The 55,951-nt window shown below is 44.6% G+C and overlaps 4 protein-coding genes across 11 annotated transcripts; 1 reads left to right on the top strand and 3 right to left on the bottom strand.

Moving 5' to 3' along the window:
• Positions 1-25,016: 25,016 nt before the first annotated feature.
• Positions 25,017-28,563, top strand: LOC103640789 (zinc finger MYM-type protein 1-like). Of its 3 annotated transcripts, XM_020546048.2 has the most exons (5): positions 25,017-25,430; positions 25,570-26,432; positions 26,515-26,791; positions 26,891-28,077; positions 28,166-28,563. In XM_020546048.2, the coding sequence occupies exons 2-4, from the start codon at positions 25,578-25,580 to the stop codon at positions 28,072-28,074; spliced, it is 2,316 nt and encodes a 771-aa protein (XP_020401637.1). In that variant the 5' UTR covers positions 25,017-25,430; positions 25,570-25,577; the 3' UTR covers positions 28,075-28,077; positions 28,166-28,563. The 3 variants fall into 3 exon arrangements, with proteins under 3 accessions (XP_020401637.1, XP_008662489.1, XP_020401636.1); XM_008664267.3 differs by having other exon boundaries at positions 26,515-28,077; XM_020546047.2 differs by having other exon boundaries at positions 25,017-26,432; positions 26,515-28,077.
• A 1,826-nt stretch (positions 28,564-30,389) lies between these two features.
• LOC109943158 (zinc finger MYM-type protein 1) lies at positions 30,390-34,321 on the bottom strand. Of its 3 annotated transcripts, XM_023301236.2 has the most exons (6): positions 33,943-34,321; positions 32,941-33,803; positions 32,582-32,858; positions 31,296-32,482; positions 31,121-31,207; positions 30,390-31,014 (listed from the first exon to the last, which is right to left on the bottom strand). In XM_023301236.2, the coding sequence occupies exons 2-4, from the start codon at positions 33,793-33,795 to the stop codon at positions 31,299-31,301; spliced, it is 2,316 nt and encodes a 771-aa protein (XP_023157004.1). In that variant the 5' UTR covers positions 33,796-33,803; positions 33,943-34,321; the 3' UTR covers positions 30,390-31,014; positions 31,121-31,207; positions 31,296-31,298. The 3 variants fall into 3 exon arrangements, with proteins under 3 accessions (XP_023157004.1, XP_020401634.1, XP_023157003.1); XM_020546045.3 differs by having other exon boundaries at positions 31,296-32,858; XM_023301235.2 differs by having other exon boundaries at positions 31,296-32,858; positions 32,941-34,321.
• On the bottom strand, positions 30,390-35,642 carry LOC103642284 (E3 ubiquitin-protein ligase PUB23). Its single transcript, XM_023301220.1, has 2 exons — positions 34,325-35,642; positions 30,390-31,014 (listed from the first exon to the last, which is right to left on the bottom strand). Exons 1-2 carry the CDS (start codon positions 35,353-35,355, stop codon positions 30,645-30,647), a joined length of 1,401 nt encoding a protein of 466 aa, XP_023156988.1. The 5' UTR covers positions 35,356-35,642; the 3' UTR covers positions 30,390-30,644.
• Positions 35,643-40,996: 5,354 nt separating this feature from the next.
• On the bottom strand, positions 40,997-46,725 carry LOC103640790 (transcription factor LHW). 4 transcript variants are annotated; one of them, XM_008664271.3, is made up of 10 exons: positions 46,086-46,725; positions 45,413-45,559; positions 45,218-45,299; positions 44,674-44,715; positions 44,529-44,588; positions 42,439-44,157; positions 42,202-42,303; positions 41,968-42,105; positions 41,762-41,887; positions 40,997-41,600 (listed from the first exon to the last, which is right to left on the bottom strand). In XM_008664271.3, exons 1-10 carry the CDS (start codon positions 46,175-46,177, stop codon positions 41,436-41,438), a joined length of 2,673 nt encoding a protein of 890 aa, XP_008662493.1. In that variant the 5' UTR covers positions 46,178-46,725; the 3' UTR covers positions 40,997-41,435. The 4 variants fall into 4 exon arrangements, 1 of the variants encoding a protein (XP_008662493.1); XR_004853099.1 differs by having other exon boundaries at positions 41,041-41,600; positions 41,968-42,125; positions 46,086-46,718; XR_559857.4 differs by having other exon boundaries at positions 41,085-41,600; positions 42,202-42,298; positions 46,086-46,718.
• Positions 46,726-55,951: the final 9,226 nt, after the last annotated feature.

Below are 55,951 nucleotides of genomic sequence, written 5' to 3'. Positions count from 1 at the left end.
GATCTTGCTCCTTTTGTTCCATTGGCCTCACATCTCCAATCGCCATGGTGCGCATTGCGGTCGTTGGAACGTCTTCTTCATCTACATCATCAAGATCAACAACTTGCTTTCTTGGAGAGCCATTAGTCTCATCAAATACAACGTCGCTAGAGACTTCAACCAAACCCGATGATTTGTTGAAGACCCTATACGCTTTTGTATTTGAGTCATAACCTAACAAAAACCCTTCTACGGCTTTGGGAGCAAATTTGGAATTCCTACCCTTCTTCACTAGAATGTAGCATTTACTCCCAAAAACTCGAAAATACGAAACATTGGGTTTGTTACCGGTTAGTAGCTCATATGAAGTCTTCTTGAGAAGGCGATGAAGATAGACCCGGTTGATGGCGTGGCGAGCCGTGTTCACGGCTTCCGACCAAAAACGCTCGGGGGTCTTGAACTCTCCAAGCATCGTCCTCGCCATGTCTATAAGCGTCCTGTTCTTCCTCTCTACCACACCATTTTGTTGTGGTGTGTAGGGAGCGGAGAACTCATGCTTGATTCCTTCCTCCTCAAGATACTTCTCCACTTGAAGGTTCTTGAACTCGGACCCATTGTCGCTTCTTATCTTCTTCACCTTGAGCTCAAACTCGTTTTGAGCTCTCCTTAGGAAGCGCTTGAGGGTCCCTTGGGTTTCAGATTTATCCTGCAAAAAGAATACCCAAGTGAAGCGGGAAAAATCATCAACTATAACAAGACCATACTTACTTCCTCCTATGCTTAGATAGGCAACAGGTCCGAAGAGGTCCATATGAAGTAACTCCAGGGGTCTTGATGTTGTCATCACATTTTTGGCATGATGAGAGCTTCCCACCTGTTTCCCTGCTTGACAAGCTGCACAAGGTCTATCTTTTTCGAAAGTAACATTAGTTAGACCTATCACGTGTTCTCCCTTTAGAAGCTTGTGAAGGTTCTTCATCCCTACATGTGCTAAGCGACGATGCCACAGCCTGCCCATGCTAGTCTTAGCAATTAAGCATGCATCTAGACCAGCCTCCTCTTTTGCAAAATAAACTAAATAGAGTTTACCGTCTAATACACCCTTAAAAGCTAATGAACCATCACTTCTTCTAAAGACAGACACATCTACATTTGTGAATAGACAATTATATCCCATATTGCATAATTGACTTACGGATAGCAAATTATATCCAAGCAACTCAACTAAGAATACATTAGAAATAGAGTGCTCATTTGAGATTGCAATCTTGCCTAAGCCTTTAATCTTGCCTTGGTTCCCATCACCGAATATGATTGAATCTTGGGGATCCTTGTTCTTGACGTAGGAAGAGAACATCCTCTTTTTCCCCGTCATGTGGTTTGTGCATCCGCTGTCGATAATCCAGCTTGATCCCTCGGATGCATAAACCTGCAAGGCAAATTTAGGCTTGGGTCTTAGGTACCCAACTCATGTTGGGTCCTACAAGGTTAGTACAATAAGCCTTAGGGACCCAAATGCAAGTTTTATCTCCCTTGCATTTTGCCCCTAATTTTCTAGCAATTATCTTCCTATCCTTTCTACAAATAGCAAAGGAAGCATTTAAAGCATGATAAATTGTAGAAGGTTCACTATTTGTTTTCCTAGGCACATGAACAACATTTCTTCTAGGCATGTGATTAATAGCATTTCTCCTAGCTAAATTTCTATCATGCACAATAGAAGAACTAGAAGCAACCATAGCATAAGAATCAAAAGCATCATAACTTCTATAAACATTTCTAGAATGTCTCCTATCATGATACATGAAGGCATGGTTCTTTTGAGCACTACTAGCCATAGGGGCCTTCCCTTTCTCCTTGGTGGAGATGGGAGCCTTATGGCTTGTTAAGTTCTTGACTTCCCTCTTGAAGCCAAGACCATCCTTAATTGAGGGGTGTCTACCAATCGTGTAGGTATCCCTTGCAAATTTTAGCTTGTCAAATTCACTCTTGCTAGTCTTAAGTTGGGCATTAAGACTAGCCACTTCATCATTTAATTTAGAGATGCAAACTAGGTGTTCACTACAAGCATCAACATTAAAATCTTTGCACCTATTGCAAATTATAACATGTTCTACACAAGAGTTAGATTTATTTGCTACTTCTAGTTTAGCATTTAAATCATCATTAACACCTTTTAAAGTAGAAATGGTTTCATGACAAGTAGATAGTTCATAAGAAAGCATTTCATTCCTTTTAACTTCTAGAGCAAGAGAATTTTGTGCACTAACAAATTTATCATGCTCTTCATACAAAAGATCCTCTTGCTTTTCTAATAACCTATTCTTATCATTCAAGGCATCAATTAATTCATTAATTTTATCAACCTTGGTTCTATCTAGGCCCTTGAATAAACATGAATAATCTATTTCATCATCATCACTAGACTCATCCTCACTTGAAGAAGCATAAGTACTAGTATTACGAATGCTTACCTTCTTTTCCCTTGCCATGAGGCAAGTGTGATGCTCGTTGGGGAAGAGGGATGACTTGTTGAAGGCGGTGGCGGCGAGTCCTTCGTTGTCGGAGTCTGACGAGGAGCAATCCGAATCCCACTCCTTTCCAAGATGTGCCTCGCCCTTTGCCTTCTTGTAATTCTTCTTCTTTTCCCACTTTCCACTCTTCTTTTCCTGGTCACTATCATTATCGGGACAGTTAGCGATAAAATGACCAATCTTACCACATTTGAAGCAGGAGTGCTTCCCCTTGGTCTTGTTCTTGTTGGGGTGCTCCTTGCGACCCTTTAGCGCCGTCTTGAATCGCTTGATGATGATGGCCATCTCTTCATCATTAAGCCCGACCACCTCAACTTGTGCCACCTTGCTAGGTAGCACCTCCTTGCTCCTTGTTGCCTTGAGAGCAATAGTTTGAGGCTCTTGGATTGGGCCATTTAATGCATCGTCGACGTATCTAGCCTCCTTGATCATCATCCGCCCGCTTACGAACTTTCCAAGGATCTCCTCGGGCGTCATCTTCGTGTACCAAGGATTCTCACGAATGTTGTTCACAAGATGTGGATCAAGGACGGTAAAGGACCTTAGCATTAGGCGGACAACGTCGTGGTCCGTCCATCGCGTGCTTCCGTAGCTCCTTATCTTGTTGACGAGGGTCTTGAGCCTGTTGTACGTCTGTGTTGGCTCCTCCCCTCTAATCATCGCGAATCTCCCGAGTTCGCCTTCCACCAACTCCATTTTGGTGAGCATGGTGACGTCGTTCCCCTCATGTGAGATCTTGAGGGTGTCCCAGATCTGCTTGGCATTGTCCAAGCCGCTCACCTTATGGTACTCGTCCCTGCACAATGAGGCTAACAACACAGTAGTAGCTTGTGCATTTTTATGAATCTGTTCATTTATAAATAAAGGACTATCCGAGCTATCAAATTTCATTCCACTCTCTACTATCTCCCATATACTAGGATGGAGAGAGAACAAGTGACTACGCATTTTGTGACTCCAAAATCCGTAGTCCTCTCCATCAAAATGAGGAGGTTTACCAAGTGGAATGGAGAGTAAATGAGCATTGGTACTTTGAGGAATACGAGAATAATCGAAAGAGAAGTTTGAGTTAACCGTCTTCTTTTTCTCGTAGTCGTTGTCGTCGTCCTTTTGGGAAGAAGATGACTCATCGCTGTCATCGTAGTAGACGATCTCCTTTGATGCGCCTCGTCTTCTTCTTCTTCCCATCTTTTCGTTTGTGGTCCGAGCCCGAGTCGGTAGGCTTGTCATCTTTAGGCTCGTTGACGAAGGACTCCTTCTCCTTATCATTGATCACAATCCCCTTGCCCCTAGGATCCATCTCTTCGGGCGGTTAGTCCCTTTCTTGAAGAGAACGGCTCTGATACCAGTTGAGAGCACCTAGAGGGGGGTGAATAGGTGATCCTGTAAAAACTTGAAACTTAATCCGCAAAACTTGATTAGGAGTTAGCACGAATAAGCCAAGTGGCTAGAGAGGAGAACTTGCACAACACGATAACCACAAAGATATCAACACAGAGATGGCACGGTGGTTTATCCCGTGGTTCGGCCAAGTCCAACACTTGCCTACTCCACGTTGTGGCGTCCCAATGGACGAGGGTTGCAATCAACCCCTTTCAAGCGGTCCAAAGACCCACTTGAATACCACGATGTTTTGCTTTCACTTTACTATATCTCGCTTGCGAGGAATCTCCACAACTTGGAGTCTCTCGCCCTTACACTTTGAAGTTCACAGAGAAGCACGGAGTAAGGGAGGGATGAGCAACACACACAAGACACAAAATCAGAGTATCAACACGCACACAAGTCGCAACAAGAGCTCACAACACAACTTAGCGAGTTCACAACTCAAATGGAGCTCTAATTGCTATCGCAAAGAATCAAATGTGCGGAATCGAAGTCTTGATGCTTAGGAATGCTTAGAGAATGCTTAGAGAATGCTTGGTGTGCTCCTCCATGCGCCTAGGGGTCCCTTTTATAGCCCCAAGGCAGCTAGGAGCCATTGAGTGCATTCCAGGAAGGCAATTCTTGCCTTCTGTCGCCTGGCGCACCGGACAGTCCGGTGCACCATCGGACACTGTCCGGTGCGGATCTCCTTCCTTATTTGGCGAAGCCGACCGTTGGCGCTTTGGGGCCGTTGGCGCACCGGACACTGTCCGGTGCCCCCCTTCCGACCGTTGGCTCAGCCACGTGTCTCGTGCGGATCGCGCGGCCGACCGTTGGCCCGGCCGACCGTTGGCTCACCGGACAGTCCGGTGAATTATAGTCGTACGCCGTTAATCACTTCCCGAGAGCAGCAAGTTCGCCTGACCCAGCCTGGCGCACCGGACACTGTCCGGTGCACCCAGACAGAGCTGACTTTGGCTGAACAAAGCCATCTTTAATTTCAACTTGATTTTTCCTGTTTCCAGCACTTAGACACAATACATTAGTCTCTAAAACAATGTACTAAGTCTGAGAAACATACCTTTATACTTGATTTGTACTTTGTCCACCATTTAACACTTAGGCACTTGTGTTGGACACTAAATCACCAAAATACTTAGAAATGGCCCAAGGGCACATTTCCCTTTCACAAACATGTTAAAATGTTAACCGAACATTAATAGTTCCAAAATAAAAACGTTACACAAGACATTCACGATGTTGCCATGTAATACCCAAAAGTTTGGAAGGAATAAAGGAGTGTTTTAACTATGTGATGAGGACAAATTCTTGTTTGTTTAATTCCATGTGTATGAGTTATTTGTTTAAACAAATTAATAAATTAAAAATAAGACTTTCATCATGCTGGATTCATTGTCTGCTGCATTTATATTTGAATTCAAGAATCATAACCAGATTTGATATTAGAAATTCAAAATAAGAATTTAAAAAGGAATTAGAAACGAAAAACATAAAAGAAAACGGAAAAAAAGAGAAACAGATTGACCGTTGCTGGGCCAAAACCCTCAGCCGAACCCAGTCGTGGGCTCGTGTGCCGACAAGTGGGCCTCGCTGGGCAAACGTCGATTCGCTGAAGCCGTCCACGCCCTCGAGACCAGTCACCGACACCACATGCCCACTCATCACTCTCCCATTTCACCAGACGTCATCTTCACGCGCGCACACCGCTACTGATGGGCCGCGATGTTAGTCGCACCACAAGATTTCACATGCGCACACCAGAATCACTGGCATGTGGGGCCATGGTGCCAGAACCGTCTTCCACCTAGGGTTGTTACGGTTTGCAACTGTCGCCATAACCGCTAGAGTTGCTGCCAGCCATGAGCCGAGGAACTCAACCCAGTGGCGAACATAGAGAGAGAGAGAGAGGAAGGGAGAGAGAAGTCGCCAAACCAAAATCGCCTTGTCGCAGCGATATTGGAGGGAGCCCGAGTGGTTGTTGGAGCACCTCAAACGTGTTCCCAACACATTGGAGCATGGGGAGGGACCGGAGCGATCGAAATTACCACGCCGCCATCGATCCGGGTAAGGAGTGCATCAGATAGTTCACGGTTGTCTTGGCTACATTCGTTACCGAACGTTGTGTGTGGAGGTGCTCGGATGGCTAGATCGGGGTTACGCCTGCGAGCATCCACAGTGGCGAGGAGGCGTCGTCCCGTTTTGTTGGTGAAAGGAGAAGAACGACCGTGCGTAGTTAGATTAGACACAAGTGGTTTAGATTTGAGGAACTTTGCGACCGTCAATTTTCTCGCACGCGATCCCCGCGCCCTCGCGAACTCCTTCGATTGCCTTGTAGCCTCCGAACGATGACGTACATAGGGTGATGCCGACGGCTCTCTCTACCTCTCTGTTCTCTCGTCGCTCGCTTCAATGGGCTCGTGGCTCATCTACTACGATGCTTATGGGTCAAGGGGGTGCAGTGCAGTGCGTATATATAGTCTCCCTAGGTCCTAACTGAAGAAAGAACGAACGGCATGAGAATCCCGGTGTTCGGTTTGCTGCTGGCCCATCTCTGACAAGGGGTCCCTATTGTCAGCGACATTCAAGTGCGGTGTGGATGCGAGGAAATGTGCGGGTGGGGGACTGAAAGGGAAATGTGCCCTTGGGCCATTTCTAAGTATTTTGGTGATTGAGTGCAAACACAAGGGCCTAAATGTGAAAATATGCTCATGGATGAACAAAGTGTAAATCACAAGTAAAGGTATGTTTCTAAGCCTTAGTACATTAGTTTTGTGTACTAACATCTTGTCTAAGTGTTAGAAACAGGAGAAAGAAGAAAAGAAAAGAAGTGGAGAGTGGCTGTGTACAGCCAAAGGCTGCTTCGGGCTGGGGCACCGGACTGTCCGGTGTGCACCGGACAGTGTCCGGTGCGCCAGATCAGCGCAGCGCAAACCAGCCGCTCTCGGGTTTTTCTCCGGCGACTTCGGCTAAAATTCACCGGACTGTCCGGTGTGCACCGGACTGTCCGGTGAGCCAACGGTCGGCCAGGGCCAACGGTCGGCCGCGCAATCCGCGCGGGACACGTGGCCGAGCCAACGGTCGGAAGACGGCACCGGACTGTCCGGTGTGCACCGGACATGTCCGGTGCGCCAACAGCGCCAGATCTGCCAACGGTCTGCAACGGTCGTCTTCGCCGTTTAAGGAAACAAATCGGGCACTGGACAGTGTCCGGTGTGCACCGGACTGTCCGGTGCCCCCGACGACAGAAGGCAAGGATGGCCTTCCGGATTTGCTATCAACGGCTCCTAGCTGCCTTGGGGCTATAAAAGGAGCCCCTAGGCGCATGGAGGAGATGGACAAGCAACCTTTGAGCATTCTTGATCATCCACACTAAGTCTCTGCGCATTCGTTTGTGTTTCTAAGTGATTCGAGCTCTGTTCTAAGTGAGAACTCTGAGATAGTCTTGTGAGCTCGATTCTTGGCCGTGTGTGTGCGCTTTTGCTGTGGATTTGTGTGTGTTGCTTCCCTCCCTTACTCTGTGTTTCATTTGTGATCATATACTTGTAAGGGCAAGAGACTCCAATTTGTGGAGATTCCTTGCAAACGGGATAGTGAAAGGAAAACAAAACACCGTGGTATTCAAGTGGGTCTTTGGACCGCTTGAGAGGGGTTGATTGCAACCCTCGTCCGTTGGGACGCCACAACGTGGAGTAGGCAAGCGTTGGTCTTGGCCGAACCACGGGATAAAACCACTGTGTCACTCTGTGCTTGATTCTCTTGTGGTACTGTGTTTTGTTGAGACTGTTGAGACTTCACCTTAGCCACTTGGCAATAATCGTGCTAACACTTAACAAGTTTTTGTGGCTTAAGTTTGAAGTTTTTACAGGATCACCTATTCACCCCCCCCCTCTAGGTGCTCTCAATTGGTATCGGAGCCGTTCTCTTCAAGAAAGGGACTAACCGCCCGAAGAGATGGATCCTAAGGGGAAGGGAATTGTGATCAACGACAAGGAGAAGGAGTCCTTCGTCAACGAGCCAAGGGATGACAAGTCCAATGACTCGGGCTCGGGCCACAAGCGAAGAGATGGGAAGAAGAAGAAGACAAGACGCATCAAGGAGATCGTCTACTACGACAGCGATGAGTCCTCTTCTTCCCAAAAGGACGACGACTACGACAAACAAAGAAAACCGGTTAATTCGAACTTTTCTTTTGATTACTCTCGTATTCCGCAAAGTTCACATTCTCATTTGCTCTCCATTCCACTCGGCAAGCCCCCACACTTTGATGGAGAGGACTACGGATTTTGGAGCCACAAAATGCGTAGTCACCTATTCTCTCTCCATCCTAGTATATGGGAGATTGTAGAGAGTGGAATGCATTTTGATAGTTCGGATAGTCCCATGTTCATTAATGAACAAATTCATAAGAATGCACAAGCTACTACTGTTCTTCTAGCTTCCTTGTGCAGGAATGAATACCATAAGGTGAGCGGCTTGGATAACGCCAAGCAAATCTGGGACACCCTCAAGATTTCTCATGAGGGGAACGACGTCACCTTACTCACCAAGATGGAGTTGGTGGAGGGCGAGCTTGGACGGTTCGCAATGATAAGGGGCGAGGAGCCAACGCAAACATACAATCGGCTCAAGACCCTTATCAACAAGATAAGAAGCTACGGGAGCACGCGATGGACGGACCACGACGTCGTCCGCCTAATGCTAAGGTCATTTACCGTTCTTGATCCTCACTTGGTGAACAATATACGTGAAAATCCCAGGTACACCAAGATGTCGCCCGAAGAAGTTCTTGGGAAATTTGTTAGCGGGCGAATGATGATCAAGGAGGCGAGATATGTGGACGACGCCTTGAATGGTCCGATCAACGAGCCGCAACCTCTCGCTCTCAAGGCAACACGAAGCAAGGAGGCGCTACCTAGCAAGGTGGCACAAATTGAGGCGGCCGGACTCAACGATGAAGAGATGGCTCTCATCATCAAGAGATTCAAGACGGCGCTAAATGGTCGCAAGGGGCAGCCAAGCAAGACCAAGACCAAGGGGAAGCGCTCATGCTTCAAATGCGGTAAGCTTGGTCATTTTATCGCTAACTGTCCCGATAATGAAAGTGACCAGGAAAAGGGGAACAAAAGAGAAAAGAAGAAGCAATACAAGAAGGCAAAGGGCGAGGCGCATCTAGGAAAGGAGTGGGACTCGGATTGCTCCTCCTCCGACTCCGACAACGAAGGACTCGCCGCCACTGCCTTCAACAAATCGGCTCTCTTCCCCAACGAGCGTCTCACATGTCTTATGGCAAGGGAGAAGAAGGTGAGTACTCAAGACTCCACTTATGCTTCTTCTAGTGATAGTGAGTCTAGTGATGATGACATAGATTATTCATGCTTGTTCAAGGGCTTAGATAGATCTAAGATAGATAAAATCAATGAATTGATTGATGCATTGAATGAAAAGGATAGGCTTTTAGAAAAGCAGGAGGATTTATTGTATGATGAACATGATAAATTTGTAGAGGCACAAAAATCATATGCTTTAGAAGTAAAAAGAAATGAAATGCTTTCTTATGAACTATCTACTTGTCATGAAACCATTTCTACTTTACAAGGTGTTAACAATGATTTAAATGCTAAGTTAGAAGTAGCAAATAAATCTAATTCTTGTGTAGAACATGTTAAGATTTGCACTAGGTGTAAGGATTTCGATGTTGATGCCTGTAGTGAACATCTAATTTTAATTTCCAAATTAAATAAGGAAGTGGCTAGTCTTAATGCCCAACTTAAGACTAGCAAGAATGAAGTTGATAAAATAAAATTTGCAAGGGATGCCTATACGGTTGGTAGACACCCCTCAATTAAGGATGGTCTTGGCTTCAAGAGAGAGGCCAAGAACTTAACAAGCCATAAGGCTCCCATCTTCGTCAAGGAGAAAGGGAAGGCCCCTATGGCTAGTAATGCTAAAAAGAACCATGCTTTTATGTATTATGATAGGAGAAATGCTAGAAATGCTTATAATGATTTTGATTCACATGTTTATGATTCTCATACCATGTTTGCCTCTAGTTCTTCTTATAAGCATGATAGGGATATGCCTAGGAGAAATATTGCTCATGTGCCTAGAAAGAATGTTATTCATGCTCCTAGGAAAGTAGTGAATGAACCTTCTATAATTTATTGTGCTTTAAACACTTCCTTTGCTATTTGTAGAAAGGATAGGAAAATAGTTGCTAGGAAGTTAGGGGCAAAATGCAAGGGAGACAGGACTTGCATTTGGGTCCCTAAGGACATTTGTGCTAACCTTGTAGGACCCAACAAGAGTTGGGTACCTAAGTCCCAAGCCTAAATTTGCCTTGCAGGTTTATGCATCCGGGGGTTCAAGCTGGATTATCGACAGCGGATGCACAAACCATATGACGGGGGAGAAGAAGATGTTCACCTCCTACGTCAAGAATAAAGATTCCCAAGATTCAATTGTATTCGGTGATGGGAATCAAGGCAAGGTAAAAGGGTTAGGTAAAATTGCGATTTCTAATGAGCATTCTATCTCTAATGTATTTTTAGTAGAGAGTCTTGGATATAATTTGCTATCCGTTAGTCAATTATGTCATATGGGGTATAACTGTCTATTTACAAACGTAGATGTGTCTGTCTTTAGAAGGAGTGATGGTTCACTAGCTTTTAAGGGTGTATTAGACGGCAAACTTTATCTAGTTGATTTTGCAAAAGAAGAGGCCGGTCTAGATGCATGCTTAATGGCTAAGACTAGCATGGGCTGGCTGTGGCATCGCCGCTTAGCACATGTGGGGATGAAGAACCTTCACAAGCTTCTAAAGGGAGAACACGTGATAGGTTTGACTAACGTTCAATTCGAAAAAGATAGACCTTGTGCAGCTTGTCAAGCAGGGAAACAGGTGGGAGGAGCACATCACAGCAAGAATGTGATGACCACTTCAAGACCCCTGGAGCTGCTGCATATGGACCTCTTCGGACCCGTCGCCTATCTAAGCATAGGGGGAAGTAAGTATGGTTTAGTTATTGTTGATGATTTTTCCCGCTTCACTTGGGTGTTCTTTTTGCAGGATAAGTCTGAAACCCAAGGGACCCTCAAGCGCTTCCTCAGGAGGGCTCAAAATGAGTTTGAGCTCAAAGTGAAAAAGATAAGGAGCGACAACGGGTCCGAGTTCAAGAACTCTCAAGTGGAGGAGTTCCTTGAAGAGGAAGGGATCAAGCACGAGTTCTCCGCTCCCTACACACCACAGCAAAATGGTGTGGTAGAGAGGAAGAACAGGACGCTCATTGACATGGCGAGGACGATGCTAGGAGAGTTCAAGACCCCCGAGTGCTTTTGGACGGAAGCCGTGAACACTGCTTGCCACGCCATCAACAGGGTCTACCTTCATCGCCTCCTCAAGAAGACGTCGTATGTGCTTCTAACCGGTAACAAACCCAATGTATCTTACTTTCGTGTATTTGGGAGCAAGTGCTACATTCTAGTGAAGAAAGGTAGAAATTCTAAGTTTGCTCCCAAAGCTGTAGAAGGGTTTTTGTTAGGTTATGACTCAAATACAAAGGCGTATAGAGTCTTCAACAAATCATCGGGTTTGGTTGAAGTCTCTAGCGACGTTGTATTTGATGAGACTAATGGCTCTCCAAGAGAGCAAGTTGTTGATTGTGATGATGTAGATGAAGAAGATGTTCCGACGGCCGCTATACGGACCATGGCGATTGGAGAAGTACGGCCACAGGAACAAGATGAACGAGATCAACCTTCTTCCTCAACTATGGTGCAACCCCCAACCAAAGATGACGAACAGGTACCTCAAATGGAGGCGCTTGATCAAGGGGGAGCACAAGATGATCAAGTGATAGAGGAAGAAGCGCAACCGGCACCTCCAACTCAAGTTCGAGCGATGATTCAAAGGGATCATCCCGTCGACCAAATTCTAGGTGACATTAGCAAGGGAGTAACTACTCGATCTCGATTAGTTAATTTTTGTGAGCATTACTCCTTTGTCTCTTCTATTGAGCCTTTCAGGGTAGAAGAGGCCTTGCTAGATCCGGACTGGGTGTTGGCCATGCAAGAGGAGTTAAACAACTTCAAGCGCAATGAAGTTTGGACACTGGTGCCTCGTCCGAAGCAAAATGTTGTGGGAACCAAGTGGGTGTTCCGCAACAAACAGGACGAGCACGGGGTGGTGACGAGGAACAAGGCTCGACTTGTGGCAAAAGGTTATGCCCAAGTCGCAGGTTTGGATTTCGAGGAGACTTTCGCTCCTGTGGCTAGGCTAGAATCAATTCGTATCTTGCTAGCATATGCCGCTCACCATTCTTTCAGGTTGTTTCAAATGGATGTGAAGAGCGCCTTCCTCAACGGGCCAATCAAGGAGGAGGTGTACGTGGAGCAACCCCCTGGCTTCGAGGATGAACGGTACCCCGACCATGTGTGTAAGCTCTCTAAGGCGCTCTATGGACTTAAGCAAGCCCCAAGAGCATGGTATGAATGCCTTAGAGATTTCTTAATTGCTAATGCTTTCAAGGTTGGGAAAGCCGATCCAACTCTTTTTACTAAGACTTGTAATGGTGATTTGTTTGTGTGCCAAATTTATGTCGATGACATAATATTTGGTTCTACTAACCAAAAGTCTTGTGAAGAGTTTAGCAGGGTGATGACGCAGAAATTCGAGATGTCGATGATGGGCGAGTTGAACTACTTCCTTGGGTTCCAAGTGAAGCAACTCAAGGACGGCACCTTCATCTCCCAAACGAAGTACACGCAAGATCTGCTAAAGCGGTTTGGGATGAAGGACGCCAAGCCCGCAAAGACTCCGATGGGGACCGACGGACACACCGACCTCAACAAAGGAGGTAAGTCCGTTGATCAAAAAGCATACCGGTCAATGATAGGTTCTTTGCTTTACTTATGTGCTAGTAGACCGGATATTATGCTTAGCGTATGCATGTGTGCTAGATTTCAATCCGATCCTAAGGAGTGTCACTTAGTGGCGGTAAAGCGAATTCTTAGATATTTGGTTGCTACGCCTTGCTTCGGGCTCTGGTATCCAAAAGGGTCTACCTTTGACTTAGTTGGATACTCAGACTCCGACTATGCTGGATGTAAGGTCGATAGGAAGAGTACATCGGGGACGTGCCAATTCTTAGGAAGGTCCCTGGTGTCATGGAATTCTAAGAAACAAACATCCGTTGCCCTATCCACCGCTGAGGCCGAGTACGTTGCCGCAGGTCAGTGTTGCGCACAACTACTTTGGATGAGGCAAACCCTCCGGGACTTTGGCTACAATCTGAGCAAAGTCCCACTCCTATGTGACAATGAGAGTGCTATCCGCATGGCGGAGAATCCTGTTGAACACAGCCGCACAAAGCACATAGACATCCGGCATCACTTTTTGAGAGACCACCAGCAAAAGGGAGATATCGAAGTGTTTCATGTTAGCACCGAGAACCAGCTAGCCGATATCTTTACCAAGCCTCTAGATGAGAAGACCTTTTGCAGGCTGCGTAGTGAGCTAAATGTCTTAGATTCGCGGAACTTGGATTGAATTGTAGCATACATGTGTTTATGCATTTGATCAGGTTCATTCTGCATTTTGTTGCTTATTGTGGTGCTCAAGTTGTACCAACACTCCCTGGACCTCACAAGTCCGTTGCAAAGTGATGCACATGTTTAGGGGGAGATGTGTTACAACTTGACCCTTTGAGACTAACCATTTGCTTGAGATTGCTTGATTAAGTCTCGAAGGAGGATTGAAAGGGAAAAGGTGGACTTGGACCATGAAAGACTTCCACTGCACTCCGATGAGAGGGTAACTAATTCCAAGTTCATCTCATGAAATCTTATTGCCATTTGCTCTTAATTGAAGACTTTGGTGAGGCAATGGGGTTAAAAGGCCAAGATTGATCCCGTTTTGGTGCTTGATGCCAAAGGGGGAGAAAATAAAGGCCAAAGCGATAAATGGATCAGCTACCACTTGACAGATTTTGAAAAGAGTAGGATAGAATTTTTGTTTTGTCAAAAGCTTTTATTGTCTCTTATTGTCTCTATTGTCAAAAGTTGGCTTCTTGTGGGGAGAAGTATTGAGTATGGGAAATAGGGGGAGTTTTTGAAATCTTTGATCAATCTCTTTTGGAATGACTCTCTTTAAACTTCAACATGTGTGTTTGACTTAGAGATAGAGATTTGAGTTTGATTTGCAAAAACAAACCAAGTGGTGGCAAAGGATGATCCATATATGCCAAAATTGAATCAAAACCAATTTGAGTTTTTATTTGAAGTGATTTTGCACTTGTTCCACTTGCTTTATGTTGTGTTGGCATAAATCACCAAAAAGGGGGAGATTGAAAGGGAAATGTGCCCTTGGGCCATTTCTAAGTATTTTGGTGATTGAGTGCAAACACAAGGGCCTAAATGTGAAAATATGCTCATGGATGAACAAAGTGTAAATCACAAGTAAAGGTATGTTTCTAAGCCTTAGTACATTAGTTTTGTGTACTAACATCTTGTCTAAGTGTTAGAAACAGGAGAAAGAAGAAAAGAAAAGAAGTGGAGAGTGGCTGTGTACAGCCAAAGGCTGCTTCGGGCTGGGGCACCGGACTGTCCGGTGTGCACCGGACAGTGTCCGGTGCGCCAGATCAGCGCAGCGCAAACCAGCCGCTCTCGGGTTTTTCTCCGGCGACTTCGGCTAAAATTCACCGGACTGTCCGGTGTGCACCGGACTGTCCGGTGAGCCAACGGTCGGCCAGGGCCAACGGTCGGCCGCGCAATCCGTGCGGGACACGTGGCCGAGCCAACGGTCGGAAGACGGCACCGGACTGTCCGGTGTGCACCGGACATGTCCGGTGCGCCAACAGCGCCAGATCTGCCAACGGTCTGCAACGGTCGTCTTCGCCGTTTAAGGAAACAAATCGGGCACCGGACAGTGTCCGGTGTGCACCGGACTGTCCGGTGCCCCCGACGACAGAAGGCAAGGATGGCCTTCCGGATTTGCTATCAACGGCTCCTAGCTGCCTTGGGGCTATAAAAGGAGCCCCTAGGCGCATGGAGGAGATGGACAAGCAACCTTTGAGCATTCTTGATCATCCACACTAAGTCTCTGCGCATTCGTTTGTGTTTCTAAGTGATTCGAGCTCTGTTCTAAGTGAGAACTCTGAGATAGTCTTGTGAGCTCGATTCTTGGCCGTGTGTGTGCGCTTTTGCTGTGGATTTGTGTGTGTTGCTTCCCTCCCTTACTCTGTGTTTCATTTGTGATCATATACTTGTAAGGGCAAGAGACTCCAATTTGTGGAGATTCCTTGCAAACGGGATAGTGAAAGGAAAACAAAACACCGTGGTATTCAAGTGGGTCTTTGGACCGCTTGAGAGGGGTTGATTGCAACCCTCGTCCGTTGGGACGCCACAACGTGGAGTAGGCAAGCGTTGGTCTTGGCCGAACCACGGGATAAAACCACTGTGTCACTCTGTGCTTGATTCTCTTGTGGTACTGTGTTTTGTTGAGACTGTTGAGACTTCACCTTAGCCACTTGGCAATAATCGTGCTAACACTTAACAAGTTTTTGTGGCTTAAGTTTGAAGTTTTTACAGGATCACCTATTCACCCCCCCCCCCTCTAGGTGCTCTCAGGGACTAGGTCGGCCGAGTGTAAGAAGTGGGACACGCCTTAGGATGAGTTGTGGGAAGGGAATGTGCTTTTCTCTTTGCTTTTTTTGTTTCTTTTCAATCTTCTTTTCTGTATTATTTTCATTACTATTTTCTGTTTTGCCCATTCAAAATTGAATTTGTTCTAAAACTAAATCACAAGTTAAATGCATAAAACAAAGAACCTCACATGATGCAAAGCAAAATTTTATATTAATTATTTTATTCATTTATTTTGCGCTAATGTGTTAAATATGCAATACACATATTATTCATTTAAGAAACTATTTTTTGAATGTATAGACAAATTAAAAAGTTCATTTACAAATTAATATTCATTACTTATTTACTTTACGATAAGGCAATGTATAATCTTTATCAAAAGTTACTTTAACTCAAATATTTTTAAAGAGTGTCTCTAATTATATAGTTTATGAAGGGAATAATCCAGTCTAATAAATAAATTGGAAATTTTTCTATTATTTCTTTTCCTGTGTTTAAAATTGGATTCTAGTTTCAAAGGTTTAAACCTAAATTTTGAATCTACCATAATTTTAATATTATTTTATTATTTATTTTAGGAAGGGCACTACCAAGGTGTAATCCCTCATTTGAAGGAACTTTAATTTAATACTTTTGGAAAAATTTACTAAAGCAAAATTAGGATTTTGGGGTGTTGCACCCAGCTAACTAGTCGGTCATCCGCTATTGTGTGATGGAAACATGTTGCGAGACGGGCAAAAATGCTCATGCCTGGCGTGTCAACTGTTGGTGTTTCGAAACCACTGGCTAGTAATTATTGTGCTATGTGTGTCTTCGAGCGGATGGTGTACAAAGAGGACACAAGGGTTTATTCTAGTTTGGGCATAACATCCATAAATCCAGTTGACCTGCTCGTGTTACCTTGCACTGGTTTGTAGTAGTGGTTACAAACGGGCGAGAGAGGGATCGAGCTCCCAAGTCTCTAGTGTGTGAATATGTGTGCGGTTATAAGTGCTCTGTGCTTTGACTTGTGCTAGTGATGTGTATGTGTGATTGCTCGTCCTCGGAATCGTGTCCATTTCCCTTCCTTTATAGGCCAAGGTCAAAGACCAACACTATTACAAGAGCCTTACGGTCAAGAGAATAAAGGTCACGCATTGTCGTGTAGTTCGTTGTCCTCTTGGGTTCCCATCAGTCGAGGGACGCCATGGATGACGCCTTCTTCCTCCGTCAGGGTACTGTATGCACACCTAGGCCACCCTGGAGCCCGCCGTTACACTCAGTCATGTCCTACAGCGGTTTATCCAGTGTCCTTTGTTGACTTAATAGCTACGAAGTGGTTGAGCCACTATCCACCAATAGGTCGTGGTGGATTACATACGCGCTCTGACATACATACTCCCATTTTCGTCAATCGAACCTCTCGCTTAGTCAGACTTGCACATTCTCACCTCTGTAATGGCTAAAGTAATACGACCCTAGGAATACCGTGCCCTAGTGGTCGGGTGCAGTGTCTAATCTAATGACCCTTCCTTGTAAATTGTATTGGTTCGTATAGCTTACCCCTTAAGCCCTGTTTGACATGGTGACAGGTACCCGGGAACCAGGTACCTGTAGTAGTCCCATGACTCTTAACGACCCACCTGACGACTAGGTCCCTACTAAGCAACTCAACGAGGTGGAGGTCTCGACCAAGTCCCTATCGATCAACTCAACGAGGCGGAGGTCCCGACCTGGTCCCTGCCGAGCAACTCAGCGAGGTGGAGATCCCGACCTAGTCCCGGCCAGGTTGTAATTCAGCACGTGCCCCTAGGCCCCAGCCCACCTATCACTCACCGAATGATCACTCACATACACTTGTACTCGCTCGTTATGAAAACGAGGTAGATACTGTTGATTCACGTTAGCCACGACAGACCGTGTCGTCACCGAATTTCGTCCGGGCCAACAGTGCGTCACACCAAAGGGGTGTCAGGAAGTCTCTGTCAACATAAAAGTCAAAAGAAGCATGATGGTTTGAGGTGTCTGGCGAGCAGTAGTTAACATTCCAGTAATAAAACAAAGTTCAAAAAAATATAAGCTTACAAGGTTAAAGGAGAGAGTTATCTTTGGCATTATTGGTATATCACTTGGTGCTCATTTTGGCTGAAAGCCGAGCCCTACAAATCCTATTCACATTTCCTCTCCAACTGCTTTGACCTGCAAGAACAGCTAAACTGGATCAAGCTTGTTAGCTAGTAAAGATCTGACATTGGATTAGTGGAACAGCGTGGCAAATTATATTGGGTCCACTATAGAATAATCCAGACATAGAGGTCATGAGAAAGATTATATCTATCAATTGTTTCGATCTACCACATTATCTGTTCAAGAGATTATCTTCACCGTGCTAACATGACAGCTTAACTTTTATCCTATACTTGTATGTGGTAAGGGGGAAACCAGGTCATTAAACAATGACATGTAAAAATTATTATAAATACACTTTAGGAGATAATTTGGCCTCTCCAATAGCCTTACAATTAAGAGTTTCATCATTCCTAATTCATATCAGGAATCAACAGGAGGGCGAGGAGGTCCACCTGAACATCTCCACTATCTTTAGTGGGGGAAGCGGGATGCATTGGCGGAGAGGTGGAGAGCGAGGCTCAATGAGAGGTCATCGGCACGTCGAGGAAGAGGAAGGCGCACACAGGGGCGCACAGTCAGAGGTGGTGCAGGGGGAGCCCGAGCAGCAGCGTGCGTCTGTAGGAGACCATCCCGAACATTGCGTGGAGCAAGGACGATGGATTCGATGTCTCTTCTGACTTCGGTGGCGGGGCGGTACGTTGGAGGAGAGTGGAGGGCAACATAGCTCCTCCTCAACGTGGTGTGTCGCCGCCGCATCAGCTGAGAGCACCTAGAGGGGGGTGAATAGGTGATCCTTTGAAACTTGAAACTTAATCCACAAAAACTTGATTAGGCGTTAGCACAATAATGCCAAGTGGCTAGAGAGGAGTCTCAACAAAACACAATAACCACAGGAGATCAATCACAGAGATGGCATAGTGGTTTATCCCGTGGTTCGGCCAAGACCAATGCTTGCCTACTCCACGTTGTGGCGTCCCAACGGACGAGGGTTGCAATCAACCCCTCTCAAGCGGTCCAAAGACCCACTTGAATACCACAGTGTTTTGCTTGCTTTACTATATCCCGTTTGCGAGGAATCTCCACACTTTGGAGCCTCTCGCCCTTACACTTGAAGTTCACAAAGAAGCACGGAGTAAGAAAGGGATGAGCAACACACTCAAGACAAGAAATCACAGCAACACCACGCACACAAGTCGCAACAAGAGCACACAACACAACTCAATGAGTTCACAACTCAACTAGAGCTCTAATTGCTATTGCAAGGAATCAAAAGCGCGGAATCGATGTCTTAGTGCTTAGGAATGCTTAGAGAATGCTTGGTCTACTCCTCCATGCGCCTAGGGGTCCCTTTTATAGCCCCAAGGCAGCAAGGAGCCGTTGAGTGCATTCCAGGAAGGCAATTCTTGCCTTCTGTCGCCTGGCGCACCGGACACTGTCCGGTGCGGATTTCCTTCCTTATTTGGCGAAGCCGACCGTTGGCAGTCTTGGAGCCGTTGGCGCACCGGACACTGTCCGGTGCACACCGGACAGTCCGGTGCCCCCTACTAGCCGTTAGCTCGGCCACATGTCCCGCGCGGATCGCGCGGCCGACCGTTGGCCCGGCCGACCGTTGGCTCACCAGACAGTCCGGTGCACACCGGACAGTCCGGTGCACACCGGATAGTCCGGTGAATTATAGTCGTACGCCGTTAACTTATTCCCGAGAGCGACAAGTTCGCCTGAGCCAACCTGGCACACCGTACACTGTCCGGTGCACCACCGGACAGTCCGGTGCACCCAGTCAGAGCTGGCTTTGGCTGAACAAGGTCATCTCCTCTCCAATTCGATTTCTCCTGTTTCCAGCACTTAGACACAATACATTAGTCACTAAAACAATGTACTAAGTCTGAGAAACATACCTTTATACTTGATTTGTACTTTGTCCACCATTTGACACTTAGGCACTTGTGTTGGACACTAAATCGCCAAAACACTTAGAAATGGCCCAAGGGCACATTTCCCTTTCATTAGCGTGGGTCCCGAGCGGCGAGGGCACAAAAGTGGGATGGTAGAGGAGTTCAAAGGCGATTGGCATCGCGTGGAGGAGCGTGCGAAGAAGGATGCCGTGGTACGGGGTCGACAAGGGGCGTGGGTGGCGGGGAAGCTTCCGGCGTCGAGGCCGAGGTGGTGGCTAGCACCATGCGGGAGGAGTAGAGTCGCTGAGATGCCCTAGAGGTGCTAGCTGCCCCGATAGGTCGAAGAGGGAGGAGCCAGGGTGGAGATCGGCGCGAACGGCTCATTTCATTTCAGCTGGATTGAAGAAAAAACTCGCATCCGCAGCCACTCGTCAGCAAGCCGGTAGCAGCAACACCCGTGAAGCACGGGGAGGGCCTCAATTCCCAGCGTCTTTTAAGACTTTAGATGAAGCATTGTCAGACTGTACCTTGTCTGGCTGGTTTGAAACACAATTTCCCTTCTCAACCTCCTGCTCTATAATTGCATCACCTTTATCCTCCTTTGCTTTGAAGGCCGCCCAAAGGTAGTGTTTGATTTAGAATGTTGTAATTATATTAAACAGTACAAGTTCAAATGTATAGACTTGAGGGCACGATTGTAATTTTTCCGAAGATGTATTCCACGACTATAAATAAGGAACAGTGCCATGCATTAGCTCTCTCTCTCTCTATCAAAAGAGGACAAATCGTTTTGTCTTCGAAGCTGTATTTACTTCTCCTTCTCTGTTGTAACTTCGTGAAGTCGAAGGTATTCATGTATCCCTTTTGTCACACAATATGAAAGAAGAAAAGAATAATTTCTTACGAAATTAAATTGTGTCTCTTACTTTCATGATATAAATGACACATCTAAAGTATTCTTTACATTTTCTTCACTCAACTTCAACTTCATCATTTACTCAACCTTTCTCCTAAAAGCTAAGAGCTAAAGGATGAAGATGGAATATGATCTAATGGTGTTGCCTTGTTTATGACCATCCAAAGGTATCAAAAACAAGTGACCAACAGAGCGTATGAGTTGAAGCAAGATTTGTAGATACTGGATAAATGTATCTGTTTGAAGACTTATGAATTGGAGAGTTGCTCTTGTGTAATATCAAGACATGTTGAAAATAAAGACAGAAAAAACAAGATTTGGGAAAATTCTTGCTGTCCATTTTAACTCCCATCGGCGTGTCCACGTGCCGACAGGAATTAGTTAATCCAAGTTGGCTATATGAGAGCTAACAATAGTTAATTAATCCTCATTGGCCAGACTGACAGCCGATGTGAGTTAATTAATCCATGTCGGCTCAACACCATAACCAACGGGAGTTATTCTCCCATATGAGAAGCCTTCAAGTCCCTTTCTCTCCTTCCCGCACGACTCCCACACATGAGCTAACAGTCGTGACCTCTTTTTCCTCGTTGTTGCACGTCCGACGCTCCCCTAGCCGCACTTGACTCATCGCGGCCGCACCCGGCCCATGGTTGTCCTCCCTCGTCGACACGCCGCCTCGGCCATCCACTACCGCCCACGACTGTGCCTCGTCTCTCGTTGACCGTGGCGCCCTCGGTGCATCTTCAAATGTCGGTTGTGTTCACCCCATCCCCGCGCTAGTAAACACCTCCCATGCCTCCGGCCAACACGCAAGTGCCCTTTTCCCTATGCAAATGAACATAGTTAATTACAATTAGTTTAAAAACGGATGTTGATTATTCTTGTAGGTGTTAGTATGACCGACAAAGGTTAGATGTGGTATGATTAGAGTTAGTTTGTTATTGTGAAGTGATATTAGTGAAGTGTGATTCGGATTAATATGAAATTATGCATGATACTAGTTATTTCTAATTTAGTGTTGTGAATACTAATTAATGAGTTTGATGTTATTAATTGATATGATGATATAATTTAACTTTATTATATTGTTGTTGCATCAATATAAATATTAATTGTTTTACTTTATCTCCATCCTCTAAACATGTATTACACAGTTTAGGTTTTGAAATATTAATTGAATACTTCTTTGCATTTAAACTTGTGCTTTGTTTCAGTTATTTATGATGGACAATACAAATTGAATTGAATGTCTATGGTTTGGTGAACGGATAACTTAACTTGTGAGATGAGATTGTGATTATTGATTAGCTGTGATGAGCTTTGATGAATTTGAAATGTTATGTATATGATGTATGTGAATTGTGATATATAATGTATGCGAATTATGATTCATATTATTTGTGCTTTGTTGTGTTCAAATTGGTTGAAAAAATCATAATAGGTTGTGGTGCTTGTGGACTCTAGTGAGGTTGACGGGAGTTAAGCGCTAACGTGGCACCGTTTAGGTTAACTCCTCGAATTAGGAGGTCAACTGGAGTTATGGGCTGAACACAGTGATTCCTGTTGACCCATGGTGCTCGATGGGAATTAAATAAACCTCGTCGATAGTCGATGGAAATTAGATAATCCTCGACAAAAAACTAAAAGAAATGACAAACTTTCGGGGATTTATCGAATTATGGTTGTGAGTTTAGGTTACCTTTGGTCGAGCATTCGAGAGCTACTTTTTCTTCTAAAAGCCAATCAAAGGGGTGAAAAATAAAAAACTGTAGTTTTGGGTAGTATATTTTGAAAGCGTCTTAGACCCTGCCTTTAGCTTTTGATTTCATGCCTTTTGAGATTGTGAAAATAGAGAGTTATTTTATAGCTGATAAGTTTTGTACTTGTTTGAATCAAACAACATACGTTATTTTCATCGTCCACATCCTACAACAACTTTTTACATCCCACCATTCATAATAATTTCTGAGAAGCCACAACTCAACCGAACACACACTTAGTTTTTTAGCTTTCTTTTTAGTCATAAATGTTGGTATATGCTTCTCTGTTTCAAAGCTTTAGGCCTAGGAGCTCATGTAACTTTTGGCTGATTATAGAGGTTGTATTTTATATCTTTTATATAAAAAAATTATTATTTAAAATATTCTCTAGAATACATTAATCTATAATATTTTAAAGCATCAGTTTTTACCGCCGTCGTGCGTCATCCCGTCCCTTCCGTCCACCTCTCCCTACCTCGCATTTAAATGATAAAAACCAAAATTATAAATGAAAACTCAAACCATAGCTGTTGGCTCTAAAACAGGGGTGAAGGCAGAATTACTGTCGGCCTACAGGCCATCGTGTTGCTGCATTGTTGTGGCTGATGTGATATTATATGGTCAGTATCAAAAGTAATTAATACATGAGTATTAGAGATGCATGTAGCTCCGTCTGTGCTCTAAACTTATATTCACATCCACTTATCTAGTAGAACACATATATCTTTATGTTTTATATTTTATACCCAAGCCTAAATGGAAACCATAGCATTATACATATACTAACTAGTACTCGTCCATTTCAATTTATAATTATTTTGATTTTTTATACCTAATTTGATATGTTCGTCTTATTCAAAAAAATTGCAAAGAATGAAAAAAAATCAAAGTCATTCTTAAAATATATTATATGCTAAATGTTATCATAGTAATAATAAATAATAATTATGATCTTTTATAAAATGAGCCAGTTAAGTTGGTGTAAAGAAATCAAATAAATTATAAATTAGGACAGATGGAGTATCATTTAATATACTAATCATATGCTAATCCAGTCATTAGTTGGCGTACGGTGTGCATGCATGTGACATGTCTGCATCGCAAAAAACGTCCACAAAATCTGAGTCCACCGCTGTGCAGCATGTTGGTTGCTTTCTGCACCAACCGAAATAGGGTCCCATGCTTGTGCAAGCATCAAATATGAGACTGCACGCCACGGTGCTGTTTCGTCGTCCATGCAGCCAATCACTACTACTTGATGAATCTCCTACTCATATGGTCCTTGGCGCCCATGCGATTCCCATGTGAACGTTGGAATGGAGGAAAACGTGTTCCATATGGAGAGCCGAGGGTCCCTTTGGTTCATTTAGTTCAGCGACTAAAATTTAGTTAGGGAAATTTTAGTCCATACTCTGTTTTAGTTTTAGGGACTAAAAGCAATTAGAACACATTAAATGAATCGTAAGAAAGCCAAAATACCTCCTTAGTATTCTTCCGCCATTAGTGTAACAGAAATAAAGGAGTAGCAAAAAGTGAAATTAATATGATTTAGTCCCTTTTAATCACCACCTGAGGGTATAGATGTTCAAATGGGCGAACCGTGCTGGCCCGACTCGGATTAGCTAGCAGGTCGTGCTGTGTCGGCCCATGGGCCACAAGCGAGGCCCAGTCACGGCTCGTTAGGTTAATAATCGTGTCGGGCCGGCCCGGATTAGCTAGCGGGTCGTGTTGTGCCGCCCCATGGGCCCCAAGCGAGGCCCAGTCACGGCCCATTAGGTTAATAATCGTGCCAGGCCGGCCCACGGCCCGACGGGCCTAACGGGCCCATAACAACATATGATGTTTAAATTATAAAAATATCCTAAAAGTATGCATATTTGAGGATTTAAACCATATTTATTAGCTCTAAACATTTATATACACTCACATAACCAACAAAAACACATGTTTTTTGTGTTTTATACTCTATATTCAAGTATAATATATGTATTTATACGGAAAAAATAGAAAAAAATAAAATCGGGCTGTGTCGGGCCTAGCCCGCCGTGCCACGCCTTCGGCCTAGGCCCGACCTGGTGGGCCCGATTCACTACGTGTCATGCAGGATTTCGGGCCGCCCGGTAAGCCCAGTCCGTCTAGACATCTCTACCTGACGGGACTAGAGACAAAAACAATTTAGTTCATGTTTTAGTCCCACTGTTTGTTAGTTTAAGGACTAAATGAGACTAAAATGGAAGGACTAATCTTTAATTCCTCAAACCAAACGGGCTCGTTCCTAATGTTTCTTCACAAAATAGTAGGGTCCTAAATAAATTTTAGTTAAAAATAAATAAAAAATAGGGTCCGATCCTAATTCGATCTGATACTTCAATCTTATAGTGTAAAATTTAGTGTTCATTGTTACCCTTAGATGGGGGGATGTTGATGGTGGCGGAGGCGTGAGTGGCTCGGAGGGGGTAGCGGTGAAACCGGGGAGGGGTGGGGGCTAGGGGCGACAGGTTCGCAGGGAGGAATAGGAGATAAAGGATGATCCAAATAATATATTTTATTGGATTAGAGTAAGGGAGATGAATATCCAACGGTCTGAGCCATTGGTTTTGATGGCGTGTTAAGTCTGGGTATAATTTGTTTGGTGGATTTAGTAGAAGTTATGTGTGTGAGCTGATTTGGTTGGCTAGATTTTGCAAAATTTAAACTGATAGGTATATAGATATAGATGACAATGTGAATATGGTCGTGCACCTAGTGAATTTCGCGTCCATCGCTTTTATGAACAACGCTAAATATGCAGTGGCGGAGCTGCATAATAACCATTGGGTTCAACTGACACCAATACTTTTTTTCCAAAATAACGATTAGTATATATAGTTTATTTGTTTGAACCCAACAAAAATTTAGTCGTGAACCCATTGACCTATGGGTATGCCGGCCAGTCCTATTTGGGCTGCAAAAGCTCAGCCCACTCGGCCACTCCGATGTGTATTCATATAATTTAATAGGTTAATAGGCCACCACCAGTTATGTAGCCCAAGTATTCAGTATTTCAGCCGGAGGTGACCGCACCCTTTCGCAGTCTCGCTCCTCTCCAGTTTTCGCTTCAACTTCTTGGTTCCGGTTCATCGTCGACCGCCGCTTTTTTTCTTCCTTCCGCCGCCGACTGTTGCCACTTGCCAGTACCATCTAGCTGCTTCTGATTTCCTAAAATCAGGTGTGATCCCTCTGTTTAATTGTTTAAATCACCTTATCTAATCAGCTCTCGTAGACTCATTCTAAATTAGGGCTTTAAGTTTGAAATTGGTCTGAGTTTGATACTCTGATTTTTTCCATGTAAACCTTGAATAATCTAGGGCATCTCATGGAACGTTATTTTCAGAAAAGAAATAGATCATCAGATTTAGATGATAATACAACAGATACTTCAAGATCGGTCCTTAGATTGAAGCAAACAAATGTTGCTGCTAGCGTTCCAAAGTCTTCTGCCCAATCTCAAAGAGAAATTGATTTAGATGAATTGCCTTATGACCCAGCTGATCGGAAGAGAATTACAGAGTACACTAAAAATCCTAAGAAGCAAGATGAGATTAGGAGAAGATATTTAACTAGAGGGCCTTACAGACCACCACCTAATTTTGAGTATCCATATAGAGACATTGGAAGTGACCGTCGAAGATTTAATCCAGAATGGTTTAAAGAATATGGTGGTTGGCTTGAATATAGTGACAAGGTTCATAAGGCCTTTTGTTTATGCTGCTACCTTTTTAGAGATTGTAATGAGGGACAAGCTGGGAATGATGCATTTGCAATTAATGGTTGGAATGGTTGGAACAAGAAATGCAGATTAGATACTCATGTGGGCAAGGGTAATGCTAGCAGTTTTCATAATGTTGCGGTAAAAAGATGTGATGCTTTGATGAATCAAAATCAGTCAATTGAGGTTGCTTTTGATAGACAAACTGATCTTACAAAAAAGAAGAATAGAATCCGACTTAATACTTCAATCAATTCAGTTAGATACTTGCTTCATCAAGGCTTAGCTTTTCGAGGTCATGATGAATCAAAAGAGTCAAAAAATAAGGGAAACTTTCGAGAGCTGGTGAATACTTTGGCTGATCAAAATGATGCTATACGTGAATCTATTAGGAATGCTCCTGAAAATTGTCAATGGATTTGTGGAGATATTCAAAAGGAAATCACCAGTTATTTTGCAAAGGTAATATCATTATAAAATTCTTATTACTATGTTTTATAAGCTATATCTAATTTTCTAATAAGCCTGTTACTCTTTTGAGCAGATAACTTTAAATTCTATTATTAAGGAAATTGGAGGCGATGTGTTTAGTTTATTAATTGATGAGGCTGCAGATGTGTCTGATAAAGAGCAAATGGCAATTGTGTTAAGATATCTCAACAAACAAGGGCTTATCATTGAAAGTTTAGTTGGAGTTGTACATGTGAAAGAAACATCAGCAATATGTCTCATGGAAGCTCTTCAAAAATTATTCACTGATATTGGGTTAAGCATAAAACAAGTCAGGGGTCAATGTTATGATGGGGCAAGCAACATGCGTGGTGAGTTTAATGGCTTGAAAGCTAAGATTTTGCAAGCAAATAAGTCAGCATATTATGTGCATTGTTTTGCTCACCAGCTCCAGTTGGTTATTGTGGCAGTAGCAAAGAAGCATGGAGATGTTGCAGATTTTTTTTATATGATCTCTATTTTATTCAATGTGGTTGGAGGTTCTTGCAAAAGAAAAGATATGATCAGAGAGAAACATCGTGATGATGTAACAAAGGCCATTGGAAGTGGACAACTTAGCACTGGCAAAGGGTTAAATCAAGATCAAACTCTTCAGAGAGCTGGTGACACACGCTGGGGTTCACACTATAGAACCCTCTCAAGTATAGTGAAATTGTTCCCATCTATTATTTCTGTTCTAAAATATGTTGAGAAAGAGGGGAAAAGTGATAAGAAATCTCAAGCACGTGGTCTTATAGCATATTTTGAGACATTTGATTTTGTGTTTTATTTGCACATGATGCTCCATATATTGGGAAGTGCAAATACTTTGTCACAATCATTACAAAGGAAGGATCAAGATATCCTCAATGCGATGTCATGTGTGAGGGGAACAAGAAATGAGCTGCAAAACCTAAGAGAGAATGGATGGAACTCACTCATGGAGAAGGTACATTTATTCTGCGATGAACATCACATTGAAAGGGAAAACATGCATGACGAATATGTCAATAGGCATGCACCACGAAAGAAATCCAATAAGACAAACTTGCAGCATTACCAAATAGAAGTTCTTAATTATGTTATTGATTGGCAACTTCAAGAGTTCGATGACCGTTTTAGTGAGGTAAATTCTGCATTGTTGGGTCACATGGCTGCTTTTAACCCAAAGAACTCATTTCTCGCATTTGACAGAGAAACCTTAGTAAGGCTTGCTGAGTTTTATCCAGATGATTTTGATTCAAATAAATTGGATGATCTAAGCCTTGAACTTGTTATATACATTGACAATGTGAGAGCAGATAGAAGGTTTGACAATTTGGATGGGATTGTTGATCTAGCTAAATTAATGGTGCAAACAAATAAGCATATTACTTTTTCATTGGTCTATCAACTTCTAAAGCTAGTACTAATATTGCCGGTTGCCACAGCATCAGTGGAAAGGTGTTTTTCAGCTATGAATGTTGTAAAGAAAAAGTTGAGAAACAAGATGGGTGATCAGTTCATGAGTGATTGCCTAATATGCTATGTGGAGAAAGATATGTTTTCAACCATTAGTAATGATGAGGTGATTGATCTTTTTAAGAAGATGAAATTTCGAAGTGGGAAGCTTTAACATGTGAGTATATATAGTTTTCAATTAATTGTGCATGATCAAATGTTCAAAACTCATGAAAGTAACATGTTTTTTTGTTTAATTATATCAGGAATGAGGAAACTACATATACATTGCACAACATCAAAGCGCTTTTTTGAAACATGCAAACATATGATTGCAGGATTCTATTCAGTTGGTATGTTTTCACCCTTTAATTTATATAATAGCTATATATAGTATTATTATGATTTATAGTTATACGTATATTTCTGAATCCTGAACCCATTAACAAAAATCTCTAGCTCCGCCCCTGTAAATATGTAATCGATCTAGTTTCCTCCCATCACCGTACGTCGTACCTGCCGGTCTTCTCGTTCACATAAACCTGTCCGCCGCAGTTCAATTTTGCATCCATAACAGCTCAAGAGATTCTCTGTTAGCCCGGGCGGCCCGGTTTCTGAACTGTATGAATGTCACGGAAAATGCAGTACTTTGTTTTCAAGAGTAGCTCGACGAAACCATGCGAACGCTTTCAAATGATTATTGCGGCTATATATTGACGGATCCTCAAGGTCTCAGCTAATTATATTCTTTAGTTCTTTTTTATTTGTCGTGGTTTAGTTTAAAACACTAGTACACAGAAGCTTTATAATGATGGTTTTAGAACTATTTGCACTGTTGTTTTAAACTATCGGACGATAAATATTCGAGAACGGAAGTAGTATATTATAACAATTGAAAGAGAAAAATTCATGTTCTAATAATAAATAAAACTTATAAGACGAGACGCGGTGTGTACTGTTCACGTACCAACCACGTGTGGCCTCATATGTTTTCCAGCCAGCCGCCGTAGCAGCAGGAGCATGCAGCGTTCATGCATGCGTTCTATCTATTCTATGAATATATGTATGGTCAAGTCTCTTGATCTTAAATACACATGTATGTAATACTATATAGTACTTACTAATGTCCAACTTTGCCAGAGGAGGGGATCGATAGAATTATTCAAGGAAGAAGACGCGTAGCGCCGTCGTCGGTCCTGCTCAACATTAATGACTGGACGATCGAGAGGGTTGGAAGTAGAGATGACCAAACGGGCCGCCCGGCCCGGCCCGATCCGGGTCCGATGAAGCCTGGCCCGGTTTAGGCCCGGCCCGCCAAGCATGGTTAGGAAACCGGGTCGGGCCTGCTAAACCCGCGGGCTTGATTCTCTGTTCGATTTCGGCCCGCAGCGTGCTAAACGGGCCGGGCCGGCCAGTTTAGCACGAAAAAAGCGGGCCAAAAAGCATGTTTTAGTGCAAAAAAGCGGGCTTAACGTGATTAGAGGTAAACGGGCCGTGCCGGGCTAGCCCACCGTGCCTAATTTCTTGTCCGAGCCCGGCCCGCTTATTCCTGTCGGGCCGGGCCGGACCGGGCCCACATAGAACCGAGCCGTGCCGGGTTCGGACCAGGCCCAAACAGCGTGCTTCGTGCCGGGCTCGCGGGCTTCGTGCTTATTGGCCATCTATAGTTGGAAGTCCTCCAAATTTGAAGTCTGAAGACATGCTGTACGTAAGAGTATGACCAAGTGCTCAAGCAACGTAGGTTAGTTGGCAACCTCGCTAGCTAGCTAAGCTGCTTCAAGCTAAGGCTTCAAGTTCAAGCTATATATATTGAATCCGTAGAGAATAATGTGAAACATTGGACGATCCAGCTAGCATATCTAGATGGAATGAGGATCTACATGTGCAATGGGATGACCTAAGAACGTAACTAGCTTAAACTAGTCGTACGTATGGTCTTACAAAGTAAATATCTTTAAATATTTTGAAAGCATAACATAACTGACTCTCCAAATACCCTCACATATTATTTATATACCAGATTTATAGCAGAGGTTGTTAAGTTGAACATCCACCGCTAGTCTCAAGATAGTCACACTAGCTCAAAACTATTCGATGAACTATGTCTTAAATTGGTTTGTTTTTTGCACAAACTAGTTTCATTGAAGAATCCGAGTGATACTTGGCATCCTTTAGGCTACCTTCTTGGATGAAGCTTGTAAGTCATATACTCACGTGCCTCTTTCGTGAGCTTCTTAAAGAATTCCTACAACTCGCAAACCGTGACCAACAATCATCTCATATATAAGTGTGTTAAAACAAGGATACCATTTAGGGCAGTATATATATAGTTGTTAAGCCTTCGAACATATTAAGAGGCACTGGATAACATTAAAGTCTAGTTTGGGAACATCATTTTCTCAAGAGATTTCAATTTTTTCAAAGAAAAATTAACTAATTTCCCTTTGTAAAATGGGTTCCCAAACTAGCCTTAAATTTGGACAAGGAAAAAGAAAGGAAAAGCCTCGTCTAATAAAGATATATAAGGAAAATAACATTAAATTCCTCTACATACATTTGCTGGTGATAGATGGGTTGACTACCATTATTTGCTGGCAGCATAATCTTGACCGATCGACGAACAAGAAAACTAAATGAGCTAGTTACTAGTAGAGAAGACTTAACCATGTCGTCGGTCTGCAATGCCGACAGGAAGTCGCTGCCTCGCAGCATGCATGCATGGCGTGCCCTTACTGGCGGCAACGACTAGAGGTACCTGGAGAGCAGGTACGCGCTGACGCAGGGCGACCCGCTCCACACGCCGTGGTGCAGCCTGAGCACGGCGCGGGCCGCGTCCTTGACGGCGGCGTCGCAGTCCGCCTGCAGCACGCAGCAGAGCTTCCCGACGGCGCCTACGCGCGCCATCTCGCGCAGCACCTCGGGGGACGCGGCCCGGCCGCCGACGGCCGCCAGCACGCGCACGGCGCACGCGTCGGCGGCCGCGGACACGCGAAGCAGCCGCCGCGCCACCACGGCCACGCCCGCCGGGTGCGCCGCCACGGCCGCGCGCCCGTCCGCGCACGCGCACAGCTCCGCCAGCAGCGCCAAGGCCAGCTCCGTGGCCCCAGGGGCGGAGCTAGAGATTTTTGTTAATGGGTTCAGGATTCAGAAATATACGTATAACTATAAATCATAATAATACTATATATAGCTATTATATAAATTAAAGGGTGAAAACATACCAACTGAATAGAATCCTGCAATCATATGTTTGCATGTTTCAAAAAAGCGCTTTGATGTTGTGCAATGTATATGTAGTTTCCTCATTCCTGATATAATTAAACAAAAAAACATGTTACTTTCATGAGTTTTGAACATTTGATCATGCACAATTAATTGAAAACTATATATACTCACATGTTAAAGCTTCCCACTTCGAAATTTCATCTTCTTAAAAAGATCAATCACCTCATCATTACTAATGGTTGAAAACATATCTTTCTCCACATAGCATATTAGGCAATCACTCATGAACTGATCACCCATCTTGTTTCTCAACTTTTTCTTTACAACATTCATAGCTGAAAAACACCTTTCCACTGATGCTGTGGCAACCGGCAATATTAGTACTAGCTTTAGAAGTTGATAGACCAATGAAAAAGTAATATGCTTATTTGTTTGCACCATTAATTTAGCTAGATCAACAATCCCATCCAAATTGTCAAACCTTCTATCTGCTCTCACATTGTCAATGTATATAACAAGTTCAAGGCTTAGATCATCCAATTTATTTGAATCAAAATCATCTGGATAAAACTCAGCAAGCCTTACTAAGGTTTCTCTGTCAAATGCGAGAAATGAGTTCTTTGGGTTAAAAGCAGCCATGTGACCCAACAATGCAGAATTTACCTCACTAAAACGGTCATCGAACTCTTGAAGTTGCCAATCAATAACATAATTAAGAACTTCTATTTGGTAATGCTGCAAGTTTGTCTTATTGGATTTCTTTCGTGGTGCATGCCTATTGACATATTCGTCATGCATGTTTTCCCTTTCAATGTGATGTTCATCGCAGAATAAATGTACCTTCTCCATGAGTGAGTTCCATCCATTCTCTCTTAGGTTTTGCAGCTCATTTCTTGTTCCCCTCACACATGACATCGCATTGAGGATATCTTGATCCTTCCTTTGTAATGATTGTGACAAAGTATTTGCACTTCCCAATATATGGAGCATCATGTGCAAATAAAACACAAAATCAAATGTCTCAAAATATGCTATAAGACCACGTGCTTGAGATTTCTTATCACTTTTCCCCTCTTTCTCAACATATTTTAGAACAGAAATAATAGATGGGAACAATTTCACTATACTTGAGAGGGTTCTATAGTGTGAACCCCAGCGTGTGTCACCAGCTCTCTGAAGAGTTTGATCTTGATTTAACCCTTTGCCAGTGCTAAGTTGTCCACTTCCAATGGCCTTTGTTACATCATCACGATGTTTCTCTCTGATCATATCTTTTCTTTTGCAAGAACCTCCAACCACATTGAATAAAATAGAGATCATATAAAAAAAATCTGCAACATCTCCATGCTTCTTTGCTACTGCCACAATAACCAACTGGAGCTGGTGAGCAAAACAATGCACATAATATGCTGACTTATTTGCTTGCAAAATCTTAGCTTTCAAGCCATTAAACTCACCACGCATGTTGCTTGCCCCATCATAACATTGACCCCTGACTTGTTTTATGCTTAACCCAATATCAGTGAATAATTTTTGAAGAGCTTCCATGAGACATATTGCTGATGTTTCTTTCACATGTACAACTCCAACTAAACTTTCAATGATAAGCCCTTGTTTGTTGAGATATCTTAACACAATTGCCATTTGCTCTTTATCAGACACATCTGCAGCCTCATCAATTAATAAACTAAACACATCGCCTCCAATTTCCTTAATAATAGAATTTAAAGTTATCTGCTCAAAAGAGTAACAGGCTTATTAGAAAATTAGATATAGCTTATAAAACATAGTAATAAGAATTTTATAATGATATTACCTTTGCAAAATAACTGGTGATTTCCTTTTGAATATCTCCACAAATCCATTGACAATTTTCAGGAGCATTCCTAATAGATTCACGTATAGCATCATTTTGATCAGCCAAAGTATTCACCAGCTCTCGAAAGTTTCCCTTATTTTTTGACTCTTTTGATTCATCATGACCTCGAAAAGCTAAGCCTTGATGAAGCAAGTATCTAACTGAATTGATTGAAGTATTAAGTCGGATTCTATTCTTCTTTTTTGTAAGATCAGTTTGTCTATCAAAAGCAACCTCAATTGACTGATTTTGATTCATCAAAGCATCACATCTTTTTACCGCAACATTATGAAAACTGCTAGCATTACCCTTGCCCACATGAGTATCTAATCTGCATTTCTTGTTCCAACCATTCCAACCATTAATTGCAAATGCATCATTCCCAGCTTGTCCCTCATTACAATCTCTAAAAAGGTAGCAGCATAAACAAAAGGCCTTATGAACCTTGTCACTATATTCAAGCCAACCACCATATTCTTTAAACCATTCTGGATTAAATCTTCGACGGTCACTTCCAATGTCTCTATATGGATACTCAAAATTAGGTGGTGGTCTGTAAGGCCCTCTAGTTAAATATCTTCTCCTAATCTCATCTTGCTTCTTAGGATTTTTAGTGTACTCTGTAATTCTCTTCCGATCAGCTGGGTCATAAGGCAATTCATCTAAATCAATTTCTCTTTGAGATTGGGCAGAAGACTTTGGAACGCTAGCAGCAACATTTGTTTGCTTCAATCTAAGGACCGATCTTGAAGTATCTGTTGTATTATCATCTAAATCTGATGATCTATTTCTTTTCTGAAAATAACGTTCCATGAGATGCCCTAGATTATTCAAGGTTTACATGGAAAAAATCAGAGTATCAAACTCAGACCAATTTCAAACTTAAAGCCCTAATTTAGAATGAGTCTACGAGAGCTGATTAGATAAGGTGATTTAAACAATTAAACAGAGGGATCACACCTGATTTTAGGAAATCAGAAGCAGCTAGATGGTACTGGCAAGTGGCAACAGTCGGCGGCGGAAGGAAGAAAAAAAGCGGCGGTCGACGATGAACCGGAACCAAGAAGTTGAAGCGAAAACTGGAGAGGAGCGAGACTGCGAAAGGGTGCGGTCACCTCCGGCTGAAATACTGAATACTTGGGCTACATAACTGGTGGTGGCCTATTAACCTATTAAATTATATGAATACACATCGGAGTGGCCGAGTGGGCTGAGCTTTTGCAGCCCAAATAGGACTGGCCGGCATACCCATAGGTCAATGGGTTCACGACTAAATTTTTGTTGGGTTCAAACAAATAAACTATATATACTAATCGTTATTTTGGAAAAAAAGTATTGGTGTCAGTTGAACCCAATGGTTATTATGCAGCTCCGCCACTGCGTGGCCCTCCTGTTGCCGCCGCCGCCGCCCGCGGGCGGCGCGTCGAGCTCCAGCTCGATGGCCTCGCGCGCGGCGCCGGCCTCCACGGCCAGCGCGCGGTTCCGGCCCAGCGGGCACGCGTGCAGGAGCACCCGCAGCGCGGACCGCGTCGCGGCGGGGGACACCCGGTCGCGCACCACCGCCGTGACGGCGCGGAAGAGCCCCGGCCGCAGCCGCTCCAGCACGGCCGCGCCGGCCGCCCCCGTCACGGAGTCCAGCAGCCGGACCGCGCTCGCCCGCGCCGCGTCGCCGCCGGCGCCGCCGGCGCCGGCGCGCTCGAGGGCCGCCAGCACGTCCGTCGCCGCGTCGAGGAGGCCGTGCACGAGGCTGTCGGCGACCAGCTGCGGCCGCAGCTCGTCGTCGTCGCAGCTAGAGACGGCGAGCGCGCGGGCGAGGTCGAGCCTGGCCTCGATGGCGCGCGCGATCGCTGAGCTGCTCTCATTCTCATGGTGTCGGGGATCATCGGCCTTGACCTCGCTGGCGATTGCCGCGACGCCGCGGAGCACGCGCTGGAGCACGCCGGCGTCCACCATGCGCCGCCGCGCCGCGTCGCTCTCGAACGCAGCCGCCGCGGCCTCGCGGAGCACGTCGATGGGCGGGGAAGTAGCCGCGCGCAGCAGCTTCTTGACGACGTCGTCGTCGGTCTGCGACTGCGAGTGCTCCACTGCGTCGTCGCCATCCGCCGGCTTATTAGCACCCGCCGCCTCCGGTGGCGTGGAGGGACGCGGGGCGCACCAGGACTGGATGAGCCTCCGGAGCGTGTGGTTCGGGGTGAGGTCGGCGAGGGCGAGCGGCTGGCCAGTGACCGGGCAAGTGGCGTGGCCGGCGGCCAGCCAGCGCTCGATGGCGCGCCGGTCGTAGGTGATGCCGGTGGGCGCCGTGACGGGGTCCTGCATGGGCTGCAGTGAGATGGGGCACATCAAGTGGTGACGCATGGCGCTCAAGTCCTCCATTTTTTTTTTCTTTTTGTCACCGCGAACGCGACTGGAAAGAGGTCTGTCTATACTCTATATATATGTGGAGGAGGGGGTGGGGGTGGATTAATGACGCTTATGCATATCAGGTTTTGGGTTACGACCGTTATGAAACAAGAACTGGGGTCGTAGCCCTCCCTGCCGCAACATTTGTTTTTCGGTCAAACGATTTTGAACTAGGTACGTAATGAGCTGTGCATGTGAAAACAATACCGATAGCCTGCGTGCCGTAATAATTTGTAGTCAAGCAAGTGTCCTTTCGTGGAAACGATTTTCAGTTGACTCAACGAAGTAACAAATTTAATTTGATACCGAATATTAGGTTGGAGAAAGTATCTTCGTTCTCGAATATTTATCGTTCCTTAGTTATTTTTAAACCAAAACGGATAAATAAAAAGAAATAAAAAAGAACAAAGAAAGTATATCGGTTGAAAATTCTCCTCTGGAAGAAGATTTTTTTTTTTGAAATGAGAATAGTGGTTCGACTTTAATTTATTGGGTTACAACTACAACACGCACCGAATTGTATATTATAGAAAATCCGGGAGTGCAAATGGCTCTGATTTTGATGTAGATTATAGAATCCATTGAACCCCTTTTTCGAAGAGATTTTCATTTTCCTAAATAAATTTAGTTTATTTTCAATGAAAAAATAGGAATCTCTTCGGAAAAAATAGTGTTCACATACTAGTCTTACTATGTCATTATCTCTAGTAGTCACTGTGCTACCGTTTCCCCGAGATTATAGACTTTGTCCAACCATTTCCATGACACGTAAAAATCTTACAAGCTCAGACGTGGAGCCCTCATCAATAAAAACCGTCGCTTTCTACAGTGTCTACGTGCTACTACTTTGTACACCAAGTCATGCGTGGCGCGTCAAACACATGCAAAAAAAATAGGAGGCGATTGGTTCGGTTTGCACATTGCATGGATGAAGCCGGTTAATCCATTTGTAACCCCTGATGGTGATCCTACATTCTATTCTATCCATGCATGCAACTGCAAGCAGAGATGGGATGGCTTTCTCCCAGGTCCTCTTGTCAAAGTCGTGACGTGAACACATTCAAGGGACGACAGCACGACACGAGACGGACGCCGAACTGGCCGTCCAGCTCTCTAATGAATGGTGGCGTGCGCGTTCTTTGACCGGCGGCGCGCAATACTTTGACTGGCAGACGTCTGGTTGGCTGGCCGGAGGTGAGCGCTGTTCGCGTCGCAGGCCGTGGCGGGCGGTGCATGCCGTGCCGTGCCGTGCCGTGCGTAGGCGTAGCGTACGCCTGGGGTTGCAAGCAAGACAGCAGGCCTGCCTACCGGTCGTTGCTGGACTCGGACGCCTTTTGTCCGTATCGGGCGTCGGGCCCAAGCACGGTAGGGGTCTAGGGGACTCCGGCCGGCGCCTACGTCCACATGGAGGCTTCCTGTCGTCGGCCAGGTTCTCCGCCCACCTTCCACGCTCTAATAAAACTGCTGCTCTAAATTTCAGAATGGAATTTGGAGGCAGGATGACGCGAAAAAACTAGGCCAGTTTCTTTGCTGATAATAACATACCATGGTCTTTCCTGTGTCTCATTTCCGTTTTTTTTTCCATACTACTAGCAGCAGCTAGCTCCGTACAAAAAATGGTAGGATTATTTTAGTTTTTTAATGAGTCGAACAACAGATTTAGAGTTAGTACAAAATGTGAACTCAATAAGCCAGGTGTGGTTCGCATGTAAGGCCTCGTATTCCTCCTCTATAGTGTGCCATCAGTTGGGGTCAGCGAGCGCACTACGGACAAAGGACGGCTCAGGGGAGAGTGCCAGAGAGGATGGTGAAAGGGAAATTGGGTTAACCATTTCATGTAATTGATTTTAGTGGTTGATCGTCAACACAAACACATGGACTAACTAGTTTGTCTAGAATTCATGTATTACAGGTGCATAAGGTTCAACACAAACCAATAAAATAATCAAGTTAGGGACACAATTTTAAAGGAGCAAAAGGACTTGAGTGTGCTGAAGAATGGCGCACCGGACTGTCCGGTGTGCCACCGGACAGCGTCCGGTGCACTAGGGTCGTACACTCCGAAGCAGCCACTCTCGGGAATTCAACGGTGCGCTCCGCTATAATTCACCGAACTGTCCAGTGAGCCAGCGGAGCAACGGCTATCTACGTGCAACGGTCGACTCTAACGGATCAACAGTGCAGCGCAGAAGTCAGAGCAGCAAGTCAGAGGGGCACCGGGCTGTCCGGTGCCGCAAGAGGACAAAGCTTCAACGGTCGATCCAGCTCCGAACCCTAACGGTTGGGTGACGTGGCGGCGCACCGGACAGCGCACAGTACCTGTCCGGTGGCGCACCGGACTGTCCGGTGCGCCCATCGCTAGAAGCCTCCCCAACGGCTACCAAAGTTATTGGGGGCTATAAATACCCCCCAACCACCACAACCTTTGGCATACGAGTTTTTCAGAGACCACATTCAATACAAAAGCTAGTGCATTCACTCCAAAGACACATTTCCAAAGATCAAACCCTCTCCAAGCCTAGAGTTCAACTCAAACATTTAGTGACTTGTGAGAGAGTGTGTTTGTGTTCTTTTGCGCTCTTGCTTCTTGGATTGCCTTTCTTCTTTCTCATTCTTGTTCTCAAGTGACTTGTAATCAAAGCAAGAGACACCTAAGTGTGTGGTGGTCCTTGCGGGGTCTTAGTGATCCTGATTAAGGAGAAGGCTCACTCGGTCTAAGTGATCGTTTGAGAGAGGGAAAGGGTTGAAATAGACCTGGTCTTTGTGACCTCCTCAACGGAGAATAGGTTCCTTGGAACCGAACCTCGGTAAAACAAATCATCGTGTCATTCGCCTTGATTCTTGTTTGATTTGTCTTCCCCTCTCTTTTCGACTTGAATTTAATTCTAACGCTAACCCCCGATCTTAGTGCGTGCTTAAGTTTATAAATTTCAGGTTTCGCCTATTCAACCCCCCCCCCTCTAGGCGACTTTCAGATGGCGCCGAGAGGACCAGGTGGTCGATAGGTTGGTGGACACCAGCGGCCCGTCGGGTAACCATACATGCCTGGGTCCTTGTGGAGTGCAACCAAATGGTACATCAGTGGCTCCTCGCAAGAGAGGGTTGAGGCACGGACCGACGATGTGTAGGGGACCAAGGAGTCAGGACACACACGCCACTGGTAAACATGTGCGAGATCTGCGAAGCGTGTTGTGAGGGGCGCAGGCGACGGGGTCGTGCTCGTCGTGGGCGAGGGTGACGGGACCGCGCGTGGCCCGAGTGACAACACAGGTAAAGGTAAAGACCGCGAGGCCACGGGTAGTGCAAGCGATGACACGGGTAAAGGTAAAGACCGTGAGGACACGTGTGGCGCATGGGATGGCGACGAGGCTGCATGCGGCATGAAAGAGAGTAGTGGAAGAGAAACATCGATGCAGTCGGCATCGAGGAGGGAATCAAGGTCGGGAGATGGGGAAGAATGAGCAAGGGGGAAAACATCCTCATCAAAAACAACATGATGAGAAGATTGAGGCACTGGTGCCCCTTGTGATCAAGGGAATACCCGAGGAAAAGACAGCTAAAGGGTGAGGGGCAAGTTTGTGAGGCGCGGTGGCGGAGGTGTTGAGATAGCAGGCACACCCAAAGACCCGAAGATGCTCATAGAAGGGGGGTGGTGCTGAAGAAGGCGAAGAACAAAGTAGGATGGGAAACCACCTTGGAGGGAAGACGGTTGAGGAGATAGGTGGGGGTGTGTTCAGGGCCTCAGCCCAGTAGCGGGCAAAAAGAGAAGCATGAAAGAGGAGACAACATAGCATGTTGGTGGTGGTGTGAACCATGCGTTCGGCACGACCATTCTGAGGGGAGGTGTGAGGGCACGACATCCACAGTTGCACGCCATGGGAGAGAAAGGTGTGAGACATGGAATTATCAAACTCCCATCCATTATCACATTGAAATAGACTGGATGGTACGACTAGGGCTGACAATGGGCTATAAATTTTGCACTATAAGATTTAAGGATCGAATCGGATTATGATCGGACTTTATTTCTAATCATTTTTGAACTATAATTTATTTAGGGCCTTGACATTTTGTGAAGAACCATTTGGATCACGATCCATTACCACCCCTAGGTACGACCGAACTAAGTCGACACCCACGTAAAGAAATGAGAAAGGTGGGGAAAGGTGTCAGACTTATGGAGGAGGCAAAAGGTCCACCAGTAGTTAGAGAAGTCATCCAAAATGACGAGATTGTACCTCATACCAGAGATGCTGAGGATGGGAGATGTCCAAAGGTCACAATGAATGAGGTCGAAGGGGCGAGTAGCGCAGGACAAGGAAGAAGAAAAGGGTAAGCGAGTGTGCGCCCAAGCTGACATGCATGGCGAAGCGAGGTAGCGTTGTCGCGAGGACAAGGGATTGCCGAGGTGGCAGAGAATCTAGAGAGGACATCGTGGCCGGGGTGGCCGAGACGACGGTGCTAGGTGGAGGCAGAGGCATTAGAGGCGAGGGCGTAGGGCGTGGCAACATGGGAGCAAGAAGGTGGGTCGGGGAATCGAATGGAATATAAGGGACGGAGTTGTCGCAACGAGCAACCACAGCACTAGTAGTAAGATCCTGTGTAGTAAGCCCCTAGGGATCGAACTCCATAGAACAACGGTTGTCACTGGAAAAAGGACGGATCGAAAGAAGCTTCTGGATGATGTTGGGGACAACAAGAATGTTGTTTGGGTACAAAGGACTAGAAAGGATTGACACCTACTGAGGTGACATGTAGAGTCAATCCATTACTGGTAATGATGGAGGACAGAAAGGTGGGGCTAGGAGGATGAGGAAAGAGACAACTCTAGGCTCACGGGTGGTATGGAACGAGGCGTCAGAGTCGGCAACCTAGTCAGTAGAAGGGGGCCGGTGGCGGTGATATGTGAAAGGATGAGAGAGCCAGCGATGGCACCCGCAGAGGTGCTGGGGTCGATAGTGGTGAGCATGCTGACAGAGATCCTGGATGGGGAGGGAGACAAGGCCTCGATCTTCATGGAGACAATTACGGTGCTGGAAAACACAAACTGTCCGGGTTCATGACATGATCAAGAGCCACAAAGGTGTCTCAGAGAAGATGGTCGGTGTGAAGGGAAAGCGCACACGGTAGGGAGGCACGAGAATCGTGGCAAAGGTAAGGTTCGACGCACTATATTTTACAAATGTGCATCGCCATATCTAACTAGATTCACCTAGATCAAGTTCCCATTTCATGATCAAGTTACCCATTTCATATCACATATTCCGTTTATATTACAAATAAAGAAAAATAAAGATACTATGACTACTTAGAAGTTAGAACTATAGCTGATTCTTAAACTTCTAGTATATTTCTTTAAAATACATACCATTAATCTCTATCAATAAGGGCATAAAAATCCCAAACCCTAATCATCATATATTATTATAACCTAACTTGTTTCTATAAAAACATAGTTTCTATAAAAAAAAATATACTTGTTACTATAAAAAAAATATGTTAATAACAACAATCTTATGTTATCATTAATAATCAAAACTAAACTGAAGTCTGGCTATATAGATGCTTTCAATAGGTCCACGATAATTTGGGAGAACAAAGAGAACCTTAACTGTAAACAGTAAAACTAGTTTCTCATTAGTAATCACACAGGAACGGTAAGAAAAAGAGAGCTCCGACTTCGAGCTAGTACCAGAAACAACTGAACAAGGTCTACAATTCAACTCAGAATTTCCATTCAGCAGAAGAACATAACAAAATTCACTAATATGCAGAAGAACAAAAGGCAAAAGCATCAGCAACAGTTAAGATTATACAGTCAAAACATCGATCGTCTAATGATCACCCGCCGAACCAACTATCCATGTCTCCATTCCCCTCTACTGTTAGGCTTTCCGAATGCACACTGCAGGGACGATGCACTGCATGCCACGAGATTCCCGCTCGTCCTGGGTTGATAATGCTAGTCATGGCAGAAGTGGGTCGACCTCCCGCTCTTAGCATTTCAAAGATGCCTCCTGTCCTGTGATCTTTGTGCTGGCTGGGCAGCTGGCTCACCTAAGATGACCTGACACAGGGATAACGGGATACTGCACAATTCCAAGGGGCATTTTTATGTTGTTATTAGGATTCTCTCCTGCTCCACCGCCATCATAACTCGGTTCCAGCAAGCGCATTAGGGAAAGGAAGATTTCCATTCTAGTCACATCCCTGTTGGCCTGCATAATAAACAAAGTAAAATGAGAACTTCCATAGAGCAGACAGTGGAGGAAGCAAAAGAAATCTAGTCATGGAATAACATGCTCTGGGGGGAAGCTATTCAAGCCTTCTGAGTTCTCAGCCAACCTAGAGAACCTTCTTAATGCATTGAACTGCTTACCTCAACAGTGAACCGTGCCCAGATTTTATTTTTGCGTGCTTCCATGACGCCCCTTAAGATGGTTAATCCGAGTCCTTTAATAAAGTCAGCTATCTCCAAGAAGATACCTCTATCCTCACAAAGCATCTATACAGGCAACACCATTAGCAATATGCATACATTGACAATAATGAGTTGAAAGGACAAGCAATAACAGAATCATTTACCTCCACAAGCATCTGACGAGGCCGATCAAGATCCTCAACAATGATTGGACACGTCATAGATTGACTACCAACATCAAAGGCCCAAGTCGCACCACCTTCGAAGTAGTCTTTTAATGGACCATTCTCACCACCAAGAATCTGTTTGGAGTTTATCCATACTGCATGAGGTTAGTAACTATTGCCTTCTCAAAAAGGCTGCAAATTAAATGGCAAAATTAATAAGTATGTGGACACCTTAGATTCATTTGAGTCCTTGAGGTTATCTGCATGCTTTGTCACACTTTGCAAGAAAACCATGTGCTTAATGGTCTTCTCCAACAAGGCATCAATGCTACACTGTTGACAAAAAATGTTATGAGGCTTAACAGTCATTGCACAAGCATATGAAGTTTCAAACAAGTGCCATTGAACCTTAAATAATCCTAAATTCCTAACACACATTTGAAATGCACAAGTAGAAGAAGAGGATACCTTTGCCCCATTAGGTACGAGTTCCCGGAGCTCCTTTATACGATCCTGAATAAGCTGGCGGTCCTTTGGTCGTGGCTTAGGATTCTCTCCTGGTCGAGACCTCTTTCGACTAGCCTTGCTTGATGTATCAACGCCCTTGCTGTTTGAGGCTGAGGCACTTTCACATTTCAAGTTCTGTCCGCTCTCAATCCAGAGGCGTATCTGAGATTTCTGTATTGCATTATTTTGAGAAAGACAGCCATCCGCTGCCTTTTCTGGGAAAGATGGATGTTTAACAAAATTTGAAACAGCTAACTCATTCTTGATTAGCAAAGGAGGAGCAGATGATTCAGACTGCTTTGGCTCTTTTAAGCGACAATACGAAGTGCTAGGAATATCTGTCACTGAAGTCTTGCAAGAAGCGCTGTCACCAGATATCTGCTTGCCACCAGGATTGGCATTAGAGACAACCGCATCCAACAGTTGGTCGGTATCAGTTAGTGAGAAGATCCCAGAATAAGGGAACTCGTCATCCACTGAATTGAAGGCTGGAGAGGAACCAAGATGATCAGAGAATTCAGGTACATCTCTATTTGAATTCTCAGGTTTTGCAGCTTTCCAGGTAAGATCATTATCCACATTGTGACACAAATGATGAAATTCAGAACCAAACATGTCAAACAAATCACTTTCTGCAGCAGGATCCATAAGGAATGGGGGTGATCTCTCGTTAGATATGTCTGGGAGTCTGCGGCGATCCATATTCTTGACAGCTTGAACAATTGCATCAGTAGGATCATGCACTTCATTAGCCTTTTTTGAGCCAATAAGATCAGATCTACTCGTCTGATTCTCTTGGGAAATGGCTGTTTTCAAGACACTAGAAACCTGAATATCAGAGTCAGACAACAGAGCAACAGAAGCTTGACATGTCTCTCTCTTGGAACTCTCCGTTTTTCCAACAAATTGGGTAGGTTGGGGGATTTTATATGAAATAGTTGGTCCGTGCCCTTTCATCCCAGAAGTAGAACTGCATATTTGATCTAAAATTTGATTTGTTGTGCTGCCATACAGGTTACTCTTGACTACTCTAGTACCTTCTGGGAGAAAATCAAAACCCCCATGACCATTAACAAAGCCTGGCACCTGGCCTCTTCCATGCAACAAAGTCATGTTTGTGTTTTCATGCACTAAAGGGTTATGGTATGCGAGAGATTTCAAGAGAACACTTCTGGAATCTGATGGTTCTCCAGTGTTTCCTTGTTCTAACTGTCGATTGTTGGTCATTAATGGATGCCTTTCCATTGATGCTGAGATAGACGAGATAAAACCAGAGCTCACAACACTATTTTGGGTGTTACTCCCAACTCTCCTGTCACAGTAAGGGTTTTGTGGTCTGAACCTCATGTCAGGAGCATATACAATGTGTTCTTTACCCACTTGGCCATTTCTTTGTGCAACCATAAGCATTGAAGCATTACTGCCCATGTTTGCCAATGTACTACTAGACACAGTTCTGCCATCAGGACCATAACATTGTTGATATGTCAATGGGGGTCCACTAAAAAACTTTGAGCGTGTATCTGCAGGGTGTATACTCGTGAGGCCATTCAAAGGGCGTGACTGAATTTTCTGGTTCAAATCATTTTTAACAGATGACGATGAAGCCATACTCGACCGATTGTTTAGCTGAGAACACAGGTTCTTATACTGGAGCACAAGGTTGGTATTTTCCATTACCTGCCAAAAAATAAGCATTGATAAGCTCTAACACGTCAGAAGCCTGGTTAGCAGAGTTAGAATAAAGAGATACTTGAGAATCTTTTTTTCTTATTTCTTTCACAGCAGTTCTAAGTGCAAAAATAGAGCACAATTATCACAAGTGTTTTTTTTTCTTTTCAAGATTCCACTACTGTCCACAAGAAGGTTTTGTCTCCTCAGATCTCACCACATATGGTTTATATACAGAGATCAAGGAAAAATAACATTTGACCAGTCAACAATGTAACACAGTCATAAAGTAGTACGTCATGGCCCATATATAATAATAACAGAGAACAACTTCAAGATACTATATAGTGATCCCAGTTGCTAAAGCATGGATATCTTACCACACTTGTCGCACCTAGCTGCAGTACACCTCGTGGTAACACGGGAATAATTGCAATAGTCTGCACACAGTAACTTATTATAAAAGCAGAAGCAAACATTGTGTCAGTGAATAATCCAGCATGCAAGGAAAAAATTCGTACTAACCTGAATGCCAGCTGCAAACTGATGATTCATCTCAGCAGAAACCTATCGTCGTGAGAAGAACATAATCAGCTTGATGTTCCATCACAGAAACTCATATTACAATTTAAAATCCATCAAACAAAGAAAACATTTCTGCTTAGAAAATAAGTAAGCAAGACCCAAAGATAATGAAGAAATTCTCATGGCGCGTGCATGAAGAAAGGGATGTCATCATGGTTGACTTGAGCTCAAGGGCAAAACCATACAAACAAAAACCTTGAAATATGTCTCCACTTATTTCACATGTCTATTTGTGTGCTCTCGCAGCTAGCTTATCACAATGACAACTTGTTCACAGAATAATAGACCAAACTCACTACATGCCAAAATTTGCAGGCGTGGAACAAATACTCGAGGACAAAATAACCCCACAACTCCACAAGGACTTCTGCAGTGGCATAAATCCCTTCGCCTCACGCTTTAAATGAGATGGCGGCAAAATGGACCACATAAAACTGAAATTGGGCTACATTTATATCAGTTCACGAGGGAGAAGGAATTGTACCTCGGGTCTGAGATTGTGATCATTGGCAGGATCATGGACAATCCATTGATGATTTCCGGTGAAAGCAGCACGGCCAATGGTACTGAAGAATACAAGCATAGCATACATACATCAGTAAAGCTTGAACTTCTCCAAAACGCCGAAGCACTTATTAGCTAAGAACATTGTAGCAAGCAAAGCAAAATTCCTGCTTACCCCTCACCAACAACATGAATTTGCGAGGTCATGACCTTCCTAACAAGCGTGCACACACTGGTGCCCAGCTCGCACCCAGCTTCAGGAGCCTCAGACCCGGCGGAGCATGACACGTGGCCGCAGCAACCGTCCTCCCACACCAAATGCCTGCACGTCACCAAGGCGAAGACACAAAATATGTAAAAGAACCGCTGAATTCGTGCACTTCACATTAGCGTAAATGTGCGGCGCAGTAGCGTTACAAAGAAATGCAGGTGCATTTCACGCATTCCCGCCCTTGTACACCCCAAGAACTCACACACATTACACATTAGCGGGGCTCAACGGGCACACGTTCTAGTAACCAAAAGTCGCATACACTAGTTTGTTTGTTTGTTCGAAGTAAAGGGCTCCCATGTTAGGAAGGATGCACAGGAATATGCCCATCCGAATGTTCCCCACGCGCGCTTCGCTTGTCTACCAGGCAAATCTAGCTGAAACGGAATGTGCAGCAAAACTCCAAAGCCCAGACCCGGCGAGCGAAAAGTTGCATACGAACGTTCCGGAAACAAATGAGATGGGATGTCTTGCGCAAATCGAGCTGCAGCCTGCAGGAGAAGCTTAAGATCCGAGAAAAACCAGGGGAGTCAAAAAAAAAAAAAAAACAGGAGGAGGAAGGAGGGGTGAAGCTTACACAGGGTCGGCGGCGCCGATGGCCTTCCAGAAGACGGCGTAGGACCAGCCGACCTCCTCGCAGAGCCGGCGCAGCGCGTCCCCAACCGCCATCCCGGCGACGCAGGGAGAGTGAGAACAGAGAGAACCCTAGCTCCTCCGCGGCCCGCCGCCTGCAGTCCCGCCCCCCTTCTCTCTGGCCTGGTACTGGAACAGGACGTGCGACGGTGCGAGCAAACAAGCAAAGACGGGCGGCGCCCTCCCTAGGCGGCGCGGCGGCAGGCTCGCCCGGCCTGCTTCGTGCGGAGCCCGCCGGCCCTCCTCGTCCTCACGCTTTCCCTCGCCGCCGGCGCCTGCCGGCGCCCATCAATGGGGCGGGCCCACTCCCAGCAGGCGCGGGTCCCAGCGTCAGCGTCCGCGGGGGGGCGCGCCTCACTTCACGCGGCGGCGGCGGCGGCGAGCGAGCCTGCTGCACCAGTGCTGGGGCTCCGGGTCGGGGGATGAAGCTGGGAGCTGCTGCTGCGGACCGCGGCTCGTCAATGTCCTGGTGCGTCTTCCTCCTTGCTCCCTCGCTCGCTCTGGCTTTGCTGGCTTTGGGTTCTCACTTCTCTTCTCGGGTTTGGGGGGGGTCTATAGTGTGTTTTGGCTTTCTCTTTCTTGTTGCTTTGCTGTGCTCGCCCTTTTACGTTTTTTTTCTCCTTCCCGGCTCCCGAGGCAGGATCATTCCCTCCACGGGGGGCAAAACCGGGATTTTGATGTTAGACTGCGTTTTCATTTGTATTGTCATTCGATTCGACCATGAATAGGGTTTTACTAGAGATATATCCTGTGTAGCGTAACCATATATAATTAAGTGATCTGTGTATGTGTATCCAATTAAAATCTAGCATAGGTTGTTTTTTAGGTAAAAGAGATTAAATATAAAATAGCACTAGATTTCAGATGAAATAGGCTAAATATAAAATAGCGGTCACTGTTGAATTTTGCTTTAAATCATATCGCTTAATTGCACACTTGTATAAAAATAACTGGTTGCACGGGTGAATGCTAATACATATTACGGATTCATTGAATATATTTTTATAACAAATTTATTTAAAATATGTATGTCTGTTCTATTTTTTTAGTCTAGTTAAATCTTAGAATTACCTAATTCCTCATATAAGATAATAATTCCAAACGAAGAAATTACATAGCTTTCATCACATCTGCCAAGTAGTAATCCTTTCTAAGGACCCGTTTGCATCCAAGAGACTAATTTTTAGTCTTGTCATTAGTTAGGAGTATTAAATAAAATATAATTACAAAACTAATTCCACAAATAAGGACTAAATGGTAAGACAAGTCTATTAAGTCTACTTAGTCTATGATTCACTCATGTGATGTTACAGTAAATATTTGTTAATCATTGATTGATTAATTATGCTGAATAAATTATTCTCGCTATTTAGTCTTAATCTATATAACTAGTTTTATAATTAGACTATATCTAAAACCTTTAATTTGTACTCTAACATTTGATGTGACATGAAATAAGGTTTAGTAGGGAGAACCAAACACTGAACACCCCTAAAGGTGCGCCAAGTAGGTAGTTTATTTTTATTGCTTTGCATACTGTATTGAGAATCCTTCTAAAGAAGACAGACAGGATAATGTAAGCTAATCCAACAAACGGAATGTGGTGTACCAGATTTACATGGGAATTACATATATGCCCTCGAGGCCTCTGGACAATTGCAGGGTTGCCCATATGGGCCTTCAAAAGGTGGGCATGGAGTACAATTATGCGGTCGTGTATTCTTTTGAGGGAGTGGTGGTGGGGTAATTCTAAATTAACAAGCATATTAAAAAAATTACTGAGGGTGCAAAAGGCAGAGGAGTAAACAACCAGATGGCAGAGCCTGTCTTCTCTTAGCCTAATCGAAACATTTCCAAAGGCTGTGTAAGCTGCGACGTGGTACCGTCTGTAAGTAGCTATTATTATTATGTATTAAAAAACAGTGTTCTTCTCTCACTGTCGTGGTTGGACATGCCTGATCCCCGCAGACACTGGTGTGTGGGCCTGGAATAATCTGCCTGCACAGGGACCCGCTGTCAGCTGGCATAGCCGCATCAGAGGTGTACACCTAGCACCCCCCTCTTTTTTCTATTGGCTATCTTTTTGCAGGGGGGAACATTTCATAATGAGGTGCTTTGTGAGATCTTAGTTTGTTTTTGAATGGAACTCTGACTGACCCTGCTTTTTGTTAGAAAGATATGCTATTATATGATCACACAGTTCGATCTTGGCCTTTCATTCTGAGAGAAGGGTTTGGCCTTAGCTGCTTGGTTTTCAGATCTTGTGGCTGCTCACCCATTGATGATAAATCAAGGATTTTTTATTCCATTTTAATTTTTTTTCGTTATTGATTGGTCCTCTACAGATAATAAACACGGCAACGGCAAGATTAGTCTCATAAAACCTCCATGCATGTGAACTTTCCTGCATTCCACAATCTTGGCTATATATCCATTCAGAGTTTCAGACTGAAGCCTGAACTGAACACAGGGGTCTGGAAAACACAAGAAAAAGATCCATCAGGAGGGCAGTGTCTGTGCTGGAACTCACAGCCACAACAGTGTTACTCGAGCTCCGGTCCAAGATTGTTGCTTCTCCATTCCAGTCAGAAAGCCAAGAGCCTCAGGACAAAGATTAGCCAGCTTTTAAAACTGTGGCCGAATTTGCTAGTTTATTAGCCAGCTTTCAAACTGCGGGACAAAAACTAACCAGCTTTTGCAACAGTTTGGAAACCTCAAGACCAAAAACTTTTCAGGTTTTAACCTATCCGTCCTTTTCTCAGCAACGGGACTTGGAACGAAACGTATCCATCGTCCTTGGATGTGTGGTGGCATCTAGTTTCATCGGGGGTTTTTTATTCAGAGGTGGCCTAAACCAAGCATTAATCCGAAGATTTGTGCTGACTCATTAGTGGAGGCTTGCAGACTAATCCTACTTCTCTACTTGATGTGGATATATGGATGTATCATGTATGTGTCGCTTCTGGAAGTGCTCCACTAGAGCGCAAACAAGGACGGTTTTATTTGAGTTCAGTCACATCGTGGAACAAGACAAAGCTGCTTTGGCTTGGAATGGCTTAGTTTCATACGTATCAGCTCATCATTTAGGGTTTATTTGTTTTGCTCTCAATCCACGTAGATTAGATGAGATTGGGTGGCTTTGATTTCCAAACAAATCAAAAAAAGTTATACTTTTTTTTCAATCCCATATAATCCACATTGGATAAGAATAATCAAGCCTCTGTTGGAATCCAAGGCAGTAGAGCCCAAATTAGACGGCCACTTCATTCTTTGGTGGTGCCATGAAGCTGGGTACCGGAAGTTGGATAACCAGCAACTCATTCAGGTGAGAACGGATGAGATGAGATCATCAGTCAGACAGATACATAATGAAAAAGAGTGAGATCATGCAATCAAGAAAAAGAGTGGCATCAGCTCAGGAAAAAAAAGGTAGAAAATATGGGAAGGGTGGTGCATATATTTGGCTGATTTTAACAACATCACAGAAGAACTGCAAATTGGTGACCAAGAAAAAAAATTATACAGAACAGTTCTCCTTTTTGGCAGCTAAATTCAGTACAAATGCTCCCTCCCAGTCAGAAAAGGAATTGTGCCTAAAATATCAGAGCCGCCAATACGAAGTTTGCTTGGAAGGGCAGAACTGTTGCCGGATGAGTGAGATGGAGAAAAAGGCACCAACCCACACTACAGGACACGATCAGTATGAGAATCTTGACCTTGGCGTCTTGCAAATAATACCAGCTGTAATAAGAGCCCTGGGCTAGAGGGAAACAGTTCCTCTGATTTGAAGCCTGCCTTGTTTTGGTTTGCCCCCACACAGCACCACTGAAAACCTGATGCATTGGCCTCAAGAAAGGGGAACACATGGATCAGCAGTGGTATCAGAGAAATTGGATCAGCAGTGGTATCAGAGAAAGAGGGGCGGGGGCGGGAAAATGAAAAGGTTCTGTCCGGAGCGTGCGGGAGGGACGAAACCGGCCTGGGTGGGACGGTTGGCTCGGACCTGACACATAGGTTCGGCCTGGGTGCATTCTCTATATTGAATGCACCCAGGTGTAATATATAAATACAGTATATATATATATATATATATATATATATATATATATATGTGTGTGTGTGTATGAATTTGCTACTCGTTTGACTCGTATTTCATTCATCGTAGATTTGTGTTGCAGGAAGTTTGTCTGCTCTATTCTGACATCGAAAAGATAATTTCCACTCAGCTTGACCATGGTGTGTACTGATATGATTCCTATTCACCAAAAAAACAGCTTATGATATATGAGATTTTGTATTATCCTGATTACAGTGAGTAGTGATATCAGTTCACCATGGTTATATATTCCTGTGGAAAGTTGTGTATTGCGTCGTTGTGCACATTTTCGTCGCAGGTTTGCTCTAGCCAAATTTTTACTTTGAATCTGTTTGAGCCTTAAAGTGATAAAATATCCACCCAGATTGATAATGGGCAGGGCAGTGAAATGATTGTTCCTACTCCCAAAAAGACTGCCCTATGATATATGAGAGGGATTTTATATGAACTGTGAACCATGATAAGGCTTTAGCAAATGATAACCACAAAACCCTAGCTAAGCTCTAGGGTAGCGACGAGAGTAGGGGAAAGCAAGGAGGAGCACAGTGTGCATACAGTTGCTGGCCATGGGATGGGGCAGGGAAGGGGGATCCATGTGGCGTGTGCCCACCTAGCCGGCGGTGTGGTCTCTGCGGTGCTCCATGGTGACGATTGTGATGTTGGCTCCTGTTTGTTCTTGTTTGCTCCCTAAAGATTAAATCCCTAATCATGGAGGCCAAGAAAGGTAGCCATGACAACAAAGGTGCCACGGCAGGGTGGTAATCTGGTAGACGTACCGGAGTGAGGGCAGGGTAGCCCATGCTAGATAATTCTCTATGTTTCAAACTAGTATTCGTTTTATCTTTTGATTTTTATATTTATATTCAAATAGATAATAATAAAACTAGACATATATATAAAATACATATATTAAGTATTATAAAAATCTATTAATAATTTAAAACGAATTTTAATTTGTGACAGACAGAGTACAGGTAAACGTCCCCAGTCAAATACAGCTCTATAGGTTTTTGCTCCTCGACGACTTCCCCTCGTCTCGTCTTTTTTTCCCTTCTACTTTTGTTACTTAATTGCTGTTCATAATTGTTCTCAAGGAGAAGCGGACAAGGTAGAAGGGAAAAACAATAGCCTCGGTTCTAAATGGAAGTACTTGACTTCTCATTGTAGAGAAAAATGATAACTGTTGTGTACTAGTCAGGCCTTGCCGCCTTGGTACGGATATTGCAACCATCATCTAAAACAATATCATATCTTTTTTTTCAAATGAGTGAGATGCACCACAAGTTCCATAATTTTGTCCAGATATATCACCTAAGCTGAGGGTGTGTTTGTTTTCGTTCTAAATTATATTAGTTGGATTATGCTGAAAACGTAGAAAGATAAAATATCACTTTATGACCATAAATAGGCTAAGAGACATTTGGTTTGTATGGACTAATTTTTACTCCCTCTATTTAACTTTATTTTAGTCTTAGATTGCTAAATATGGATACTAAAACTCAATTTTAATTTTCATATTTAACAAAATAAAATGAAATGACTAAAAATTAATCCATATAAACACAACACCTGCTAAAATAAGGTAGTATTGGATAACTTATTTTAGATTATTTGTGATCTCGAGCGATATTTTATTATGCTACTCTTTCATCATACTTTAGCTTATATAATCTAAGAGAAAAACAAACGGGATCTAAGTCACTAAACTACTAGTTCGCATCGTAATGGTTCATCGAGGTCCAACCCTCCCTAATTGATGTGTTAATGTCCGTACCTAGGTGTCATCTTTCGGCACTATCTTCCTCCTCCCTGTTTTTCTTTCTTCAGTTCACGCCTTATCAGTAGCTATGTCCACATAGCATCATGCTTTGCTAGTGCCGACATGAACCGTCGACTACCATGGTGTTTCAGTACTACAGTTTCAGACTACAAGTAGAACAGACTAATAACTTGTTTAAGGTTATGCATGAATATGGCAAGCTTTTTGCTAGATATAGATACACAAAGAATGGACCAGCACCGAGTATATATAAAAGCGAGGATAGTTTTTTTTCCCCGACAAAATGTAATACAAAATCAGCAGGGATCACTGGAACTAAATTCTGCAGCAGTGTTTGTACTTCAAATGACCAAAGCACTTAACGTTATGGGCGCACACACACACTGTGCACCATTAGTCCAAAGACCTATCCGTGTGTTTGGTTGGGTGGCTGAGTGCAGAAGCTGCAGCCGCGGATCTTTAAAACATAGTTAGTTTGGTTGATATCTCTACTAAGTCAGGCTACATAGATGTAAATAGGAGGCCTGAGCCAGGCCGGCTGGCGATGCCCAATCTGAGCATCTACGCGCGGCCAGGACAGTGGGATGCAGCGACACGTTCTACTAAAAGATTGTTTAGTTTGTTTTTTAATTATATTTTCCAATTAAAAGATTTAATCACTGAACCGATTTCGTATTTGTATTTTTGATATTTTTTCGGACAAAACTAGATCATATATGTTGTATAAAATTTGAAGATTTATTTGTAAATTTTTCTCTGGTTCATGTTTTGATACAAGCAACCAAACAATGTCTCATAGTAGCCAGGCTAAATTAAATCAAGTAACCAAACATTGAACAATTGCATAGATGAAACCAGGCCACCTATAGCCTGACTGACTAGCGCTGATGGTAGGTAAGCGTGCAGGAGAGGAGTGGAAACCCATGGTCCAGCGATTTCTTTCACTACTAAACCTGTTCGCCTTTTTTTTCTTTTTTCTTTTTTGCCGCGACCGTGGCGGCTGCTCGTGCTCGACGGGTTAGCGAACATGAACAATTAGTACAGCAGATTGCACCATGCACGGCAACTGCAGTGTCGCAGCCTAGAAAATCCACAGCGAGCCCCCATCCACTAGTTTCTCTTCTTCCAAGCAGAGGAATTATCCTCTCTCTTTTATTTTTTTACCCGCTAGCTGCTTTCCAGACCTCAAAGTATGATACGCAGAGCAGATCAGATACAACCGTCGTAAGCGACGCACGCACGCACGCAATCAACCTTTGAAAACTTTGGCCTAGTAATACCGAAAGTATTGTACGTGTCACGTCGCGACGATTCCGTCGATCTGTTGGTTACCTCGTTACTCCCACGCAATCACGGACATTTTTTTTAAAACCAATTTCTTGCACCGGTAACTTTACAAACCAAGTAATCTTGTAGTGTATTAGTGTAGTGTACTCCATCAGCACTAGGCATTGTACATAAGGTTGTCTCCGGCACGGTCCTTTAAATTTCGTCCCTAAAAAATATTATATATCCTCTACAGGACCCTCTAAAAGGTACAGACATATATATCTTCTTCATCTTCAGCAACATTCTCTAATAAATTCGGTTCTCTATATTACAATGTTAACAGAATACATAGCAGCAATGCACGACATGGCTCATGGACATTCCATCAAACACCTCATGTGCGCTAACGATATCAACATGGAGGAACCCATGAGTCCATGACCTCATGGCTAATCTGATTCAAGCTGCAAAAAAAGAGAAATTAAACCCAACAAGGCAAGGGGAGGCTTCATTCAACGGCTTGGTTAGGGCAGGAAACGAGCCGGCTCGGCTCGTCCATTGCACGAGTTGGAGAAAGACGCTCGGCTCGAGTCGCGAGCCATATTCTGGTATTTATTGTTGCATTATTTTAGTGAATTAACATTACATAAATTTAAAACATGGAATCATCATTCAACATTATAAGTAATTTAAATTATAAATTGTAATATAATCGTCATCAAAGACTAAAAAATAAGCTATTATTCATAAAATTATCTAATATTCATTATTATTCTATAAATTAACCATTTTGCAAGGCTCGCGAGACTGCTCGGCTCGGCTCGTTGCAAAAACAAGCTCAAAGAAGGGGCCCCAGCTCGTTCGAGGCTCGCGAGCCTCAAGCTTATTTTCCAGCGCTAGGCTTGGTTCTGGGACCGTGGACTGAATCGAACACGAAGATGACATGATGCCCCTCCTCGCGCGGTGAGGATGGAGCTGGAGCCGCCGCCTCCCACAGCCACACCCCTCGTCGCCGCCACCAGGGTAGGAGCTGGAGGCGTCTCCCACGCCACCATCTTCGAAGGCACGTTGTTCTCCTCCTCGTGCAACGGTGGCGCGTCGTGCCGTCGGTGACGGTGTCAGTGGCGAGCGTGGCCATGGACGTCGCTGTCGAGCTTGTGGCACCTTGCTGGACTTGCTCTTGGGATCTATGGCGGCGCAGGAGTGGGAGGAGATTGGCCTGTGTAATGCGAACCGGGAGCTAGCGAGGGGAAGGTTTCGCCTCGACGCGGGAGGAAGAGGAAGCGACGGATAGCGGATGTCTGAGAACCTTTAAATTTGGCGTGTCCTGTGACGTGCGGTATTTTTACGTCTGTTGCTGGACGCGTAGATAAAGGAACTCTCAACATGCTCTAAGTTTAGCGGACAAGACCATATATCGGTCCTTGTTGTTGTTGGAGACACTCTAACAGCACAGTTATAAAGGGCGAAAAGGGTGAGGCGGAAAAACACAGATACATGACAGGTCGATCGATGAGCAGTGGCGAGAGCCGAGAACGAGATCAAGCCGGCAGCGTACGTACTGACGAGCAGTGGATTAAAGTGCGGCGGCGGCGTCTGGACTGGACAGATCTCGCGCCTGGAAAGCCAGATCGCTCGGCAGCCCATTTGTCGGTCGTTGCAGCAGTAAACAAGCGGTACTAGTACTCCTCAGTCCTCCCGTAGGCCGTAGCCAGCCAGCCAGCCAGCCGGTCGTAGGTAGGTGGCAGGGCAGCTGAAAAGAAAAGAAAAAAAGAAAAGGAAATGGCCAGTGCGACGCGATTCCGCAGGAATGTCCGTTGCCATTGGTCGTTCCCGCCCGCCCCTATTCTACCGCGGCGGGCGGCGGGCCGCCTGGGACTGGGACTGGGAGGTGCCGTCACTTCACTTCTGCGGCCATCGCTGATGCGTCACTCCCACTCGCAGGCACAGGCGCACAGCGGCCGGCGTGCAGCCTACTTCACCGGCCACAAATCGAGTTTTTTAAATGAAATGCTACAGTAAGTCAAAGAACATACTGCCTCCTGCTGCTGCTGCTGCTGCGAATGCTGTTCTTTTTTCTGGTGATGGAAGGAGGAGGAGAAATGATTTCGCGTTTGGTTTATGTCTCCTGTGATCCCCTGTCCGTCCCGTCCGTAGCTCCTGCAACTCCATCAATGGGCTTGGCCGCAGTAGCCTACCTGCAGCTGCAGCTGCATATGGTCCCTCCCTCCCTCTCTCGTTATCCATCCAGTATATACCAAGTTACCAACTGCCTGCCTGCACTTCTCTCCAGCACAGCGCTGGTGGACGGGGCCGCGAGGCCCACGCTGAGCCCAGCCCACGTTGGATAGCAGCGCTGTCTGGATAAAAAAAAGTCGGCCGAACGGAGGATCAGCAGGCCTTCCACTACTATCTATGTATCAACTGGCCCATGAGTTGCATGGGCTCACTAAACCGATTGGGCTCTTAGAAAGTAGAATCGTTTCTCCGACGGTCGGATGAACGGCGGCTTGCATGCGGAGCTCGTCGAGGAAGACTCCGGTCGGTCAGGGCCTTCTTCTCTACCGGTTGAGGTGATCTCGGCGCCAGGGTACCTGTCGTACACCTGGTCCACCTTGTCAGCACGTCAAATTGCCAAGTGAGACAGGACAGCAGGTATGCGTGC

This window comes from Zea mays, chromosome 10 (genome assembly GCF_902167145.1).
Source record: "Zea mays cultivar B73 chromosome 10, Zm-B73-REFERENCE-NAM-5.0, whole genome shotgun sequence".
NCBI lineage: Eukaryota > Viridiplantae > Streptophyta > Magnoliopsida > Poales > Poaceae > Zea > Zea mays.
This window is presented reverse-complemented; position numbering and strand designations above follow the sequence as displayed.

Excerpts from the sequence above, each read along its gene's own strand:
- LOC103640789 (XM_008664267.3), top strand. The coding sequence starts at position 25,578 with ATGGAACGTTATTTTCAGAAAAGAAATAGATCATCAGATTTAGATGAT. Across the intron at positions 26,433-26,514 it reads TCACCAGTTATTTTGCAAAG|ATAACTTTAAATTCTATTAT; the intron begins GTAATATCATTA and ends TCTTTTGAGCAG.
- LOC103642284 (XM_023301220.1), bottom strand. The coding sequence starts at position 35,355 with ATGGAGGACTTGAGCGCCATGCGTCACCACTTGATGTGCCCCATCTCA. Across the intron at positions 31,015-34,324 it reads ATAACCATTGGGTTCAACTG|CTCCGCCCCTGGGGCCACGG; the intron begins ACACCAATACTT and ends AAAAATCTCTAG.
- LOC109943158 (XM_023301235.2), bottom strand. The coding sequence starts at position 33,795 with ATGGAACGTTATTTTCAGAAAAGAAATAGATCATCAGATTTAGATGAT. Across the intron at positions 32,859-32,940 it reads TCACCAGTTATTTTGCAAAG|ATAACTTTAAATTCTATTAT; the intron begins GTAATATCATTA and ends TCTTTTGAGCAG.
- LOC103640790 (XM_008664271.3), bottom strand. The coding sequence starts at position 46,177 with ATGGCGGTTGGGGACGCGCTGCGCCGGCTCTGCGAGGAGGTCGGCTGG. Across the intron at positions 45,560-46,085 it reads ATCGGCGCCGCCGACCCTGT|GCATTTGGTGTGGGAGGACG; the intron begins GTAAGCTTCACC and ends GGTGACGTGCAG. Across the intron at positions 44,158-44,528 it reads AGCTAGGTGCGACAAGTGTG|GTAATGGAAAATACCAACCT; the intron begins GTAAGATATCCA and ends ATTTTTTGGCAG.